Below are 72089 nucleotides of genomic sequence, written 5' to 3'. Positions count from 1 at the left end.
GGGGGGGGGGAATAGTACTGTGGGGGATGAAATACTATATGAGGGATGAATTACTATATGAGTGATGAAATACTATATGAGGGATGAATTACTATATGAGGGATGAATTACTATATGAGGGATGAAATACTATATGAGGGATGAATTACTATATGAGGGATGAAATACTATATGAGGGATGAATTACTATATGAGTGATGAAATACTATATGAGGGATGAATTACTATATGAGGGATGAATTACTATATGAGGGATGAAATACTATATGAGGGATGAATTACTATATGAGGGATGAAATACTATATGAGGGATGAATTACTATATGGGGGATGAAATACTATACGAGGGATGAAATACTATACGGGGGATGAATTACTATACAGGGGATGAATTACTATGGGGGATGAATTACTATATGGGGGATGAATTACTATGGGGGATGAATTACTATATGGGGGATGAATTACTATGGGGGATGAATTACTATATGGGGGATGAATTACTATGGGGGATGAATTACTATGGGGGATGAATTACTATATGGGGGATGAATTACTATGGGGGATGAATTACACTATGGGGGATGAATTACTATATGGGGGATGAATTACTATGGGGGATGAATTACTATATGGGAGATGTATTTTCAGTTTTAAAAATGTGGCTCTCAAAATAAATTTCAATCATGGTTTTGGCGAGATTTGGCTCAGTTGAAAAAAAAGGTTGCCCACCACTGGCCTAGGCGATCGGAAATGGAAGGTGTCCTCCCTTCCTCTCTCCCTGTAGTCTTTTGGGACACGTGACAGGTCCCAGAAGGCTACAGGACCATTCATGAAGTGCAGCGCTACTCACGCATGCGCAGTGGATACCCGGCTGTGAAGCCGCAAGCTATCACAGCCGGGTGCCAACACTGAAGATGCCGGCCTCCTGGAATACAGGACGGCCGGTGAAATGGGCTGCGGGGGGACACACCACGAGAATGAGGGACAGGTAAGTGGCTGTTTTTTAAAAGTCAGCAGCTACAGTTTTTGTAGCTGCTGACTTTTATTTTTTGACAGGGTGAGTGGAATCCGCTTTAAGGTGATTATATCACAGCTATAAAAGTGCAAAATTTCAGGGCCACACAGGACCCCTTTATGAGACATGTGATGACAAAGGGGTACTGCTCAGTTACCCCAAAACCTTGCACTTTTACTGCTGTGATGTGATCACTTTAATAAATGTTTGGACAGTATCCTGAAGATCTATGGTGTGCCAATATTACAGGCTTTGACTTATGATCTTACCGTTCTCCAGCTGGTAGCTGCTACAGCACCCACTTACTCCCTGCCCTTTCCAAGAACATGTGCAATGCGAATATTATATGTGCTTCCTAGGGTCATTGGAAAAAAAATGTGACTACATAAGATCATCTGACAGTGACTGCTACTACCTGTGAGCACCAACTTTATAACTCTGATAACAATACAGGTTCTCTTTAACCAATTCAATACCGGGCAATTTTCCCCCTTCCTGCCCAGGCCAGTTTTCAGGTTTCAGCGCTCTCACACTTTGAATGACAATTGCGCGGTCATACAACATTGTACCCAAACTAAAATTTTATCATTTTCTTCACACAACTAGAGATTTCTTTTGGTGGTATTTAATCATCGCCGGGGTTTTTATTTTTTGCTAAATTAGCAAAAAAAGACCAAACATTTTGAAAAAAACATGTTTTTCTTTGTTTCTGTTCTAAAAGTTTGCAAATAAATAATTGTTCTTCATAAATTTATGCCGAGATGTATTCTGCTACATGTCTTTGGTGAAAATAACACAAATTAGGATGTATTTTTTAGTTTGTAGGAAAGTTATAGAGTTCACAAACTATGGTATAGATCTGAATATTGATCAATCCTGAAGTACTGACAGCCAATCTAATTTCTTGAGGTCCAAGAATGTCAGAACAGTACAGATATCCCCAAATGACCCCTTTTTGCAAAGTAGACAGTCTGACGTACTTCATAAGAGGCATGGCGAGTTTTTTGAAGTTGTATTTTTTTGGTCATAATTTTTCGGAAAATGAAAAAATTAAAAAAATTAGTTTCACTATTTTTTTTTTACATATTGTCACCAGTGCAGTACAGTGTCATCATATAACTGGCATAGCGGTGATCAGGGACACTGACTGGTGACAGTATGAAAAAAAAAAATATATATATATATATTTTTTTTTTCTTTTTTTAATTATTTTTTATTAACTTTTTTCTTTTTTTTTTAATTTTTTTTTTCATATTTCTCTATGACCAAAGTAGTACAATGTTACCATAGTAACATTGTACTACTTTGGGGAAGTGATCAGTATTTTTTTTTTACACAATTTGCTTATAGCAAAGAATTACTTTGCTATAAACAAGCATTTACCTGAATGACATCGATTCATTCAGGGTTTTTTTTTTTTTTTTTTTTTTTTTGTGCTTAGCTGTGATTTGGCCACAGCTAATCACATGACATGTGCATGTGATTAGCTGTGACCATTCACAGCTAGGCACTAGTATACAATGGATAGCATGAATGAAGCCATCCATTGTATACAACTGTCATGTGATTGGTCACATCACAGCAGGTCACATGGTACCGGCAACGGGGGCCGATACTCAGATCTGTCATCGGCCGTTTCCGAGGTACACGGCCGGTGACAGATCGCGCCGCTGCGTGGCTCTGCAGGAGCGCGATCTGTGCATGTGTGGGAGGACGTCATATGGCGTCCACCCGGAATGCTGATGACATTTGCCTGCTGCCATTCGGCCATAGGGCGGGCGGCAAATGGTTAAGGAAGAAATTGAATTATCATGGGCAGCACAATGGCTAAATGGTTAGCACATCCACCTGGCAGTACTAGGGTCGTTGGTTCGAATCCCAACCATAGCACCACCTGCTTGGAGTTTACATGTTCTCCCTGTGCCTGTGTGGGTTTTCTCCCACACTTTAAAGACATGCTGGTAGATGAATTGGCTCTAGTATGTGTATGTATGAATGTGAGTTATGGACTTTGGATTGTACTCCCCTTGAGGGTTAGGGACTGATGTGAATGTACAATATATACGTAAAGTGCTGTGTAAATTGATGGTGCTATATATGTACCTGGAATAAATAAAATAAATAATTACTAACAACCCAACATACACTACAACCAAGGTAGACACAAATCAATTCAGCAGAGTAAAAAACTTGGCAAAATAAAAAAGAATGTACTTTTACACCAGATCTGTAGGTATACATGTTATTCAGTAATCATGACTGTGCACACTCTTCCTCTACACATCAGTAGTACTTTATTTTTTTTGTCTTCTTGGCAATACATACTCTGATAACTGTGTGTAATTTTCCACCTGGAATCGGTTCTCTGCATCTGTTGTGAAATAGCGATCATTAACATCATACAAGGTGTCAGCAGCTATCTTTTATGGCCTCGTAATTTAAGAAAGCTGTATAAACCAAATCTATAGACTCAGCAATGTGAAATCTAAAGGAATGTGAAGATGGCAGTTGTGAAATCAGGAGGAATGTCAAGCACGTTAGAATACTACTGCATTTTCAGGGATTCCATCCAAAATTTCATCTGATCTGGAATGATCAAGATCCAGCAGCAGAAAGTCACCTGAACTGGCCACAAAAGATACGGCGGCAGGAGCGGGGCAGCCGGCCAAAGCTGAACATTACTGTCTAGGTTGGACCTAAAGAGTTGTGAAATGAGCATGGGTCAAGAAGCAAGGTTTCACCAGAAGATCCAACAAGCAGCAGCACGGGCAGAAACATCATGATTTTCTTTAGTAGAGAAGGGGAAGACTGGAACCTCTATTAGCTTTTTATTTCCAGTTGCAAATTTTGACTTGTTTTGTCACGCACTTGTATGTGCATTCCTGAGCATTTTTGTACAAGTGTTTTGGAGCTGTGGTGTTTTTGTATCAGCCAATAGAAAAAACTATCATCTGTCACATTATTTATTTCAGGTACTTATATAGCACTGTGAATGTATGCAGCACTTTATTATTATTATTAATAATATTATTATACAGGATTTATATTGCGCCAACAGTTTGCTCAGCGCTTTACAAAATGAAGGCAGACATACAGTTACAATACAATTTGGTACAAGAGGAAGCAGAGGGCCCGGCTCATCATAGCACTGTGAATGTATGCAGCACTTTATTATTATTATTAATAATATTATTATACAGGATTTATATAGCGCCAACAGTTTGCGCAGCACTGTACAACATGAAGGCAGACATTACAGTTACAATACAATTTGGTACAAGAGGAAGCAGAGGGCCCGGCTCATCAGAGCTTACAATCTAGGAGGAAGGGTTGAGTGATACAAAAGGTAATAGCTGTGGGGGTGTCGGGGAAAGAGCTGATAGAGGAAATAAATGGCAGTTTACTAGGTAAAAGCAGGATAGGCTTCTTTAAAGATTGTAGGTTCCCAGGATCAGGGCCCTCCTATCCCTCTTGTATTGAACTGTATTGTTGCTGTATTGTCTCCCATTATATTGTAAAGCGCTGAGCAAACTGTTGGTGCTATATAAATCCTGTATAATAATAATAATATATAAATCCTGTATAATAATAATATATAAATCCTGTATAATAATAATATATAAATCCTGTATAATAATAATAATATATAAATCCTGTATAATAATAATATATAAATCCTGTATAATAATAATAATAATATATAAATCCTGTATAATAATAAAAATATATAAATCCTGTATAATAATATTAATAATGAGAAAGGTTTTCATTGATCGTCTAAAGGTGGATAGATTAGGAGACAACCAGACAGATTGCAGTAGGGAGTTCCATAGGATGGGAGAAGTCCTGCAGGTAACATGGGAACTAGAGAGCAGAAGGTGTTGGGAGGATTGAAGAGAACAGTTTGGTTGATATTTTGAGACCAGGTTGGTGATGTAGCTGGCTTTGTAAGTTGTTAGTATTTTATTTGTTGGGTGAGTGCAACTTTACATGTTGTACATTCACATCAGTCCCTAACCCTCAAGTGGTGTACAATCTAAGGTCTCTAACATACATTGACATACAAGAGCCAATCTAGACAGGATTCAATTAACCTACTAGCATGTCTTTGGAGTGGGGGAGGAAACCCACGAAGGCACAGGGAGAACATGTAAACTCCAGGCAGTGCCGTGTTTGGGATTTGAACCGACGACCCTAGTACTGCCAGGCGGAAGTGCTAACCATTTAGCCACTGTGCTGCCCACATCATTTGCTGCTATGTGTATCCAATTTCAGCTGCTTCAAAAATGCACCAATCTGCCCTAATCAAGCTACAAATGTAACTTCAAGTTTTTGAGCTTCAGATGGTTTGGCTTTTTTGGAGTGGAGAGGTGAGCCACCACCATAGGGAATAATTGATTTTTTTTCTCCATTACCATTTCTGAACTGCAATTGGCAAAATGCTCAGGTGTGAATGGGGCCTAAAGGCGGCCCAGATAGCAGTAAAAACCAGCCAAGAGTTTGAACCCCTCCCAATCCATCCACAACTAGAAAAAAGTTTGTTTTTGGCTTCACATGCTCTTAAAATTCAATAGAAATGTACAGACTTGTAAACAGGATTGAGTAAAAAAAAAAAACAAGAAAAAAACCGCTTCTATGTCCAAGGTGTTTCAGTGCACTTAAAACACAATAACACATTACAAACCCAGCTAGGTTGGATGGGCTTTGGAGTCATTTTCTAAAGGAGTGTGAGCCTGTATGGTAATACTGCACGGCACAATACATTATCTTCACCCCATTTAATTCATGCTACACAGCGAAAAACATTCCCAGCATGCAGCACTGCTTCATGAACATTGGCAGAGGGATATGTAAACTAACTTATTAATAATACAGGAGATATGATGTGTAAATTCTGCACTCATCAGCGTTACTTCATATTTATAGTAATTTTAATAACCTGCATTGAAAAGCTGCATACTCTGCGAGTTCTTTTACAGCAAACACATTTATCAAACAGGTCACTTTGAGGTTTTATATATCGAGAACTTCAACGACTAGATTCCCATTACCGCGCCAAACCATCTAAACCAGAAACGTAGCTAGGCATGGTCATTTTATTACTATAATGAACTATACCGGTTAACTACAATGGTTTTTGGTTAATTTTATTCATTTCTTGTTTAACCCCTCGCCTACCGGGCACTTATACCCCCTTCCTGCCCAGGCCTATTTCCAGCTTTCAGCGCTATCACACTTTGAATGACAATTACGTGGTCAAACAACACTGTACACATATGAAATTTTTATCATTTTTTTGTGACAGATAGAGCTTTATTTTGGTGGTATTTAATCACCTCTGGGTTTTTTATTTTTTCTTAAACAAACCAAAAACCACTGAAAATTTTGAAAAAAAATATGTTTTTTCTTAGTTTTTGTTATACAATTTTGTAAATAAGTGATTTTTCTCCTTCACTGATATGCGTTAATGAGGCTGCACTGATGGGCGCTGATAGGCTGCACTGATGGACATGGATAGGTGGCACTGATGGGCACTGATGAGGAGGCACTGGTAGGTGGCCCTGATGGGCATTGACAGGCAACACTGATGGGCACTGAAAGGCAGCACTGATACATGGCCAGGGGCGGACTGACCATTTGGAAACTCGGGCACTGCCCGAGGGCCCGGGGTCAGTAGGGGGCCCCATGAGATGCCCTTGGTACCTTTTCATAGGCTTTTTTGAGTTTGGGCAAGGACACAGGGGCCCCATGATCCCCTATTGTCCGGGGGCAAGCTGCAATATATAACATTTTTGGGTTTAATACCGCTTTAATAAACTGATCGTTTATATTTTTATTTTTCTTTACTTGTAAGACATCTGTATTTTACAAATTAATATTAAAGTGGTTGTTCAGTCAAAATGTAAAACAAATATGTGTCCATGCACACACAGACTGTAATCAATGTTTTTTTGTCTGGGATGTTTTTTGACTGGAAAAAAAACCAGGACTAGTGGGTTTCTATAGGAGTTTTTCAATATATATATTTAAATACATTTTGAAATATAGTGAATATGGCCAAAATTGTAGTATTTCAAATATATGCTAATATATTTGGGAAGAATATTTAAAAAATATATTTAAAATATACTTTTCTTCCTTGTGGGAAGGTGGCTTAACTAGTGGTGCTAGTGTCACACATTCAGAACTTGCTGGCTTCCTTGTTTTGCTAGTAGAGCAAATTGGGTGTAAAAAAGTATAAAGTGTATGTACTCCCTAAATCTATTTTTCTGTAAGTTTGCCACTGCCTTGCGGTTGCCAGCAGTTTTGTTAGCCTCCCATGAGCACTCCTTTAGTTGCCCATAGGACTGCCTATCAGGTTTGCACATGCCTCCTTCAGATAGCCAGTCAAATGGGCAACTAAAGAAGAACACATGGCAGGCTGACAATGCTGCTGCTAATTGAGAGGCAATGGCTTAGTGTTGTCATTCTACAACAGGAAGATGTATTACTGGCAAGATCTCCAAAACTTGGCAACAGATGAAAAAAAAAATTATTTACATTAGAAAACTGTATATAATAAATTATGATGCCAGACATACTGAAAAATATATTTGCAATATGATGTATTGCTGCTGCTATTATTTGGTTCGGCTTTTTGCCGTCCCTCTGTGATATCATTGGACATTTTGGTATTTGGCTAATACAAGTCAGCAGGTTGTATCTGTTTATGTGTTATTGTTCTGCTCTGGCCCTGCGTGGGCGTATCTTGAGATTGTTGTATTCTTAAAACAAAACTTTCTTAATAAAAATATTGAAACAAAAAAATGTATTTGCAGTTTACATATACTTTACCATCAGGATGAAAATTGGTATCTCGAAAGAGGTAAAGTTAAAGTTTTCATGACTGATTGATTGGCTTTAATTATCAACAAAGTTAAAATAAAAACTATTGTAGGTGAGAGAAGTACTATGGACATGAGGGCTGAGCCTCAGGGGTTGGCAAGGGCAGATGAGACCACAACTGTGACCATTCCTGTTTGAGCTGCCTGCTCTCCATGGGCTTCACAGTTTGCGTCTGAGATTACATAGGCATTTACTAAAAGAATACACATGAAATGAGCAATGTACACATGATCCTCATGTACAAAAATAATACTGTCCTGCTATGGTCTCGGGGTAAGGGGCGTTATGCATGACGTGTTGGTCGCGGGACTCGTTCGCCACGCACATCACGTCAGGCATCATACCGCTGAGTGAATGTATTTATTGAATGTATTTATCGTATGCCTGGAACTATATTGCAATGTGGTGCGCTGCGTCGCAGTATAGGGTGAGATGTACCCCGATTATGAGTATCATGTTTTTTTATACTTCTGTAATAAAGTATCTTTTTCAATCAAAAATAATACTGTCCTGAACAAAACAGTGTGACAGAATTGCCTTTGCACATCTGTGTACACTCATGATGATGTCACCCCTGTGCCAAAGCCCAAAGATCACTCGCTCCATTCCACTGGATCAGCTGGGGATTTTATAAGATGTAAGTAGGACATCAACAAACATTTTATCATTCCACGTTAGGTAATGATGTAACTAGGTAGACATGGGCTGCAATTTAGGCAACTTTAATGTTTAAAAGCATTTGGTTTTGTGAGCTGTGTGAGCCCCTTTGGACACCCAGATATAATAAAACAGCAAAGCGGGCAGTTAAATCATCACAGAGATGTTGTTGCTCCACCAAGCTTCACAGTTTGGACAGGTAGCAGTAAGCAGTTGTGTTGGTTATGTACAGAGGTCCTGGGAGAACTTTGCATGAGTACAATCCAAATGCACACATTCCTGCGTGAAAAATGGCTGTGTGTATAAATGGGTGCTGCAGCGATCATTAGCTGGAACCGAACAGAATCAGCAAGGGAGAATGTCACCAGCACACCGAGGATCACCAATATGGCTCCAAACGTTTTAATGAACAATCACATAGTTACAGCAAGGCAATATTTTGGAGACTCGCAGGACCCCTTCATCATCACATGCCTGATGAAGGGATCCTGCAAGACTCCGAAACGTTGCCTTGCTGTAGCTATGTGATCGTTCATTAAAATGTTTGGAGCCATATTGGTGATCCTTGGTACGTTGGTGACATTCTCTCTTGCTTTGCCTGTCCATTGAGTCCATCTCAGCATGTGGTAATTGCATGGCTCTCAATAGAAAAGGCCTGGACTGTGGAGGAAACAGAGAAGTCAGGTAGATAATTCTGTTCCAAGAGGGGAAAACTTGCATGTGTGAGAGTCAGCAGTATCAGCAGAGGCTCAGCATGGATGGACTCCGGCATCTAATGTGACTCAGGCACCAGTGAAGAGGACACAAATTATCTGGCTAAAACATAGAGTGCTGAAAGTGTGCTGTCCTTTCAGAGAAACTCCATGCAGTTATCACCTGTTGCCATCATCTCTGTTAAGGGAGCATAGAAAGAGCGCTTGTGAACGTTCCATGATCTCAATGCGATCCTAAAAATTACTGCTGTGGCTACTCATGAGATCTGTCACTCAGTCCAGGGCTGTGAAAACTATCCTGCTTAGGACTATTACCTGTACAAAAAATGGTCACTGCCCCAGTCTATAACTGGCCTTCACAGCAAGGAGCACATGGAACGCCCTTCAAACACATGTCAAACGGCAAAAGAGAAAAACTCCTGGCTCAACTTACCAACCAGCGTGCAAACAAACTGAATTAACGTGCCTAACAGTATGCGTTAAAAACAGGGGTTTACTTAGCACACATTTGCAAATACATTTGTAAGCTACAGAGCCCCGTCATGGCACCCTGATATTCTGTAGTTCCTAACTCTACAAATTTTGAGAGTCCCTATAGTAGAGGCACATGTATTTAATGGATGGACCAAGGGCAGGTGGACCTGAGGGAGCCCACTCCTCCTTAAAGGTACAGGAGCGCACTGGACACCCAGTATATAGCACAATGGCAGCTAAGGTGTCTAGTGGGCCTCCTCACCAACAATTCAACAGTAAAAAAAATGGCTACTGCCCCAGTCTATAACTGGCCTTCACAGCAAGGAGCACATGAAAGGGCAATGCATGTCACACAACAAAAGAGAAAAATTCCTGGCTCAACTTGCCAACCAACCTGCAAACAAACCGAATTAACCTAGCAGTATGCATTAAAAACATAGGTTTCCTAAGCTACAGAGCCTCGTCATGGCACACTGATATTCTGCAGTTCCTAAGGCTGGTTGGAAAGTTGAGCCATTTTTTGTAATGTTGAATTGTTGGTGAGGGGGCGCACTGGACACCTTAGCTGTCATTGTTCTATATGCTGGGTGTCCAGTGCACTCCTGTACCTTTAAGGAGGAGTGGGCTCCCTCAGGTCCACCTGCCCTTGGTCTATCCATTAAATACATGTGCCTCTACTATGGGGGCTTTCAAAATTTGTAGAGTTAGGAACTACAGAATATCAGGGTGTCGTGACTCTGTAGTTTTTTCATGTATTTGCAAATGGGTGCTAACTAAACCCCTGTTTTAAACGCACACTGTTAGATAGGTTAATTCGGTTTATTTGCAGGCTGGTTGGCAAGTTGAGCCAGGAATTTTTCTCTTTTGTTGTTTGACTTAGGACTATTACCCACCCATTTCTCAACCAAGGGCTGAGATTTTATTTGAGACAGTCTACCTGTAAGACTCATCTGCCATTGCTACCTACATTTGTGTGCAAGTTGAACCCAAAGAAGGTCACTCTTAATGGGTTTGCCCACCCAGCTATTTCAGCTTTTGGCAGCTGCTGAAGAGTTTATCCACCTGACGGTTTTCTTTTATCAATTGGTGAGACCTACAAACGGAGTTCCTGGGTCTGCATACCTGCTGTGGTCTTTATCAGGAGCTCCCATCATTCCTGCTGGACCGAACCTTCAGGACAACTTGAATATAGTTATTAATCTTCTGTGAAATGTTTTGGCAAACATGGATAGTAATACAATTTTTGAGGTGAGCAGTAAAACTAGATAAAAAAAAATAAAGTCTGAGTTGTCTTGGGTAATTTCTTTTTCTTTTCTTTACCCTTCTTTACCATTCATGACTTTTGTGGCATGGCTCTTCTCTATATGCTCCTGTAAATACCCTAACAAACCTTGTCAAAGCCAATTTGACTTTATGGGTTGCAAAGTGCAACATCCACAAGGCTACAAATCAGGAGTGACTATTGTGGTGATACCTGTTGGAATATGGTTGCTTCTTGGACATATCTCAAAAGCATTTATGAGATATGTCCAGTAAGGGCAAACATTATTTACACAAATTAATCAAACATATGCCCAAAGGTACGTAGACACTCCTCCAAAATATTGATTTTACGTCTTTCCAATGATGGATACTGTTAATGTTCTAATAAACAAAGACATATTAGACATCTGTGAACTTCCAACCTTGTAACAGAAGTTTGGGGAATGCCCTTTCCTGCTCCAGCATTACTATACCACTGTGTGCAAAGCTAGCTCTATAAAGTAGTTTGTGAGCTTGGTGTGGAGGAACTTAAGTGGCCTGAAGAGCCCTGACCTCAACCCTACTAAATACACATAAGATGCATTGGACTGCCAATTGAAAGCCAAGTCTACTCATCCAACATTAATGCCTGACTGTCTGAATGTTGAATGGGCACAGGTTCCCACAGAGAAACTCCAAAACCTACTGAAAAGCCTTCCCAGAAGAGCGGAGGCTATTGCAGCAGCAAAGGGGGGCCAGCTTCATATCAATTCCCCTGGTTTTGTAATGAGCATTGCGCCAATTGCCTTATCTTCTCTTCTTTGCTGTGTTGGTTTCTTATACGCCTATAAGGACTAATTAATTTTACCCAAATTAATAGAGATAAGCTCAAGTCAAACATTCCTGCAAAGAGTATAACGGATCCAAATTAAATAATTTAGCAAGACCCCATGGCTTTTAGTTATTCCTCTAAACACTTGATTATTTCTCTGTTATCTTTGCCACATAATGTATATGGCATGGTACCATAAAAATAAATTATCCTTTTTTGCTATTACTTGTTTATTAATTCAAAATGCCTTGTGTGACAAAGTCTGCACAGCCTTTACCATATCATACTTAGTAACACATCTTCATTGCTCCTCTTATATCCTCAGTGATACCAGAGGGAGGGCACTTCATCCACATGCTTGGCAGCCAAAAGATTATTGACTTGAGAATTATTGAGATAAGAGCACCTTTCCAGGGACGTGATTGGTCAATGTAAATCAACTGTTGCATTTTTATTGATTTTTCTTTAAACAAAGTACAGTACTTGGGAGGAGGCCGTGATTTGGAGTGTCTCTCTCTCTCTCTCTCCTTACCTCTTTACTCAGATACACCGGTGATTGGTGTAGGGGTATACTAACAGACTACCATTGACTGCTGCAGAGTTACAGCTGCAAGATCACAGTAAGTATAATAAAATACTCTCATCCCACAACATTACAACAGTTAGTAGTACATTTTCATTAAGCATAAAACCCAGAAAGAGTTCAGACTTGTACAAAATTATTTTTTTTATTTAATCGCTATGTTACTTTTATTACTTCCATCATCATTTATTATATTCTTTAATCTGCTTTTTATTGCATTTTATTTTATACATAACCAATTTCATAAGGTTCTTATAGTACAGTGAACATGTTCTAATCTTTTATGTAAACATAGTGTATTTTTAATGGCTTTTCCTTCATGGCTGTTCAGTTACCCACAAACGTAAGAAAGCAGCCTAAATAAACTAACATTTATAGAAAAGTATTATTATTATTATTCAGGATATATATATGGCGCCAACAATTTGCACAGTGTTTTACAATTTAAAGAGAGACAGTACAGTTACAATATAATAAAATAAAAGAAGGTCAAGAAGGCCCTGTTCATAAGGGCTTACAATCTAATAGAATATTGATCATTTATCTAACAAAAATTATCTGATTTTTTAGCAAAGCATTCCTTCCAATGGAGCAATTCCTATAGAACGACTGATCTGAGAAACTGACATTTTTTCATCTGTTTTCTGTTGTACAATCAACCTTTTCTCAACTTGACACCATGTTTCATTATTATCTGGCACCTTTGAATTCAAATATTTTTAAAAAGTAAAAAAGATTTGTGTTTATAAATTGATCACTCATCACACGCATTCTGTGGAACTGCAAAATCAGTCATAAGGAGCGGATAGTCTTACTGTAAATCTGTTGCTAATAACTGTTGCTGTCTTTTAAAAAACAAGCATTTTATGAATATATCTATGTCAATGATTACTGTGTGTGATCATTCCATCATCCTAAGATGAAAAATAGACATGAAAAAAGATTGATTGTACAACAGAAAACAGACAAGAACATTTCATTTTCACAGGTCGATTGCTCTTTAGGAATTGTTCTGTTGGAAGTATTTCTTTGCTAAAAATTTAGGTAATCTTTGTTAGATAAATGAACAATCTTATATAAATGTGAGTTTCTTTAGGCCACTATATTTCCTTCCCTCTTCCTTTCCCCCTCCCCCTCTCTCTCTCCCCTGCGCCCTTTTCCCTTCTTTCTCCCCCTTCTGCTTCTCCCCTTCTTTCTCTCCTCTTCTCCCTCTCTCCCCTTCTCCCTCTTCCCTTCTTTCTCCCCCCTTTTGCCTCTCCCCCTCCCCTTCTTTCTCCCCCCTTCTGCCTCTCCCCCTCCCCTTCTTTCTCCCCCCTTCTGCCTCTCCCCCTCCCCTTCTGCCTCTCCCCCTCCCCTTCTGCCTCTCCCCTCCCCTTCTTTCTCCCCCCTTCTGCCTCTCCCCTCCCCCCTTCTGCCTTTCCCCTCCCCTTCTTTCTCTCCTCTTCTCCCTTTCCCCCTCCCCTTCTTTCTTTCCCCCTCCCCTTCTTTCTTTCCTGCTCCCCTTCTTTCTTTCCCCCTCCCCTTCTTTCTCTCCTCTTCTCCCCTTCTTTCTCCCCCCTTCTGCCTCTCCCCTTCCCCTTCTTTCTCTCCCTTCTCCCTCTCCCCCTCCTCTACCCCCCTTCTCTCTCTCCCCCTCCCCTTCTTTCTCTCCTCTTATCCCTCTCCCCCTTCTCCCCCTCTTTCTCTCCTCTTCTCCCTCTCCCCCTCCTCTACCCCCCTTCTCTCTCCCCCCTTCACTCTCTCTCCCTCCCCTTCTTTCTCTCCTCTTATCCCTCTCCCCCTCCCCTTCTTTCTCTCCCCTTCTCCCTCTCCCCCTCCCCTTCTTTCTCTCCTCTTCTCCCTCTCCCCCTTCCCTTCTTTCTCTCCCCTTCTCCCTACCCCCCCTTTTCCCTCCCCCCCCTTTTTTCTCTCCTCTTCTCTCTCCCCCTCCCCTTCTTTCTCTCCTCGTATCCCTCTCCCCCTTCTCCCTCTCCCCTTCTTTTTCTCCCCTTCTCCCTCTCCCCCTCCCCTTCATTCTCTCCTCTTATCCCTCTCTCCCTTCTCCCTCTCCCCCTCCCCTTCTTTCTCTCCCCTTCTCCCTCTCCCCCTCCCCTTCTTTCTCTCCTCTTATCCCTCTCCCTCTCCCCCTCCCCTTATTTCTCTCCCCTTCTCCCTCTCCCCCTCCCCTTCTTTCTCTCCTCTTATCCCTCTCCCCCCTTCTCCCTCTCCCCCTCCCCTTCTTTCTCTCCTCCCTCTCCCCCTCTTTCTCTTCTCCCTCTCTCCCCTTCTCCCCCTCCCCTTCTTTGTCTTCCCTTCCCCCCCCCTTCTTTCTCCCCCCTTCTCTCTCTTCCCCTCCCCTTCTCTCTGTCACCTTCTCCCTTTCCCCTCCCTGTCTTTTTCTCCCTTTCCCACTCTCCCTCTCCCCCTCTCTTTCCCTCCTTCTCCCCCCCCTCCCCTTCTTCCTCTCCCCCATTTTCCCTCTCCCTCTCTCCCCCTCTCATGCTCACCACCTCTTTTCTCTTCCCCCCATCCCTCTCTCCCTCCCTCTCTGCAGGGGCAATCTCTGGAGGTTGTTTGTTTTAAGTTTTCAGGTAATGTTGGTGGGTTAATGACTCTAAAACCGGCCATACATGAATCTAAATGAATCTGGTTCAGGGACCAGCCATATTTCGATCCAGTGTGGCCATTGTAGTTGAAAAGAAGTCGTCATACTGTTCTGTTCACTTCTGTTCACCCGGTTGGTATTTCTTTGCTCAATCAGCACTAAAGGCTATAGACTGCAGCTTTGATCTATGTATTGTGACAGCTGGGAAGTTTCCCCGCTGTCAGAGTACAATGACACAACAGGGAGGATGCCCGCATCCACACCAAATGTGTGGATGGGGGAATCGGGTCAGTTATTATTGTCCAACTTGCTGGTTGAATAAAAATAAAAAAACTCCCCATGTATTGCCAGATTAGTACTGAGATCTTACTGGAGCCTTCCTCCTGCATGGAGTGTCACCCCTCCTGTCGCTGTCCCCATTTTGCAACAGTATGATGAGTTAGTTTCATCATAGGCAGCTGAATAAAAACAAGCGATGTTCCTACAACTATGAGCTTTTATTCTGATTATTGACTATTTCTGCAGAAAAAGAGCCAGATAATGAGCACCTACATTACCTAAACATTGCCCTGTGTATGGCCGTTATAAGGCCCTCTCATAACAGGTTCAGCAGAATGGTGGAACTGGGAACTCAAATACCGAGATCTGTCTATCTATCTATCTATCTATCTATCTATCTATCTATCTATCTATCTATCTATTTATCCATTATCTATCTATCCATTATCTATCTATCTATCTATCTATCCATTATTTATCTATCTATCTATCTATCTATCTATCTATCTATCTATCCATTATCTATCTATCTATCTATCTATCTATCTATCTATTTATCCATTATCTATCTATCTATCTATCTATCTATCTATCTATCTATCTATCCATTATCGATTTATCTATTTATCTATCTATTTATCCATTATCTATCTATCTATCCATTATCGATTTATCTATCTATCTATCTATCTATCTATCTATCTATCTATTTATCCATTATCTATCTATCTATTTATCTATCTATCCATTATCGATTTATCTATCCATTTATCTATCTATCTATCTATCTATCTATCTATCTATCTATCTATCTATCCATTATCGATTTATCTATCTATCTATCTATCTATCTATCTATCTATCTATCTATCTATTTATCCATTTATCTATCTATCTATCTATCTATCTATCTATCTATCTATCATCGATTTATCTATTTATCTATCTGTCTGTCTGTCTATCTATCTATCTATCTATCTATTTATCTATCTATCTATCTATCTATCTATCTATCTATCCATTATCTATCTATCTATTTATCTATCTATCTATCTATCCATTATCAATTTATCTATTTATCTATCTATCTGTCTGTATGTCTGTCTGTCTGTCTGTCTGTCTATCTATCTATCCATTATCTATCTATCTATCTATCTATCTATCTATCTATCTATCTATCTATCTATCCATCCAGTAAATATACCAGTGGGTAATTTGACAAACTGGAATCCCTTTTAAACTGAAAAGTCAGTTCTGGTTTCACTGGCATTTTTAAGACATAGAGGTCTGAATGCGCCCTAATTTTATTTTAAGAAGCTGACATGAATAATTTTGTAAAAGGATTAGTCTTGATGTAAACCTTTCACCAATATTTCTATATATACAGTGACAGAGCACCGCATTCCAGACTACAGCAGAATCATTTCTGGGTCTTTGAAGTTTTAACTAGTGATTGCATTTAAACAGGAGTCATTAGACTGGAGGAGATAATGGTGGCTATTTGGAAAGTATAGTGAAAGCTTATAGTCATGGTTTAATATAATATAGATAATTGTATGCATCTTCATATTAAAGGTGGGGGAAGAATCCCAGGGGCCCAGTCTGCTATTATACATTATTAATGTACACACTGTCTGTTTCAGTTGTTTAAATTGTATGTAAAGGCACTTTTTTTCAGAGGGTAAGGAATGCCTCTCTTTTCCTTCTTTTTTTTTGTTGCTGTCTGTGCCCCATTAGGTTGATCTATATCTCTCTTTGTCCAGGCAAACATTTTAACCAAGACAGAAAGTGAGGTGTAATCCAAAATTTTAAAGCTGTTACCAGAGCAAAAGTTGGAGACAAATAATTCAATGGGGATAAATGTTCTGGAAAAACCCGTTTAAGATAAGAATTTCCCTTACTCCTGGGAGATTTCCTCCTATTTGTGTCTTCAGGACAGAAAGTGAAGAGAAATCTCCCCACGGGACAGAAATCAACAAATAACCCAATATTCCAAGACAACAAAAAATTTTTTGTCTTTACATACACTTTAAGTATAAAGACTTAATAGGTAAGGCTTGTACTTTAGAGGGTTGTACTTAAGGCAAAAGTCTTTTGCCTTAAACTTGATTGCTCAGATCTGCCAAATTAACAAATTTATTGAAATGGTCATAGGAGGAGAGCATGAGCAGGAGGCAGGGTAGAGGACTCTGCTAGCTACAGCTTATGGGAGGCAATAATGATGGGGACAGGTCTTCTTATGTTCCCGATAGCTCTTTTTCCTCCGATGTCGGCTGATGGCGAGCATCTGGGGTCACCCATGGCCATAAGAGTGGGCAGATTGGGTCACTCTCATCTATGGGCAAATACAGATGTTTTGACCAAACAACATGTCATGGTTGTTGTTTGAGAAGGCTAGTTTTTGTCAGATTGGGACACATCGTGTGTATACAAAAACATTTTAAATGTTATAGTTGTCATTGGCACAGGGATAGATGGAAAATCAGTGGCAGCTTTCAGAGTTCCGTTCACTTGGAAAAGATCCAATGTTGCTTTTTGTTGGGTCTTCCATGCAAAATTGATGGGGAAAAAACATAAGCCCAGAATACTATATTATTGTTTTTATTCTGCCATAATAAAAAAATGTATTGCTGCTGTATTGCAAAAACATTCCCAATTATTGTAAAATTCATATACTTTATTTACAACCTATTAAAAAGACAATAAAAATTGGGGACTAGACATCCCCCCTTATTTGTGTACAATTTCATCTTCCGTACGAATAATATGAATAATTTGTACATATAGTGGCTTAGTGGTTAGCATGTCTGCCTTGCAGTAAATGGGTCATGGGTTCAATTCCCGACCATGGCACCTCCTGCATGGAGTTTGCATGTTCTCCCTGTGCCTGCGTAGGTTGCTTTGGTTTCCTCTGACACTTCAAAGACATGCTGGTAGGTTAATTGGTTCCTTTCTAAATTGTCCCTAGTATGTGTATGTATGAATGTGAGTTAGGGACCTTAGATTGTACGCCCCTTGAGGGTTAGGGACTGATGTGAATGTTCAATATATATGTGTAAAGTGCTGTGTAAATTGACGATGCTATATAAGTACCTGAAATAAATAAATATATTCAGAACAAGCAAATTGGTAGGTCAATATGTTTCACAAAATTGCTTCCTCAGGACCATCTACAGTATAATCCTTTAAGGAAGAACAACCTAACTAAAGAAACATATATTAATATACAAAATAAAAAACTTTTAGAAATAATCATAGTCACAGGTTGGAATACACTTGTTCTACCAAAAGGTCAGACATCCAAAGTCCAACTCCACCAACATTATCAGCTAGTGACTCCGGATCCTTACATCCACTGTACAAAAGTGGACCTGTTTGTATTTTTCTTTTCTAAAGAGATGGAGAATCTGAAGAGTTGGTTACAGTGACATTAATCACCTTGAGAATTTCTTATGTGTTCAGGCAGACTTAAAACGGGCCACAATTCTTCAAGAAAAGCAAAGACAAGAATACTGATAAAATAATCTCAGAGTCCGGCCAAAAGGTTATAAAATTAATCTTTGTTCTGTCATGTCATGCCTGGCAGTATCCTTGAAGCTTGGGTAATGTAATCACTGCACCATTTAATACAGTCTAACTATTTTCAGGATAAAAAATCTTAAATTGGAAAAGAGAATTTTGGAATGTTGCTTATCTTTTCTTAGGTACTCACATAATAGGAAGAAGCTATATTCAATGTTTAGAACTATTAAACTTTATTACTATTATTACTATTCATATGGTGGTTAAAGTTGGCCATGTGCAATAAAAGTTTTGTTGGAAAATTTCCCAAAGTATCCCAACAGATGAATAATCTGCAAGCTTTGATCTGTGTGCCAAATATTGGGTGACAAGCACATTTTAAATGAAGTTTTGCATCTGATTCCAGCATTGCTTTCAATGATTGGGTAGCCCTGCCTTTGTAAAGGATGATGGAAAATTGGAAATAAAGTGTAAACTTGTGCTTAGACATACTTGACATGCAAAAAAAATAAACTACAGTTGTGCTCAAAACTTTGAATACCCTGGCAGAAATTGTGAAATTGTGGCATTGATATTGAAAATATGACTGATCATGCCAAAAAATGCTTTTTTTGAAGGATGATAATCCTATGAAGCCATTTATTATCAAATAGTTGTTTGGCTCCCTTTTAAATCATAATGATAACAGAAATCACCCAAATGGCCCGGATCAGAAGTCTCCCTCCCCTGGAATGTTTGGCCTTGGTACAGACACACAAGGTGACACACACGGGTTAAAATGCCAATTAGATGTTAATGTCCCACATCTGTGGCTTTTTAAATTGCAATTAGTGTCAGTGTATAAATAGTCAATGAGTTTGTTAGCTCTTACGTGGAAACACTGACTAGGCTAGATACTGAGCCATGGAGATCAGAAAAGAACTGTCAAAAGTCCTGCGTAACAAGGTAATGGAACTTTATAAAGGTGGAAAAGGACATAAAAAGATGTCCAAAGCCTTGAATATGCCAGTCATTACTTCCACTAAGAAGTAGAAAATTCAGGGACCTCTTGATACCAAGCCAAGTACAGGTAGACCAAGAAAGACTGCAGCCACAACTGCCAGAAGAATTGTTCGGGATACAAAGGGAAACGTATAGGTAACCACAAGAAAAATACAGGATGCTCTGGAAAAAGACAGTGTGGTTGTTTTGAAGGAGCACAATATGATGACACTTGAACAAAAATGAGCTGCATCGTCGTGGTGCCAGAAAGAAGCCTTTACTGCATCAATGACACAAGAAGGCCCGGTTAGGCATGTCAAGGTGTTGTCAGGCATATTGTAGCCGGGCTTTTTGTGGCATTGGCGCAGTAAAAGCTTCTTTTTGGCACCTCGACCAAACAGCTAATTTTTGTTCAAGTATCACCGTATTGTACTCCTTAAAAACAACCACACCATCTTTTTCCAGAGCAGCCTCTATTTCTTTCGAGGTTGCCTGTTTTTCTTTAAATCCCGGACAATTCTTCTGTCAGTTATGGCTGCAAACTTTCTTGGTCTACCTGACCTTGGCTTGGTATCAAGAGATCCCCGAACTTTCCACTTCTCAATAGGTGATTTAACAGTACTGATTGGTATATTCAAGGCTTTGGACATCTTTTTATGTCCTTTTCCACCTTTATAAAGTTCCATTACCTTGTTACGCAGGACTTTTGACAGTTCTTTTCTGATCCCCATGGCTCAATATCTAGCCTAGTCAGTGCTTCCACGTAAGAGCTAACAACTCATTGACTATTTATACACTGACACTAATTGCAATTTAAAAAGCCACAGATGTGGGACATTAACCTCTAATTGGGATTTTAACCCATGTGTGTCACCTTGTGTGTCTGTACCAAGGCCAAACATTCCAGGGGAGGGAGACTTTTGATCCGGGCCATTTGGGTGATTTCTGTTATCATTATGATTTAAAAATGAGCCAAACAACTATTTGATAATAAATGGCTTCATATGATTATCATCCTTCAAAAAAAGAGCATTTTTTGGCATGGTCAGTCATATTTTCAATATCAATGCCAAAATGTCAAAATTTCTGCAAACTTTTGCATACAACTGTATATGTAAACCGTTATCACTAAAATCCCAAATAAGCTTTACCATATTACAGTAATTTTAATGTTTTTTTAATCTGAACCTTAATCAACGACATCCCTGGCAGGATCACTAGGTCTTGACATGACTTTAATCCTTCATTGGAAGTCATTGTTTAGACATTGCCTGTTATAGAGTAACAATGCTGTGTCCCTGTCTACCAATTGATTCCCTGTGTTGTCACTCTGCCATACTGGCCTTTGATGTTGTCTAAAGGTGGCCCATTCAACACACATACATAGGCATGGTCTACTGTTTTCACCACCTGTCACAAGGAAAGCCATGCAGCCATTGCTGGGGTGCATACATGTAATCCAGAATTGGCTGCAGGAGATCAGCATCATGAGCATGCAAGAAAATTTTTTAAAAAGGTGAAAACAAGTATTTTATTTAAAAATGGCAATAGTTTATAACAACACTTTAGCAAACTAAATGTAATTCATGTAGGGTTTACATCTTCTCTCAATCTTTCAAAGATTACCTGTCTGAAACTGCTAGTATGTCATGGCTGGAGTGTAAACAGTGCAGGAACGTTTTTTAATATAGTTTTTCAGTATGAGCTGCATTCACCTGGCTGATGAACAAAGCTCATCTTTGGTGTATTGAACTCCGCCATAAACCGGGTTATTTATACAGTCATAAAAGTTAATCTTACACATATATTGTTGTTCTAGATTTCCTTAATGAACCTGTAAAATTCCTGCAGGAAGTTAATCAACATACTTCTATCTAACTGTTTATTTCAGGTGCCTGTAATCTTATGCATAACATATATAAAAGCATTATAGAGGTTCAAAGTTTAACATTTTCCATAAACTTTTCATAACAGACTGATATTCTCTTTGTAGATATGGGGGACACGGAACTAGGCCAGATATCCTTTAAAGACATAGAAAAAGACATGGAAGAGGACTGCCCCAAAAAGCAGCCAAAACTTCATTGGTATGAAGTATATGTACAACCGTGCATAGCGGAGCTCGTAGGCACCATGCTCTTTGTTTTCATTGGCTGCATGTCTGTCATCATGAACAACCTAACTGGAAGCCTGCAACCAGCTCTAGCCCATGGATTGGCCCTGGGGCTTACTATTGCCATCCTGGGGGGAATCAGGTACTTTTCTGTCTTATGAACAGTTTTATTACTTCATATTATTAAAACTAACTACAGGGAAACAGCGAAAAACACAGTTGAAATACACGTTTGCAATTGAAATTTGGTTCTGTTAGTTTTGTGAACCAGGGATCCCCTAACAGATGTCATAACCAAGTCAGCATCATCACTTTTCTACACTGTAGTTAAGCAATACAGTTTTAATACCACCCTGTCCCCAGTCTGATGATTGAAAGAGGCATTACTACAATGATGAGGTCATCACTTTGATACCCCTTCCTGTTAGCCAGCTGACAGTGTTAGACCAAAAGCATTGTGCAAAAAGGCTTCCATTGGCTCACACGGTTGTCATCTCTGCCCTTGTCTGTCATCCTGACCTGGTAAATATAGAAAGATAGACAATCAGGGGCTTAGAAAAAAGCCTAAAAAAAGCTGCTATTAGAGAAGTTTAGTGTTTTGCTTGTAGAAGCAACTAATGTTATTCTATGTGTCCATGCACATTAGGTTGTTTAGATTCATATTTTAAGTTCAGCGTTTAGAGGCAGTAAAAAAACCCTTCTTTTTTCTGTTTTTTGAGAGAGGTTATCTGGCAGAAAAAAAATGCTAAATGCTCCTAAATGCTGCTAAACGCTTCTACACTCTAGTACAAAAAAACCTCAAAATTAGCATTTGTTCTGCTAAGAGCACTGACGTTTTTAAAGCCAGTTTGTATGAACCCTAAATACGCAAATAAACTATTTACAACATTGTTAAATTTTAAATAATTATGGAAAGTTTAAAACACATCAGGTCTTTTTTCTGCCATCTGTGTTTATTTCGAAAGATTTTCCTTCGTGTTCTGTCCTATAGACACAGAAGGATGTAAGAGGAAATCTATTCAAAGTTAGGAGAATTCACATAGACATGCCTCAATGGTGGGGAAGGATCTGGGGGTTCTGGTAGATCACAAGCTTAATAATGGCATGCAATGCCAAGCTGCGGGTTCTAAAGGGAGAAAAATCCTCTCTTGTATTATAAGAGGTATAGATTCCAGAGAGAGAGATATCATTTCCCCCGATACAAATCATTAGTAAGACCTCATCTGGAATATGCAGTTCAGTTTTGGACACCAATTCACAAAAAGAACATTGGGGAACTGGAGAAAGTACAGAGAAGGGCAACCAAACTGATAAGAGGCATGGAGGAGATCCGCTATGAGGAAAGATTAGAGGAACTGAATTTATTCTCTCTTGAGAAGAGGAGATTAAGGGGCGTATGATCTCCATGTATAATACATAAGGGGGGATATGATCACCATGTATAATACATAAGGGGGGATATGATCACCATGTATAATACATAAGGGGGGATATGATCTCCATGTATAATACATAAGGGGGGGATATGATCTCCATGTATAATACATAAGGGGGATATGATCTCCATGTATAATACATAAGGGGGGGATATGATCTCCATGTATAATACATAAGGGGGATATGATCTCCATGTATAATACATAAGGAGGGATATGATCACCATGTATAATACATAAGGGGGATATGATCACCATGTATAATACATAAGGGGGGATATGATTTCCATGTATAATACATAAGGGGGGATATGATTTCCATGTATAATACATAAGGGGGGATATGATCACCATGTATAATACATAAGGGGGGATATGATCTCCATGTATAATACATAAGGGGGATATGATCACCATGTATAATACATAAGGGGGATATGATCACCATGTATAATACATTGGGGGGGATATGATCTCCATGTATAATACATAAGGGGGGATATGATCTCCATGTATAATACATAAGGGGGATATGATCACCATGTATAATACATAAGGGGGGATATGATCTCCATGTATAATACATAAGGGGGGATATGATCTCCATGTATAAATACATAAGGGGGATATGATCTTCATGTATAATACATTAGGGGGGGATATGATCTCCATGTATAATACATAAGGGGGGATATGATCTCCATGTATAATACATAAGGGGGATATGATCTCCATGTATAATACATAAGGGGGGATATGATCTCCATGTATAAAACATAAGGGGGGATATGATCTCCATGTATAATACATAAGGGGGGATATGATCTCCATGTATAATACATAAGGGGGGATATGATCTCCATGTATAATACATAAGGGGGGATATGATCTCCATGTATAATACATAAGGGGGGATATGATCTCCATGTATAATACATAAGGAAGGGGATATGATCTCCATGTATAATACATAAGGGGGGATATGATCTCCATGTATAATACATAAGGGGGGATATGATCTCCATGTATAATACATAAGGGGGATATGATCTCCATGTATAATACATAAGGGGGGATATGATCTCCATGTATAAAACATAAGGGGGGATATGATCTCCATGTATAATACATAAGGGGGATATGATCTCCATGTATAATACATAAGGGGGATATGATCTCCATGTATAAAACATAAGGGGGGATATGATCTCCATGTATAATACATAAGGGGGGATATGATCTCCATGTATAAAACATAAGGGGGGATATGATCTCCATGTATAAATACATCAGTGGTTCATATAGTGAACTCGGTGTAGAGTTATTCACCCTGAGGTCATCACAGAGGACAAGGGGGCACTCTTTACTTCTGGAGGAAAAGAAATGTAATCTCCAAACACGGAAAGGTTTCTTCACTGTGGAATAGACTCCCTCAAGAGTTGGTTCTGGCCAGCTTAGTTGATTACTTTAAAAAAGTCCTGGATTCTTTCTTGGATACACATAATATAACTGGATATAACATTTATAGGTAAAGTTGATCCAGGGAATATCTGATTGCCTCTCGGGGGATCAGGAAGGAATTTTTTTCCACTGTAGGAGCAAATTGGATCATGCCTTGCTGTGTTTTTTGCCTTCCTCTGGATCAACTGTTGGTATAGGATTATAACTTTTTTTTAATGGTTGAACTGGGTGGACTTTTGTCTTTTTGCAGCCAGATTAACTATGTAACTAAGGATGTAAGAGGAAATCTATTCAAAGTTAGGAAAATCCTCATAGACATGTGAAATGCTTCCCCCATTTCATCTTGACGCAATTTGGGGATGAAGTGAAAAAATGGGGTCACTGTCTAACCCTAAATGCACGTGATACAGAGAGTTCAAAGTATTGCATGACAACTTTCCTTCTGTGTCTGTTGTAAGGAAGACAGGCTCAGATGGTATTGGCAGCGGTAAACCACGCAGGAGACAAGGAGAACCAGGAACAGTCCAAGTCGGTTTGTCCTGCACTTTTATTCAGCAAGGAAGCAAACAAAGTTGAATGCAGGAGGGCTTTGAACAGCAAACCCAGAGCATAAAAAAAAAAAATACCTGCTTGTCTGAAATCTAGCAATATTTATTAAAACTGATATGTTTTACTTTTTGATATTTGCCCTGTCTGTCAACTTCAAGAGTCTTAAGGGTACATTTAGCTGTACAACTGACAGGAAGACCGGTGAAGACCATATAAAGAGGGATCAAAAGACTCTTTATGGCTAAATAATATGCAGTCATCTCCGTTCCCTCTGCTGGCTCTTGACTCATGAAATGTACAGATCTTTATGCTGCATACTCACTTTATTATGTTCAACTGATGTACATTCTGATAAAAGGAAATTTAGCTTCTTTGTAAAGGGAAGCTTATTCAGGTGTGACTTGGGTAGTGCAATCTCTCTGTCTATCTATGAAGGTGAGCTCCCGAGAGAGGCTGCAAGGCAGATAACCCAGTACAACGGTCGCAAGAACAGAAATGCTTCTACGACAGAAAGCTTATCATTTTTCCATGCAATTTGGCAGTTTATTGTATGTAAAACTGAGCCAAAACAATTTAACAAATGAAGGTAACCTTTAAGATGTGGTTGTGCTTTTTATTTGTGTTGGAGTAAATAATAAGTTCAAAGTGCCGTATTACTTAGCAAATGAAGTCTTGTGCAATAAGTCATTGTCTGCCATTGCAGTAACCCATAGTCCAATTAGAATTTAGCTTACGCCGAAATGGTTTAGTGAATAGGCCCTCCATGGTCATTATCTCAATACAGCTAGTATTTTGGCCTCTCAAACATCAATGTGGGAACATTCTTGGATCCCAAATATTGATGTCATACTGCTAACCTGCACCAGATTGCATCATTAATCTAAGATTTCAATATGTCTATGTGTTTTAAGTACGTTTTTGGAATTATTTTTGGTTGAAATTTTGAAGGGTCAGCTCAACCAAAGATTTTATTTTAGTAAGAGGAAGAGCCCGGTGGGGTAGTCAGCCTCTGGAAAAGATGGAGGGAGTCATTTGCTGATAAAGCATGATGGAGTGAGTCAACCTGTGAAAGATCCTGGTGGAGTGAGTCACCCCTGAGAGAGCCTGGTGGGGTGTGTCAGTCTCTGGAAGAGTATGTGGAGTTGAGTCAACTCCTAGAAGAGCCTGGAAAGAGGAGTCAGCCCCTAGAAGAAACTGGTAGAGCGAGTCAGCCTCTGGAAGAGCCTGGTTGAGTGAGCCAGCCTCTGAAATAGAATGATGGGGTGGCTGGAAGATCCTTAAGGAGTTATTCAGCCTCTAGATGAGGCTGGTGGGTTGGGTCAGCCCCTGCAAGAGCCTGGTAGAGTGAATCAGCCTTTGGAAGAGCCTGGTTGAATGCATTAGCCTCCGAAAGAGTCTACTGGGGTGAGTGAGTCTCTGGAAGAGCCTGGTGGAGTGAGTCAAATTCTGGAGGAGCCTGGCAGAGTGAGTCAGACTCTGGAGGAGCCTGGCAGAGAAAGTCAACCTATGGAAGATCCTGGTCATCCCTGGCTTCTTATATGTCTTAGATCAGCCTTTCTCAACCAGGGTGTCCAGGCACCCTGGGGTGCCTTGATGTTTTTTCAGGGGTGCCTTGGCAAAATGTCTAAAAATTGCCTAAAACTTGTATACAAGCCAGCCTTTTAGTTATACAAAGTCACAGGTTTTCATTGTGCACCATTACGACCTTCTAGCTGGCGCGTCCTGACAACCAATGACATCATCAGTTGATAAAGAGGATGTCAGCTGCCTACACAGCATCCTGGTTCAACCCTCCACTGCCCCTCTCCATCAGTGCTGGGGTCACATTAGCTCAGTGATGGAGAAAAGCTGAGGGAGAAGAGGAACCTAGGGATACTACTCAGTACCAGTGTGCAAGAATGTATTTGCTTTGGAAGAATAAATCACCTCTAATGTTGGGTGTCCTAGATGTGTGGATGTTGCTGCGTTATATAAAGCTATTAGAATAGTTTTGCACATTTTAGAATGGGGTGCCTCAAGACTGCCCATAATTTTAAAGGGTGCCTGGACTAAAAAAAGGTTGAGAAACACAGTCTTAGATACTCCAACAGTGAGAATTCCTTGTCATAATTTCTGACTCTATCTTTGTCCATTTGGGAGTTTTTGGGCACACTCTCCAATTAACCTTCAAGTTTGTTGTTGGAGACAGCGTGCACAGACATAAATAAAACATATCTTCTCCATGTGGTGTTCATAGTAGGAATTGAACCCAGGGATGTATTGAAAGAGCTCGAACCATTCTCTTACCTTGGAAGTACAATTTAAAGGCATCACAAATCAATGAAAGCTCCAAGGGATACATTAAATGTACTGTAAATATCTGTAGATCAAAATTGGTCCTGAATGGTTCTGTTTTACCCTGAAGCATAAGCCCGAATTATTATCTTGACAGGGCAGCAACAGCCAATCAAATTTCAACCAATCAGCTGAAAACATTAAAAGGTGGATTTGAATAGGTTGCTATAGGTTGCTGCATTTTGTACCTTGCTCCTGTGATTGTTGTCGCTGTATCTCTGTAGAATTTCTTTAATAGTTTGCTTATATGGCACCAATCATCAATAGCTCTTTCACGTCAGTTGCGTCCTTTGTGCTTGGGAGGTGTCCTTGTTGTAACCATTAACTGGCATGCATCTGCTCAAACCATTAACTGGCATTTAAGGGCAGAAAAACAAATAGTTATGCTGGTGAGCCATGACTTAGATAAGAAGTGATAATATTGCCTTTCCATTGTCAAAACCTACTATCTAGTCATTTACTCTGCGTATACAAACACATACACCTGACTAAGCTTGATGGAGTATAGCAGGTTAGAGGGATTTTTACAGGGTGTGTCTCTAGCAAATATCATGGCAAAAGGCAAGGCAATTCACCCGTAGGTTTGGATTAGGTAAAGATGCACACTGATAGCTTCGCTGCATGCTTACTCTATCCACGTAATCCATAAAGCAGGGTGACCTCTAGGTTTCTTTTATTTTTTATTTTTTTGGATAGGTCACCGGTGGTCAGGTTACACAGACCTGAACCTAGCATGCCAACATTTTAAGTAGAGGTTGCAGCCACTTTTTAAAAGCAAGCCTGTACTGGCAGTGAAGAGCTAAAGATGAGCCGAGGCATGATGAGCTCATCAGTCCTTGCCTACCCATATCTGTTTGATCATCCCGAGTGCCTCAAGGACCCCAAAACCTGAGGCATTCTGTCTGAAGTTGGTTGCTTCCAGCTACAGCTTCAAAACGTAGCCCTGAACCCCCACACTCCTCTAACCAGAGCTTAAAATGATATTTTCATAATGAGTGTATCAAGGGGCTCCGGGGCACTCAGGAAGAGTAAAAAAGTAGTACCTCTGCTTGCCTGCTTTTCACTTGCTAGCTCAGTTTTATCGTAAATATAATTCCAATCAACAGAGCTTTAACATGCTAACATAATTTCAAAGTAGTGTACAATATTTTTTAAATCTGCAGCTTTCACAAGAAAAAAAAAACTTGAAAAATCTGTCATGAAGGTCCTTGTTGGGGCACTTCCTGTTTTAAGGTGACAACACTTTTTGCTTGATTTCAAAAATTATTATACTGTTCAAATATAATCAAATAAAGTAAATATTAATTTATTCCAAATAGAATATGAACAAAAGTCCACTTCATGATAATATTGCAAAAAGTGCTCCTTCTCCTCTATGCCTCTATGCTCACCTTAATTTTTTGATCAAACTGTTAAGTGAGGTCAAAACAGCTGTGGAAAAAGCATATTATTCCACTCATCTATCCATCCATCTGTCTGGGATAAGGATACAGTTTGAAAAATACCTACTAGTCCATATAAAGGACACAAGCTCTTTTGACCTCACTTAACGGTTTGGTCAAAAAATTAAGGTGAGCGCATAGAGAAGGAGCACTTTTTGCAATATTATCACAAAGTGGACTTTTGTTCGTATTTTATTTGGATTAAATTAATATTTTATTTGTTTAAAATTGATCAGTATAATAATTTTTGAAATCAGAGAATTTTACACTGTACTTTTAAGGTTTATGGAAATCTTTTTCATATCACAATTTTGTTAATTGGAAAAATCAATATATGATTGATATATTTGATCACAAAAGGTTATAAATATAATTGGGATTATCAGTGGAGCGCAATATATTTTAATTATATTGATTAGAGCCACACATGAATATGTGTATAATGTAGACAATATGAGTATGTGTATAATGTAGACAAGCCACAAAAATATTATTTATTGGTTAATAGAATAAAATAATTTTTTATACACCATAGTAGCTCACAAGCACTTGCATTATATATAATGTAATGTAACGGAACCGGACCCTGACTGTACCTAGGGTATTTCCGTTAGACTCTCGCTTCCCTGTCCGAACACCATCCACGGACCCCACCGCTGACCATATAGGAAATAGACAGCACCAGACTCTTCTTAAGACAGGAAGTGAACTGCTTTATTTTAACACAAACACAAGATATATACACAGGGCAGGGAAATACAACCAGGAACAGGAAACACAGCAGCAGGCCCTCCCAGCAGGGCGAAGGGCTGCCGGAAACACCCCCCCACCAAACCAAGACACACAATAGAACAAAGGGATACACCACTTGGCAGTAGACAATACAGGAACACATACATCCCATAATAGTTTGCTGGCAAGCAAGACACAATAGAGCAATGGGACAACCACATGGCAGTGAACAATGGACAACCCCCACACCCAACCTATACCTGTCTACACAATATCAGGACAGACCACCCTGTACCCCTAACAGGCACAGGGTGGATTACACATAAGAGGGACATGAGGAGCTGAGACAAGGGTCCCCCCACCCCCAAAAGTCACTCCCGTCACATATAAACACTTTTTGCTTGACTCCTAATTGTATTCTTGCGTTGTCACCTCGTCAAACAGGCTTCTTATGGAGGCCATTTTAACACACATTGTGGTTGATCTACTAAAGGCAAATAGGCTGTGCACTGCAAGTACAGTTGCTTTAGTTCTGAGGGAAGCTCTGCTTATTTCTTTCATCCAATATGTGCAAGCAAAAAAAAGATGTTTTTTTTTTATATTCTTTGCATGTTCCACTCAGATCTAGAGCAACTGCACCTTCAGTTGCCTCGCAGTGCACAGCCTGTTTGCCTTTAGTAAATCAACCCCACTAAGTAAGCATGGTGCACTTTTGTCACCATCAGGATACCTGCCATGATAAATGCCACATCACCATCACTCGTCTGCATGTGGAAAAAAAACAAAATTTTTTGTCTAGATCTGAGGGGAACATGAAAAGAAAATTAAAAAAAAAACAGCTTTTTTTTTGCTTGCACGTGATTAGATGAAAGAAATAAGCAGAACTTCCATTTGGCTAAGGTGGGCAGTACTGGCTTTCTTTCATACATACATGTGGCCACAACACATGAAGACCTCATAACTCTTAAAATGTAAACAGCTAAAATTTAAACCGACTTATAGAAGCCTGGCATTGATTCAAAGCTGAACTCCAGGCACAACTCTCATTTAAATATATTCCTCAAACGCCACAGAAGATATAAATCCGCTTTGTGTGCACTAAGTGCCTTTGCAAACCCAGATATCATCTGTGGGAGCTGGGGGGGGAACCCAGCAGGCTCCACCCACTACAGGCTGTCTGCAGAAAACTACAGGATAGGGCGGAGACAAGACCAGTCACCCTGCACAAGGAGAGAGAACAGCAATGACTGGTCTTTATCACAGGAAGCTCCTGTGCAATGTTTACACTGGATCACTGCACAGATCTGAAAGAATTAGTAACAGGAATATTCCAGTGATACACACGCCTCTTCTATTTGGGAAATATTTTCTTATCCTGGAATTCAGTGTTCGGTTTCTCAGATAGGTAGAGTAACATATTTTGTGTTCTTCTAATGCAATAGTAATACCGAGAATCACATTGTATCTTCTAAAATGAAATATGAGATTTTTACTCTTTAAAACAAGGAGCTTCTTGTCTTCCACCAAGTGACTGAAGTATCAGATCCTTCTAGGGATGCACCAATAAGCGTTTATTATCAGCGAGTACCGATACTTTGTGGTGCAATTTGCATCCATAGAAAATTTATGAATGCAAATTGCACCACAAAGAATATCGCATGCAGAGTTCACACAGGAGCAGTGCAGGAACCCTCCCTGCACAGATCCAATGCTATCACACTAGGAAAAGCCATTTCACAGGTCTGGGGATTTGAAATCCCCATGGGTTTCTCTCCTCTCCTAGCAGGGATGACAAGCACGGGCAAGACGGCTTCTAATTGGTCAGCACCATTGCGGTGCTGGCCAATCAGAAGCCATCTAAACCATACTGTCATCCCTGCAAGTAAAGGAGAGAAAGCACAGTGGCTACATGGTTAGCACTTCCACCTGGCAGTACTAGGGTCGTTGGTTTGAATCTCAACCACAGAGCCACCTGCCTGGAGTTTGCGTGTTCTCCCTGTGCCTGCATGGGTTTTCTCTGGTTACTCCAGTTTCCTCCTACATTCCAAATACATGCTGGTAGGTTCATTGAATCCTGTCTAAAATTGGCCCTAGTATGTGTATGTATGAATGTAAGTTAGGGACCTTAGATTGTACGCCCCTTTAGGGTTAGGGACTGACGTGAATGTACAATATATATGTAAAGTGCTACATAAACTGACGGCGCTAAATAAGTACCTGTAATATATAAAATCAGGCCGACCTGTGAAATGGCTTTTCCTTGTGTGACAGCATGGGATCGGTGCAGGGAGGTTCCCTGCAATCGCACCATTCCTGTTCAAATTGCATGCTATTCTTTGTAGTGTGATTTGCTTCATACATTTTGTATGGATGCAAATCGCACCTAAAAGTATCGTTTTCGGGAGCATTTGCATGAGTACTCGTGAAAATACTCGGTATCTGCACCAACACCGATATTGGTATCCATGCATCCCTAGTTCCTTCACAACACCTTAACCTAAAGTTTTTGGGCTTAGTTTGTTGGTAGACCCTCTTGACTGGTAGGATTGAGGCAAATGGCCTATTGGACCTTTAATACAATATTTTGAGTGTGGTGTTTTGCGTGGTAGGCCATTCCTTGGCTCATTCTTGTTTTATACTTCTTTATATTATTTTAAAGCTGCACTCCAGCCAAAAAACATTCTTTATCTTTGGGTAGTGTAAGGAAGGGGTTAGAACCTGTCAGGTTTTAAATGCTTTCTGTGCCCCTGTTAAAGAAATGGTTCTGTTAGATTGTGCTATAAATGCTGTCTGTATCCCGACTCCAATGATTTCCCCTCACTACCTGTTCTCTCTGACATCCATCACCTGGGCGGGAAGCGAGGAGACAGCTCCCCAAAGGGAATACAGACAACATTAGAAGTTGACTTTAACCCTCCAACACTCTATCCATTACTAAAAATCTAAATTTTTGACTGGAGTTTGAATTTGATAATCATATTTATGACACATTTTCATTTTAAATATTTATTGAGTCGTACAGGTCAAATGATACACAGTGACTTTGACATGAATAACATAACTGAAAATTTTGTACAAATGTTACAAAATTGGTATACATAGTTTATGCTATTTCTTTATCATTTTAGTAACCTTTTTAATTTTTTCCATTTTTCCGTATTTTGTGATATAAATATAGTTAACACATTCTGGATACAAAATATAACCATCGACTTTAAGTTTTGAGGGGTGGGGCAATGAAGAGGAAGTCAAGTAACCTCATTGTATTATGTACTGTAGGAGTTGGAGTTATGAGTAGGTAGGATAAGGCTTCAGTTTCAGGTAGAAAGATTGTGGAACATGTCTAATGGATTATAGGGTTAGTGGCCACTGAGCTGGCAAGGATCAGTAGGTCAGCAATGCGAAGTTTGCTGTGGATCCATGTGGCACCACAGGGAGGATTAAAAAAAATGAAGAATTTTCTCCTTTCGGAGTTGGGAGAATATGTGTTTTAGAAAAGGAGTCCTGGTAGAAAAGAATCTTTGTGGGTGGGTTTGCTGATGTTTGGAGCCATTGTTTTTATCTATGATCATCAGTTAATGTAATGTTTGTATTAGATCCTTGGGAGTAGAAGAGGCAGGGAAGAGGAATTGCGTAGGATGCATTTTTAGCATTTTTTGGTCACTAAGATGAAAAATGTTCCAGTTTTGTGGAAGAGGGAGGGTGGTAGCAAAACTGAGACTTGTCATGCAGAACGAGATCCATAGATTGCCCTAAAGCCGAATACTTGTTAGAAAAAAGCCATTTGGACCTACCCAAAGTAAGTGTTGTAATTACACATGTATTTCATTTAAGGTGTATAGAAAATAAAGATTCGTAACTATGGAGGTAGCAAATTAAAAATGGTCTATCTTATCTATAAAGGATGTATGTGTCATTCAGACTGTATTAACCTATTCTGTATTGTTTCAGTGGTGGACACTTTAACCCAGCTGTATCTCTGGGTGCCTGGATAATTGGAGGACTTAACCTTGTCCTAGTAGTGCCATACTGGATCTGCCAGCTTTGTGGTGGAATGATTGGAGCAGCTCTGGCCAAGGTAATGGGGACACAGTCACTTCAAAACTTAATGAATACCTGTATGTAAATACAATATTTTGCTGAAAAGGAAAGTAGGATAGGCTGAAAATGTGTTTCCTTTATTGCATTATCTAGACTTTAGTGTATTTTTTAAGTGTAACTTTAGAGCAGGGGCAGACTGACAACTCATGGGGCCCCCGGGCAATAGGGGATCATGGGGCCCCTGTGTCCTTGCCCAAACTCAAAAAAGCCTATGAAAAAGGTACCAGGGGCATCTCATGGGGCCCCCTACTGACCCCGGGCCCTCGGGCAGTGCCTGAGTTTCCAAATGGTCAGTCCGTCCCTGCTTTAGAGTTTTCTGTCCTGTGCCCTTTGGTCCTCCCCCTGCCGTGTGTATTTTTTGCTTTTTTTTATACCTAAAGTCTTCAAAGCAGTCTCATGCTGCTACAGGGTCCTCTTCCTTTTTATAGTAAAGAGGTAATATGCGAGCGCTATCTAAAACTATATAAAAGATAGCTGCTAGAACATCAAAAAAGGCAATCAAGAACGAACCTTCCAACAGAATACATATACATATAAACTAGGGGGGTATCCTCCTGCGCTTGGTATGGGTAGGTCCCTAACTACTAGCTGCAATCACTCAACCTCAACCAATAAGTCATAAATAACATGCATTAAATAGTGAAGCGCTCCCACGTTATCTAAAAGAATTCCCTCTGTGTATAACTTAATTCCCTACTGAACTTAAAAATAATCAATATTGTATGGTGATAAAAAACATGAGCTAAAATACATAAACACCTCTCATATATATCAATTAATCTTGCCTCTTAATAAATCTGTGATGAAAAAATGACAATTAAAAAAATTCATGATAAATCCTCAACTATCAGTGATACATCAATAAACATAATAATACTAATAACATAATGAATTGTGACAAATCGTGATGATTGTGATGAACCTATACATCAAAAACCAGTGATTCTGTAACACATAATATAATACATATATCCCGAAAAAATAATAATAGACTACTACTTAATACTGTGATAAATAAATGAACTCAGTGTCCAAAGTAAACTCGAAAAAGTCCATGCAAAAATTTGTGAAAAACACTCTGTGATCTCCACTTCTAGTGCTCAAAAAGGAATCCTACAAAGGCAGCAATGCCTGCTCACCTCCCCTCCTCGACCCACACAGGGCCACAAGGCAAAAAACTCTCCTCACAGGCAATCTTTTCCTCCAAGCAACTCAGCAAGGGACCTCTGGACTTCCACTCCACCTCCTCTCACCTCGTCATATAGGGCACAAACAAAAGCTTCCCATAGTATAATACCGTTTATTTAGAAGTAATTTGACATAACAAACTCGTTTCCACTCACATGTAGTCTTTGAATACAGCGCTTTCCACCTCACATCATGGGTGTATTCTCATTCACATACAGGGAGGGAAACAAATATGGCCGCTGCGTCCGGACAAGCGTCCCCACGTGACCGGAAGTGAAGTCACGACGCACGTGACGCAACGCGTCGGAACGCCATTCCCAGTTCGAGATTACGTCACTTCCGGTCACGTGGGGACGCTTGTCCGGACGCAGCGGCCATATTTGTTTCCCTCCCTGTATGTGAATGAGAATACACCCATGATGTGAGGTGGAAAGCGCTGTATTCAAAGACTACATGTGAGTGGAAACGAGTTTGTTATGTCAAATTACTTCTAAATAAACGGTATTATACTATGGGAAGCTTTTGTTTGTGCCCTATATGACGAGGTGAGAGGAGGTGGAGTGGAAGTCCAGAGGTCCCTTGCTGAGTTGCTTGGAGGAAAAGATTGCCTGTGAGGAGAGTTTTTTGCCTTGTGGCCCTGTGTGGGTCGAGGAGGGGAGGTGAGCAGGCATTGCTGCCTTTGTAGGATTCCTTTTTGAGCACTAGAAGTGGAGATCACAGAGTGTTTTTCACAAATTTTTGCATGGACTTTTTCGAGTTTACTTTGGACACTGAGTTCATTTATTTATCACAGTATTAAGTAGTAGTCTATTATTATTTTTTCGGGATATATGTATTATATTATGTGTTACAGAATCACTGGTTTTTGATGTATAGGTTCATCACAATCATCACGATTTGTCACAATTCATTATGTTATTAGTATTATTATGTTTATTGATGTATCACTGATAGTTGAGGATTTATCATGAATTTTTTTAATTGTCATTTTTTCATCACAGATTTATTAAGAGGCAAGATTAATTGATATATATGAGAGGTGTTTATGTATTTTAGCTCATATGTTTTTTATCACCATACAATATTGATTATTTTTAAGTTCAGTAGGGAATTAAGTTATACACAGAGGGAATTCTTTTAGATAACGTGGGAGCGCTTCACTATTTAATGCATGATACATATAAAGGTGCAGCGCTAAAATAGCATAAATAAGGACAACATAATATAGCATAAAATAAAGTGCAGAGTATCGGATCACACTGAGGTGAACTTGAGTGAGTAAAAAGTCCCAAGATAAATGAGGGCCAACGTGGGGATCCAGCAGATCCTAATGAGTGCGTGGGGCAGAGTTCCAGTGTACCACACAGTGAACCTGGGGTAAAAAATGCGCACTCACCAGAAGTGCGTCAAAAATACGCATGTGAAATTATCCTGTTTCATCAGGTAGCGGTCATCTACTGCCAAGGTAAGGTCAGGATCATACACCCTCCAATCACAACTCAGGGTAGGTACTCCACGAGTCTCAAACGTGTCACCATCTGGGGTCCCTTTGAACAGGTTCAGATACCGTTCAGGATGGCCACCAGCGGTGGTCAGACGTCCGGATACTGTAGCCCCCCTGACGCGTTTCATGCGATGCACATTATCAAAGGGTGCTGGGCTTACTCTCTTCCTTTTTGCCTAGTCTCCAGTGATAAGAGGTCCTTAAAGTGATTGTAATCCCTCATCTTGGAAAGCATCCAATTCAGTTTAAAATAGAAATGAAAGGAAGAACATATGTGTAGAGATATAAAAACATTATAAACACCTTTTTTTTTCTATTTTCTAACTGATCCTATTCCCTCTGATCTCAGCTGCATAAGAGCTGGGGATGTTGTGTTGGGTGTTTAGGATACATAGCTGGATATGGAATTACTATTTGTTGTACTTTCATAAAATGTAAGATACTCACCGATTTTCATTGTTTTCAGGCCTTGACTCCAGAAGAAGACTATGAGAAATCAGCTGGAGCAGCTTTCAATTTGGTGACCATGGATGCCCAAGTTGCCCGAGCCATTGGAGCTGAAATAGTCATGACATTCTTCTTGGTGTTGGCTGTCTGTATGGGGGCCATTAATAGGAAGACTTCTACTGCCCTGGCTCCCTTCTGTATTGGCTTCACTGTGGCAACAGACATCTTAGCAGGGTAAGAGAAACACTTATTCTGAAACCTTTACTGACTTTACAAGAGTGAAATGCCATTTTTGGATGCAGTTTGATTTTCTGTTTTAGCCATGGGACAGGAAATGAAGGGAAATCCACCTAATGGGACACAAACAAACTGTCAGGGGTATAACCCCCCCCCCCCCCCTTACTCCATCAAAAAATAAAAAAAAAGTTTTGCCTTTAGTTCTACCTTAAGTCATAAAAGGATCGTCAGCCCCTACCCTCTGATCTAAGTCTGTAAGTACTTAGACCTTTAAAGAACATAATAAACAAAACGAGGCACCACTAGACTTCACACTAAACCTAAACCATTTTTGTCTTCTAATCTCTAATCCTCATTCTATTATTATTATTATTATTATAATAAAGGATTCTAACCCCAACTCATACCCTCAATGTACCGTATATACTCGAGTATAAGCCGAGTTTTTCAGCACATTTTTTGTGCTGAAAAACGGCCCCCTCGGCTTATACTCGAGTCAACGTCTGCAGATGTCTAGCAGGGGCGGCATGACATGCCGTCCCTGTCATCTGGACACACCCCCGGGATCAATCCCCGCCGGTGATTGGCTGCCGGAACTGCAGCTCAGGAGAGGCACACAGGCGCCCAATCACTGGCGAGGAGGTGGAGCTTGGAGAGGAGGAGCCGAGCGGCACCGCGAAGATCGAGCGAGTGAAGAGGAGGAGAGCGGCCGGAGAAGGAAGACATCTGACCGGTAAGTGTGTACCATGGGAGAGGGAGAGAGCGAGCGAGCCCAGGCTGGAGCAGGGGCACTATTCCTCCCCCCACTGACACCAATGATGGAGCACTATTCCTCCCCCCACTGACACCAACGATGGAGCACTATTCCTCCCCCCACTGACACCAACGATGGGGCACTATTCCTCCCTCCACTGACACCAACGATGGGGCACTATTCCTCCCCCCACTGACACCAACAATGGGGCACTATTCCTCCCCCCACTGACACCAACGATGGGGCACTATTCCTCCCCCCACTGACACCAACGATGGGGCACTATTCCTCCCCCCACTGACACCAACGATGGGGCACTATTCCTCCCCCCTCGGCTTATACTCGAGTCAATAGTTTTTCCCAGTTTTTTGTGGTAAAATTAGGTACCTCGGCTTATATTCGGGTCGGCTTATACTCGAGTATATACGGTAACCTAAATTTTAAATTAATATAACATGAAATGGTTTGTTTAGGCAGACCTTTGTATTACATGAACTCATAACCTCTGATCCTAAAACATCAAATTTTGGCTAAATTGAGCAACAGTTTTATGTCCCTGCACATTCAAAGCCCTTGTGAGATACAAGCAGATTAGAAAACATGTTCTGTTATTCTTCCCTTAGATAAGTAGTGCAGTGTTAGAACCCCCCCCCCATGAACAGACGTTTGTAACAGTATTCTGGCGCCTAAAGAGTATGTTACTCCAACATTTCATATTCCTGATACTGCCTGTCGTGCCATGTTCTTGTGTTAAAAAGTATCCTGTACTTTTTGTAATGCTTCCTGTGTGTGAAAACCCTGGTGATCCTGCCAGTGAACCTGATTTCCTATCAGTGGCGGAACTTCCAGGGTCGCAAAGGTCCAACTTGCAAATGGGCCCTGGTGTTCCGCCACTGTGTCAACACATCCCTCTGCTAATCACTGGGAAGATCAGTGCATTGCAGTTTCTCCACCCCCACCTCTCCATGCCCCCTATGCAGCTGAGAACAGAGGTCATGTGATCACTTATAAAAAAAAAAGAGAGAAAAAAATGTAATAATAATTTTTTTAGCAATCTATGCACAAATGTTTTCTCTTTCATTTCTATGTTAAACTGAATGGATTGTTTTGCAAGGTAAGGGCTCACATAGACTTTAAGTGCATTGGTCCACCACATTGGCTGTACAATGGCCATGGCCCCATTGCTGCTAATACTTTTATGCCAAGTAAGTTAATGCTGTAAACCAAATATATGCCGTTATATATTAAAAAATGTGGCCACAGCATACAATGTGCCATGAAAAAATTGTGCTGTGAGAACAACCAATGTTAGATTTCAGTATCACGTGACCTGTTGCCATTTCAGCTGCCATAAACAAAGTATAGGTTTATAGCATAGTTGGTGGAGAAAAAGAGAAATTTAGAGCAATATTTTTTAACCAATAATGTATTAAATTAATTTATCAATTAAAGTGATTGTAAAGTCTTAAATTGTATTAAAAATAAAAAAACATGTTTATACTTACCTTCCCTGTACAATGGAATGTGGCCCCAGTAGTCCTTTTCCTGGGTCCCATGTTGGTGCTCCTGGTTTCTCCTCTTTTCCGTGAGTCATCATAAGAAGCTGCTTTCTATTGTGGCACACTTGCATGCTCAATCACGAGCCCTGCTGTTTGTGTCAATTGACACAGACAGCAAGGCTCGGCCCTGCCCCCTTGCCAAAGGATTTGACTGACAGCAACAGGTGCCAATATCTCCTGCTGCTCTCAGCCAAGCCTGTGAGAGCGGGGAGAAGAGGAAAGAGCTGCTACAGATGGGCAAAGTGCTAGATCAAGTGAGGGCTCAGGTAGGTATTGGAGGGTGAGGGGGAGATACTTTAACCTAAACATTGTTTACCTTAATACAAGGAATGCATTAAGGTAAACAATGTTTAGGCTTTAGATTAGCACTTTAAGGGTACAAAAAAGCTTTTTGATGACCTTCGGTGAAAACAGTGAAAGGTTTATTTTAAAGCAATCACTAGACTAGAGATATAGGCAGGGGAATGATATGCCAATATTGACTTTTCCGGTAAAAGTCAAACTTGGCCCCTCCCCTTTCCATTGCCCAAACCAAACCTACTGCTAATCCTAGGATGGGGTTGCCTCTGCGAACAATGGGGAGACTTTGAAGGTGGGAAAGACCTATTTGACCAAAAAACAAAAATGCATATAACTTAAGCTGCTTGGGGTCTACTGATCATCTTCAAATGCATTTTTCTCTTGGGGCCCATTCACAACTGGGTTGCAGTAATGCACATTTTACCTTGTGTTAAGGCAGTGCTTCTCAAATAGTGGGGTGCGCCCCCCAGGGGCGGCGCGAGGCTCCGTCAAGGGGGGCGCGTCGCCGTCCCCCCCCTTCCGACAGAAGGGACACCAAGTACAGGGGTGGGCATAGGGCTGCTGTCTCTTACCTGGCTCCCACGATGATCCATCCAGGAAGCGCTGCTCCTTCCGTCACTCCGGCCACTCCCTCACTCCTGCCGCTCGGCTCCGCCTCCTCACCGGTGATTGGCCGCCAGAACTGTAGCTCAGGAAAGGTACACAGGCGGTCAATCACGGGCGAGGAGGCGGAGCCGAGCGGACCCGCGAAAATCGAGTGAGGGAAAAGCCGGTAAGTGTGCAGTGCAGAGGTGCTGCTGCAACCACATATGCTGGCTGCAGCAGCACCATACTGCAACAGGGGTCAGCAAGTGTCATTGGTGTCAGTGGGAGGAATAGTGCCGCATCATTGGTGTCACTGATACTAATGATGGGGCATTATTCCTCCCACTGACACCAACGATGGGGCACTATTCCTCCCACTGACATAAACGATGGGGCACTATTCCTCCCCCCCCCCACTGACACCAACGATGGGGCACTATTCCTCCCACTGACATAAACGATGGGGCACTATTCCCCCCCCCCACTGACACCAACGATGGGGCACTATTCCTCTCCCCACTGACAGGGTACTATTCCTCCCTCTGACACCAATGTTGGGACACTATTCCTCCCACTGACACCAATGTTGGGACACTATTCCTCCCACTGACACCAATGATGGGGCGCTATTCCTCCCACTGACACCAATGATGGGGCGCTATTCCTCCCACTGACACCAATGTTGGGACACTATTCCTCCCACTGACACCAATGATGGGACGCTATTCCTCCCACTGACACCAATAATGAGGCACTATTCCTCCCACTGACACCAATGATGGGGCGCCAATGATTAGGTCCTAAGTAAATGTTGGTGATCGGTTTGAATTCATTATTATTTATTGATTTTATGTATTTTTTCAGTATCATATGGTTTGACATGTCCAATCAAAAAATGTTTATAGTTTAATTAAGGATTTAATTTTTTTTGAATTTCTAATGCACTTTAAATCTTTTCTGCTACAGTTAATAAAGCTATTCTTTGTTGTAAATTGATCCACATTTCTTTCTTTTTTTATTCTCTTATACGTTAATAAGGATACAGTGTTATGCAGAGGTGTACTTAACAATTTTATAGACAAATGATACTATTTACAGTCGCGCGGGGGGCGCAAAATGTTTTCTTCTTCCTAGGGGGGGCATGACAGAAAATAATTGAGAAGCACTGTGTTAAGGCAACATGCTTACCACTGTGCATTGTGTTGACATCCCAACGTACTAATACATCACACCTGCACTGCAGTTAATTACAATGCACAGTAGGCCCTGGTTCACACTGATGTGGTGCGGAATTCGCAGTGTTTTCTGTGCGAATTCCACACCGCATCAGAATCGCACCCCATTCATGCAAGCCGATGCGGGTGTGTATGTTAAGTTAACATCACCTCAAAAGCGGTCCGCAAAACGCGGTGCGATGTGCAGAATCGGATTGCATAGGTGTGAATACCCATGCGATCCGATTCTAATGCGGACCCAAAAAAGGGTCCTACACGTTTTTGGTGTGGCTGCAGTGCAATTAGAGCCATACAAAATGTATGGCTCCAATCGCACCGCACACAAATCGCTTGTGATTTGCGGTTCCTGTTTGAATCACATGCCGCACCGCATATATGTGAACCCGGGCTAAGTGTGCTGTGATGCACTGGGTGAGAAAAAAATGAGCAAATCCGTTTGTACCTGTGTTCTAAAGCACAGACAGCCCATCCAAATGAATAGACTGCCTTAGTGCAAAGCACATTAGCAGGAGCCACAATGCACATGTATGTGCATTCATTAAGGCACCAGAATGCAACTGAAGGATGTGAATGGGCTCCTAAAGCTTGGTTCACATATGTGCGGGTGGTGCGACTGTGGATCCGCACGAAAATCTGTGCAGCCACACCACCCGCACAGAGAAATGCGGACTTGCGGGCTGGTACCATTAGTTCTAATGGCGCGCCGCCCGCACTGGAAAACGCAACCGTACTGGGAACTGAGGTTCCCATGTGGGCTGCATTTTCAGAAGAAGTGCAGGAACTTCTTCCCTGCGTGTCACAGGCACGGGAGTCCATTCAAATGAATGGGCTCTCGTGCCGGCGCAAAATATGTGAACCTGGGATAAAGTAACTGTCGCTTGTGCATTTTGATTTTATATGCCTAATCTGAATGACATAGGTTAGTCATAGGGTTACTTTACATTTTCCTCTTTACTGCATCTGGTAGATACTTTACACTCTCTTGTTGCACTATTACAGAGGAAGCATATCTGGAGCATGTATGAACCCTGCCAGAGCCTTTGGTCCTGCCGTGGCAGCACATTTCTGGGCCTATCACTGGATTTACTGGGTGGGACCTATGATTGGAGGTCTGTTAGTTGGCGGTATTATAAGGTAAGAATACAATTTCATTCTTTGTGTGTTTCTCTGAAAATGTATACAGGACTGCAAGACCTATAGGGGTTGATTTACTAAAACTGGAGAGTGCAAAATCTGGTGCATCTGTGCACGGTAGCCAATCAGCTTCTAACTTCAGCTTCTTCAATTAAGCTTTGGCAATATAACCTGGAAGCTGATTGGTTTCTATGCAGAGCTGCACCAGATTTTGCACTCCCCAGTTTTAGTAAATTAACCCTAAGGCATCAGTATACCTAAAAGTTATATTTTAGTAATAGATACAATCTGGGAGATTTAATATATGGCTAGATTCTTACATCACTGGGAAGCTAGCAGGGAAACCTTCTCACCATAGTTCCCATCCACCTTAGATTTTCTCTTCCCCTGCTAAATCTAAGGTTCCCCTGACTGGTTCCTTTTAGATTATTTTGTTTAATTGCCGGTAGAAAATAAAATGGACAACTCAATGCACACTGACACCCCAAAACAATGCGTCAACATGCATGCGAAATTGCACTCACGTGCAGGGGCGGCCTGACAACTCATGGGGCCCCCGGGCAATAGGGGATCATGGGGCCCCTGTGTCCTTGCCCACACTCAAACCACACCCAAAAAAGTCTATGAATGGTACCAGGGGCATCTCATGGGGCCCCCTTCTGACCACGGGCCCTGAATGAACCCTCGAAGTATACTCTATAGTTAAAGGGGATGTATAGGGTTTTTTATTCTTTATTTAGCTGTTCTACAATTGACAAACCGTTTACATATCCACATTCCAGAGACGCTGTGCAATAAACTGAATTGTCAAATCTTGTGAATACAGATCATCAAATGTATCAGCAAGGATAGAGTGCCAATCTTTGTGAATTGCTACTATGCATATGGTGATACAAAGCTTCTGTGTCTAGGCTGCGCAAAACCAAATAAAACATGATAGTAAAGTTAATATGGACAAGTATTTTTTCTAGGTAGTAGAGCGAGGAAACAGGGATATAGAGGTTTTGTACATATTTTATTTTTTTATTATGTAAAATTAAAGGAAAAATACAGCGGAAGCTCGTTTGGCTGTACTTCTCCTTTGGATTACAGTGGTGCAGTTCGTTCTGCACTCCTGTGACTCGTTTTCTGCCGACAGCGGGCTAAAGTCAGCTGACGTCACTCAGCTGGTCCAGGCTGGGGAAAGATCCCGACTTTAAAGTCAAGATCCATCCAGATGTCTGAATCGACATGTGGCTCAGCCTCTCAGTGAGCTGCCGAGAGCCTGAGCCAGCCACTCCCTCCCCCTCCACAGCCCAGCGTTCCAGTTAGCACTGGGGGGGGGCAGAGACCATAGACTCCAGTGAGCACTGGGGGGAGCAGAGAAAATAGACTCCAGTGAGCCCTGGGGGGAGCAGAGAAAATAGACTCCAGTGAGCCCTGTAGGGACAGAGAGTGTAGACTTCAGTGAGCACTGGGGGGGGGCAGAGAAGATAGACTCCAGTGAGCACTGGGGGGGCAGAGAAGATAGACTTCAGTGAGCACTGGGGGGGGCAGAGAAGATAGACTCCAGTGAGCACTGGGGGGCAGAGAAGAAAGACTCCAGTGAGCATTGGGGGGGGGGCAGAGAAGATAGACTCCAGTGGGCACTGGGGGGTGGGGCAGAGAAGATAGACTCCAGTGAGCACTGGGGGGGGGGGCAGAGAAGATAGGCTCCAGTGAGCATTGGGGGGCAGAGAAGATAGACTCCAGTGAGCACTGGGGGGCAGAGAAGATAGACTCCAGTAAACACTGGGGAGGGGGCAGAGAAGCTAGACTCCAGTGAACACTGGGGAGGGGGCAGAGAAGATAGACTCCAGTGAACACTGGGGAGGGGGCAGAGAAGCTAGACTCCAGTGAGCACTGGGGGGCAGAGAAGATAGACTCCAGTGAGCACTGGGGGGGGGGGGGGGCAGAGAAGATAGACTCCATAATTTAATATGAAATCCTTGTGCGTCCACCACGTGCCAAATAGACATATATGGTGGTATATAACATAAAGTGTAATGGTCCTTTTTTCAGGGCTCAGTAGTGGTGACAAGAAGATCCATACATCCACACCTCAGTGAGAAAACAAACGAATGGCTCGTTCACCAGACCATATGACCCCATTCAGGTGGTCATACATCGCAATGTGTTATATAAGCCAAGGCATCCTCCCATACCACTCAAAGGAATCAAAAGAGATTAAGCCGTTCTAAGTGTAGTATTTATTGAGGCAACAAAAATCATAGACAAACTCTAAACACTCACATGTAGAAGTGCCTATGAAGCCAGCATCAGCATGTATTGCCTGTATAGTCAACAAGATGGCCGACGTGCGTTCCAAGCCTCACTTTCGCTACGGCCGGACGTGACGTCACCGGAGCCCAGGTATGACAACATCATGCTTCTTCGACATACGTTTGCCTGGTGGCGTCTTCAAGAAGTGGTGGTGTCTGATCACTCAATTCTCACCCATAGAGTCGGCGAGGGACAGATGCAGCATCCAGCCACCTGCTGGAGCTTTAAGACTCATTGGGGGAGATTTACTTAAATTGGTGCACACAGAATCTAGTGCAGCTCTGCATAGTAACCAATCAGCTTCCAGGTTTTATTGTCAACGCTTAATTGAACAGGCTGAGGTTAGAAGCTGATTGGTTCCTATGCATAGGTGCACCAGTTTTAGTAAATCTACTTTTAAGGTTTCAATCAGAGAAAAAGCCTGAAAGCAGGCTACTACTGTGCCATCTCTTTTGAAAATCCATACTCTGATAATCATTTCACCATGCATGAAATATTTTTATACCTAATACAAACTATACCACTGTCACTCTTCTCTTTCCTGAAGGTTACTGCTGGGAGACCCAAAAATTCGCCTTTTCCTGAAATGACGTCATGTGAAGAGCCTTCCCTCTGCCCACAGCGCTTCCGCTGGGCCTACAGCAAATGATACAGTTTCACCAATTGACACCACAGAATTCCAGACATGGAATCAAATGCATGAACTTTCCCAGCTGGCCACAGAAACCTGGAGGAAGGACCCAGCAAGACACTCCGTGGAACAACCTCGTTCACCACCAAATGAATGCTGGAAGCTAAGCAACGATAGGGTAGAGGCAATGGCTCTCTTATCACACAGCTAATAAGAGCACTGTTGGTGGCTCTTGCATGCACTGCCTAGTATGAGTACTCTGATCAATGCCTCAGTCCGTTGTGGTCCCAGGACAATCTGGGATTACTCAACCTCCACATCTACTGAGCCAAGTCTGCTACTGCAAAGCGCTAGATTGTGGAACACTTGGCTTGGTAGTAACAAACAACCGTTCCTCCACGTCACTTGACCACTGTGTGGTCTTCTTTTCATAAACAGAAGCTTCAACCGAGCTACCTAAAATTATATTTCTAGTCCCTAGTACTAGTCCTTGGAGTTCAGCATTGCCCTTCTGTCAGCCCAAAGATCTTCTTCCCTCTTCTGTTCTGGTGCCACCATCTTGGACATATATCCCATGCCGGCTTAGACTTGTACTATAGACCTGGCAGAGCTTCATGGCGTATCTGTGCAGAGCTTCATGGCGTATCTGTGCAGAGCTTCATGGCGTATCTGTGCAGAGCTTCATGGCATATCTGTGCATGCCATGCATCTCTTTCTGGTCCCATATACTGACCGAGGTCCACTACTCTCTGCACATGTGTAGGAGGGTTTTGCTTTGGCAAGTCCTGTAGACTTGCAGTGTGTCTGTGCATTCATGAGATGTGCGCAGACGTTGTATTTGACACGTCATTCTCACCTAGGTGAGATTGCAGGAAGCAAAAAGTAAGAATATTTTTTTTAATATAAACAAAAGAAATGAGATTCCTCCACCTTCACAAACGGCATAACTGGACGAATCTCCCCTCTGGCTATTGTATTCTAACAGCCATGAGTGCTGGCTGTCAGAATACCCAAGCAGTGCCTGCAGCCATTTCACATACTCTTCGTATCATTTTCAATTTTGTCTAATTTTCTGTACAGGCGTTCTGGTCATCAGAACAGGAGGTGAGGGTTAATGGGGACAGAAATAAAATCTGACAGATGTTCTAACCTTTCCTTGTCAGATGTGGGTAGAGGTCACCCTCTCGGCCATTGTGGAACGTTATTAGATGTGATACAGTAGCTGGGATGGTAAGATATAACCAAAAGCTAAAACGATAAACTACACCTTGTCAGTTATTTCATGTAAGCTATATTTATATTATTAAATAACCTCCAACGATCCGTTTCAAGAATCAGTATAAGATATAATGTAAGCTAGTAGATTCCAGACCATTAAAGCTGAATTCCAGGTATGCTATTTTATTGCATAGTTATATTGGTCCAGCTCGTAAGTGTGCCGGTGGGATCCCCATGGAAGCTGGATATTCACTGTAGTAGTTGTCACTGCTTTGAACTGCATAGTAACCACAGAAGGTTGTGCATTTGACACAGGCACCGTTCAAAGAACGCCTTGCATTATTTCCAATGAATGCAAGACATTCTCTTATTGGAAGAAGTGGAGAGGTGGAGCCATGAAGTTATTATTATTATTATTATGCAGGATTTATATAGCGCCAACAGTTTGCTCAGCGCTTTACAATATAATGGGAGACAATACAGCAACAATACAGTTCAATACAAGAGGGGTAGGAGGGCCCTGCTCCTCAGAGCTTACAATCTAAGAGGGGGGGGTCTGTTGGTACAAAAGGTAGTAACTGTTGTGGATGGACTAGTAGGAGGAATAGAAGATTCCATTATTAGCTGAGGGCAGGATAGGCTTCCCTGAAGAGATAGGTTTTCAGAGATCGCCTAAAAGTGAGCGGAGTAGGTGATAGTCTGATAAATTGGGGTAGAGAGTTCCAGAGGATGGGGGAAGCTCTGGAGAAGTCCTGGAGACAAGCATGGGAGGAGAAGACAAGGGAGCTAGAGAGCAGGAGGTCGTGCGAGGAGCGGAGAGTATGGTTTTAGTGATATTGGGAGACAAGATTGGTGATGTAATTTGGGGCAGAGTTATAAATGGCTTTATATGTTATTGTTAATGTTTTGAATTTTATTCGTTGGGCAATGGGAAGCCAGTGGAGAGATTGGCAGAGAGGGATGGCAGATATGGAACGGTTAGTAAGGTGGATGAGTCTGGCAGCAGCATTCATGATAGACTGAAGAGGGGATAGCCTGCGACGAGGTAGGCCAATGAGGAGGGAGTTAGAATAATCAAGGCGAGGGGATAACAAGGGAGTGAATAAGTTGTTTAGTGGTTTCCGAGGTTAAGAACGGGCGTATCTTGGAGATGTTGCGGAGGTGAAGTCTACATGATTTGGACAGCGATTGAATTTGGGGCTGAAAGGACAGGTGGGAGTCTAGGATTATACCTAGCACCATGAGGGGTGGGACTGATAGTTGTGTTATTGATCTTGATGGAGAAGTCAGGGGAGGGAGCACGGGCTGGAGGGAATATTAAGAGCTCAGTTTTGGAAAGATTGAGTTTGAGGAAGTGGAGTGACATCCATGCCGATATGTCGCTTACTAGGTTAGTAATGCGAGAGGAGACTGAAGGGGTGAGGTGAGGAGTAGAAAGATAGATTTGTGTGTCATCAGCATAGAGATGGTACTTAAAGCCATGGGAGTTTATCAAGTGACCAAGGGAGGAGCTGTAGATGGAGAAGAGTAGGGGTCCAAGGATGGAACTTGAGGGACCCCTACAGAAAGAGGAAGTGAAGAGGAGGAGCCAGAGTTATGGGTAACGCTGAAGGAGCGCTGCGATAGGTAGGAGGAGAACCAGGAGACAGCAGAGTCTCGGAGGCCAAGAGAGTGGAGTTTTTTGAGGAGGAGGGGATGGTCAACAGTATCAAAAGCCACAGAGAGGTTAAGTAGTAAGAATATGGAGTAATGGCCATTGGTTTTAGCAGTTAGTAGATCATTCGTGAGTTTTAGTAGGTCAGTTTCTGTAGTGAGCGAAAGCCAGACTGTAAAGGGTCAAGAAGGTTGTTGTCGGTGAGGTAGGAGCTCAGGCGATTGTAGACTAAGCGTTCTAGGAGTTTAGAGGTAAATGGCAGCAGGGAGATGGGTCTTAAGTTGTTCAGGTTGGTGGGGTCCAGGGAGGGCTTTTTAAGTATGGGAGTGATGTGCGCATGCTTTAGAGGGGAGGGGAAGGCGCCGTTAGAGAGAGAGAGAGATTGAAGATGTGAGTGAGAGAGCATAGGATAGAAGAAGAGGCTGACCGTAGTAGTTGTGAGGGGACAGGATCCAGGGGGCAGGTAGTGAGATGGGCTTCTGAGAAAACCTCAGTGACCTCTTCAGTAGTAGCAAGGTCAAAAGAGGAAAATGTTGAGGGAGGTCTAGTACAAGGTATGCTAAGTGGGATGAATGTCTGTGCAGTGGTGATGTCCCTACAAATTGCATCAATCTTGTTTTTGAAATGATTTGCAATCTTGTGAGCAGTGAGTGAGGTACTGGGTGGAGGTGAAGGTGGAGAAAGTAGAGAGTTAAAAGTAGAGAAGAGCCAACGAGGACTGGATGACAAGCTGTTGATAAGAGTGACAAAGTAGGCTTGTTTGGCAGCATGGAGGGAGGAATTGTATGTGAAGAAAGCAGATTTATATCGGGTGAATTCTTGCTGAGATTTGGTTTTACGCCACAATCGCTCCAGCGCACGACTATGTCATTTAAGATTTCTGGTGTCGTCAGTCTGCCAAGGTTGTAATGGTCGGGGCCTGATAGTTTGTGTAGTTAGAGGAGCAAGTGAGTCTGGTGTGGCTGAAAGCAAACTGTTGTAGACAGCAGTGTCCAGGTCAGGGCAGGGGAGAGATTCTGTCATAGAGTTGGTCAGTTGCAGAGTGGAAAGGAGCAAGGTTCAAGTTGTGAAGGTTTCTGCGGGTAATTGTTTGCTGCTTGGAGGGATAGGTGTTTGAAGATGAGGACACTGTGAAGGTGATGAGATTGTGATCAGAGAGAGGAAAGGGGGTGTTTGTGAGGTTGTAGGGAGTGCAACGATGGGAGAAAACAAGGTCTAATATATTCCCATCAGTGAGTGGAGGACTGTATCCATTGTTGTAAGACAAAAGATGAAGTTAGGTTGAGTTGGGATGTAGCCGGGTTGTTGACATTAATGGGGATGTTAAAATCACCAAGAATGATAGTGGGTAGTTCAGAGGAGAGAAAGTAGGGTAGCCAAGCAGAGAAATCATCAAGAAAGCGGGACACCGGTCCAGGAGGACGATAGATCACTGCAATCCTCAGAGAAATGGGAGAAAACAGCTGAATGCAGTGAGTTTCAAAAGAAGAGAAGGATAGAGAGGGAGGGTTAGGGAGGACTTGAAAGGTGCTCAGTGAGGATAGAAGCAAACAAACCCCTCCTCCTTTCTGACCACTGGGTCTGGGTGAGTGGGTCCAGAGGAGGCCTCCATAGGAAAGTGCTGCAGGAGAAGCAGACTCTAATGCTTGAAGCCAGGTTTCTGTAATTGCTAGTAGATTAAGGGAGCGGGAGACAAAAAGGTCATGGACAGAGGTGAGCTTATTGCAGACAGAGCGGGCATTCCAGAGTGCACATTAAAAAGGGAGGGGGTTTTTGGGAGCACGGGGACTGATATTAAATTGAGGGGATTGCGGCTATTCCCAAAGGAAAGAGGGTGCCTGGTGTGGGGGTGAGATAGTGGAGGACCAGGGTTTGGGGAGATATCCCCAGAGGTTAGGAAAAGAAGAAGGGTGGGGAAAGTAACATGGGAGCGGGATGTACACAAGTGCACATGCCTTCCAGTCCTGGTGTTTGGGTCAGCAGGAGAGTAAAGTATCAGCAGGAGGTGATGAGAGCAGTAGTAGGGAGATGGTAGCAGTGAGGGTGATACGTATAAGTTTTGGGGTGGAGCAGAGGGGTAAAGAAATTAGATTTTGGGAACACAGGATAGTAATATGAAAAGGAGGAGTAGAGGGGGCATATTAACAGGTAGATGGAGTGGGACTCAGACTTGTAGGAGATGTTTCCCAGGGTGTTTGCTTGCAGTCCATCCAGCATGCAGTATGAAGTCATGATCTCCACCTGGTCCAATCAGAGCACACCTTGCATTCATTGAAAAAAAATACCAGGCATTCTCAGAATGATGCCAGTGCCGAGTGGGCAACCTCCTGAGTTCAATATGCAGCATGTCGGAAGCTCGACATGGGACCTGGATCACTGTAGTAGCAGTGACTTACTACAGTGACTCTTTGCTTCCACGGCAGTCCCACAGCTAATGCATATAATACTTACAGTGGTCCAAGGTGGACCAATGTAACTACGGAATAAAATACATATCCGGGGTTCACCTTTAATCATTTGGGCAGCACAGTGGCTAAATAGTTAGCACTTCCACCTGGCAGTATAGGGTCATTGGTTCAAATCCCAACTCACAGCACCACCTGCCTGGAGTTTGCATGTGCTCCCTGTGCCTGCATGGGTTTCCTCTGGGTATTCCGGTTTCCTCCCATCCTCCAAAGACATGCTGGAAGGTTAATTGGATCCTGTTTAAATTGGCCCTGGTATGTGTATATATGAATGTAAGTTTCGAACCTTAGATTGTATGCCCCTTGAGGGTTAGAGACTGATGTGATCCCCAACACTGTCATGTGGGAGGAAGGAGGGTAAGTCATATGCTCCCCTATTCATGTAAGTACTGGGTATACTATCTTCTCTCCTATGAACAGAAGGACGGGTTCACTTAAACAGTGGGGATTTTGTTTCTTATAATGGCCAATCCTGACTGCTTCTCTTTAAATTACCAGAAGCTGGAAAGCATTCAAAGTCCCTTAAAGTAAACTTGCACAGTGGCAAAGTGGTTAGAACTTCTGCTTGCCAGTACTAGGGTCATTGGTTCAAATCCCAACCACAGCACCACCTGCCTGGAGTTTGCATGTTCTGCCTGTGTGGGTTTCCTCTGGGTACTCTGGTTTCCTCCCACACTCCAAAGACATGCTGGTAGGTTAATTGGCTCCTGTCTAAATTGTCCCTAGTATGTGTATGTATGAATGTGAGTTAGGGACCTTAGATTGTACACCCCTTGAGGGTTAGGGACTGATGTGAATGTACAATATATATGTAATTGACAACACTATATAAGTACCTGAAATGATAATTTATAGGAATAAAAATATAGAAGATGGCATTAATGAATTGTTTTTAAAGGCGCAGCCTCTGGGCTTGTCGCCTTGATCCTGGCTTAAATTCATAGTCTGTGACTGACATGCAATAAGCATGCAGCCAGTGAAGTCTAAACTCCTTACTCTTTAGGGATTATGAGTAGAAATAAGGATAACAGCTTCTCTCTGTACAGCTCCATATTTCCCTTCACATGACTGATTACCACAGGGCAAGTACAGTAAATATTCTCAGCCGTTTCTGGTGATGAATATCATGCGGCTGCCAGCAGAGGGAGACTTGCTAAACCTATACAAATAAGTCGGAATAAAGCCGTGATCGCTGTCCATGTGTGGTGTCAGTACCCGGCACGCTTCCTTTGTGCATTTTACAAACCTGGATATATGCACTTTCACATTTTTAATAAAATCTTCTTGTTTTCACTTTTTTGTATTATATTTGTGTTCCTCTCTAATACCCCAGACTAATGTGAATGATCAGAAAAACACAAAATAATCATTTAAATGCCAGCTGCAGTGAGCACGCAGTGACATCATGAGCCAATCAGAATAATCCGTCATGACATCTAGGTGATCTAGCATGCAGTTATTGGTGTCAGGTATGACAGTATAACAGTTGCCAGTAGTACCCTTTGCAACCATTCAGGTTCCAGATTGCACTTCATAAAAAGGAGAATTTTATTGGCTGTTTTTTGCAATACAGACTGTTTTCCTTTTTTGAAGATACATAACTTTTTCTTGACGCATATACACTATATTGCCAAAAGTATTGGGCCAGCCCTCCAAATCATTGGATTCAGGTGTTCCAATCCCCTCCATGGACACAGGTGTATAATCAAGCACCTAGACATGCAGACTGCTTCTACAGACATTTGTGAAAGAATGGGTCACTCTCAGGAGCTCAGTGACTCCAAGCGTGGTCACCTGTGCAATAAGTCCATCCGTGACATTTCCTGGCTACTAAATATTCCATGGTCAACTTAAGGGGATTATAACAAAGTGGAAGCAACTGGGAACGTAGGCATCAGCATACCAAGACATTTTGGACAATTTCATGCTCCCAACTTTGTGGGAACAGTTTGGGGATGGCCCCTTCCTGTTCCCAAATGACTGCACACCAGTGCACAAAGCAAGGTCCATAAAGACATGGATGAGCCAGTTTGGGGTGGAGGAACTTGATTGTCCTGCACAGAGTCCTGACCTCAACCCCATAGAACATCTTTGGGATGAATTAGGAGACTGCGAGCCAGGCCTTCTGTCCAACATCAGTGCCTGACCTCACAAATGTGCTTCTGGAAGAATGGTCAAACCTTCCCATAGACACCCTCCTAAACCTTGTGGATGGCCTTCCCAGAAGAGTTGAAGCTGTTATAGCTGCAAAGGGCGGGGCCAACTCAATATTGAACCCTACGGACTTAGACTGGGATGCCATTATTATTATTATCATACAGGATTTATATATTATTATTATACAGGATTTATATATTATTATTATTATACAGGATTTATATATTATTATTATACAGGATTTATATATTATTATTATTATACAGGATTTATATAGCACCAACAGTTTGCTCAGCGCTTTACAATATAACTGGAGACAATACAGCAACAATACAGTTCAATACAAGAGGGTTAGGAGGGCCCTGCTCCTTGGAACCTACAGTCTAAGAGGGAGGGGCTGGTGGTACAAAAGGTAGTAACTGTGGGGGATGAACTGATAGGAGAAATAGAAGATTCCGTTATTAGCTGAAGGCAGGATAGGCTTCCCTGAAGAGATCGGTTTTCAGAGATTGTCTAAAAGTGAGCAGAGTAGGCGATAGCCAGATAGATTGGGGTAGAGAGTTCCAATGGATGGTGGAAGCTCTGGTGAAGTCCTGGAGATGAGCATGGGAGGAGGAGACAAGAGAGCTAGAGAGCAGGAGGTCGTGTGAGTAGCGGAGAAGAAGGTTTGGGTGATATTTGGAGACAATATTGGTGATGTAATTTGGGGTTGAGTTATAAATGGATTTATAACTTCTCTTGAGGTTATCTTAAAAAAATGCTTCTAAATGCAAACACACATAAACGTGCATAAACGTGGTATGCAAACGCGGCTAAACAGACTTTTTTTAACGTTTTTTCCAGCAGTCAGTTTCCATCATCCAGAAGTGTCCCATCATTAGTGTCTGTGTGGGAGGAATACTGCCCCATCATTGGTGTCAGTAGGAGGAATAGTGCCCCGACATTGGTGTCAGTGGGAGGAAAAGTGCCCCCTAATTGGCGCCAGTGACACCAATGATGGAGCACTATTCCTCCCACTGACACCAATGATGCTTACATTGCTGACCCCTGCTCCAGCCCGGGCTCCCTGCCTCTCCCATCCACAGGTAGCATACCCGGCTGCAGCAGCACCATCTGCTCTGCCCAGATCCCGGCCACACTTACCTTACCGATCAGCTGTCTTCCTTCTCCAGCTGCTCTCCTCCTCTTCACCGGCTCCGGGTGGTCCCTCACTTGATCTTCTTCGATCTTCGCTCTGCTGCTCGGCTCCTCCTCTCCAAGCTCCTCCTCCTTGCCGGTGATTGGCCGCCTGTGTGCCTTTCCTGAGCTACAGATCTGGCGGCCAATCACCAGCGAGGAGGCGGAGTTTGAAGAGGGAGGGACAGTCTTTCATAGGCTGTCCAGTGATCCTGGGGGTGTGGCCAGATGACAGGGGCGGCATGTCATCCCGCCCACATCGTGATCAAGATCCATGAAGACACCAGACGGACACCCTTTCCACCCCTTCTTCAGCAGCAACACGGAGTCGAGGACACAGATTAGACACAGAAGCCCCTGTCCCTTTCCCATGGAAGTGTCCCTTCTCACCGCCTACCTGAAAAGTGCCGCCTTAGGCAAACGCCTTGTTTGCCTCGTGGCAAATACGCCCCTGACAGCTTTGCATGACCAGGTAATTGTCATTCAAAGTGCGACAGCACTGTAGGCTGACAATTGGCCTGGGCAGGAAGGGGGTGAAAGCGCCTGGTATTTAAGTGGTTAATGCCACTTTGAGGGCACATTTGCAGGGTTATCAGATTACCTTGGTGTGGCTACACAATGTGAAGATGAAAGTGTCAGTTTATGACTTTTAGTACACCTTATGTAACATGGAGACTAGCATGACGGGTTAGTCTCCCTTCCTCAGCAAACCTTTGCCAAGCATGCAGCTCGCAGTGCCACCCTCTTCTATAAGCCTTTCCCTTTTACCGGGTACAAAATGCCTCCGAGAGTAGATGTTGGATTCGGCATTCACACTCCTTGCCAGGTGGGACATCTGCCCCTCTGTGATATCCCATGATCCTACAAGAACCAATCTGCTATACACTTCACAAATGGAATATAAAGCTGATGGCCAGAACAACCCAACAGAAGGCAGCAATTGTCTTCCATGTTTTATAAACCTGACAACTTTTCCGATCACAATACTCTACCTGTTCTTGCTTAGGAACCCAGCAAAGGATCTCAATAGCATGCAGCAAGTCCAGAGAACGACGAGGACGACGCAGCACTGCAGCTCTATAATCCCATCAGTGCTTAGCAATGCCTCTCTGATCTCTGCAGCTCATTACCTTGATGGAAAAATTGGATAGGAAGTCAAATGGGAAATCTTCCTCTTGGATACATGAACCGTTGGCGCCCCAGATTGCCATGTGTTGACAACATATAGAGACCGGCTTCCAGGAGATGGGACAGGCGTGATCGTCTTAATGTGACACTAAAATCTGGTTTACAAAATATGTACAGGCGTACTGTGGGGCATTTCGTATTGCGAAAAAATCGTAAACCAAAACACGGTTTCCCATAAGAATGCATTGAATCCGTTCCGGAGGTCAGAAAAAAGTAAAAAAAAAGTCATTTATCTGTTCAAAACTCTTTATAAAGTGCACTTTAAAGGCATAAATACTGTACAGGGACATTATTAAAAATTAATTTGTAAATGCATTGAAAACCAATTAATCTGTTCCGGAGTTCAGAAAAAAGTTAAAAAAAGTCGTATGTGTTCAAAACTCTTTATAAAGTGCACTTTAACCATTTCCCGTCTGGCCCATGTATATAAACGGCCGGACGGGAGCAGTGCAGGAGCGGGTGCTTGCTTAAACTCAAAAAAGCCTATGAAAAAGGCACCAGGGGCATCTCATGGGGCCCCCTACTGACCCCGGGCCCTCGGGTAGTGCCCTAGTTTCCAAATGGTCAGTCCGCCCCTGAATGGGGCCAGCGTTCAAGAGCATTTCTCTTCACGTTGGAGAGATTGAGAATAGTGATTTGAAGAGTCGGCTACTCATCTTCCCAATTGTTCATCTTTATTAAAGCGAGTAAGGAGTACAATTAAAATGCCATTTGTGGCTCTTCATATAGCCCATATACCATCAAAAACACATATGGATTGTGGATTATGGATTGTAACGTTAGAATTATTATCAAATCCGTTAGAATTGTTTTCAAATCCATTCAAAATTTTAAATTCTGTCTAATTCAAATTAACAAAACAAATTCCGAAAAACGAATTAAACTAATTTATCTAATCGAACAAAATAAAATTAGTCAAATATCGAATTGGAACAGAACGAAATGTATTTTTTCATTTTGCACACGTCTATAGTGCAGTGAGCTCATTGTCATGTTCAAAAACCAGTTTGAGATGATTTGAGCTTTGTGACATGGGGCATTATCTGGCTGGAAGGAGCCATCAGGAGATGGGGACAGTGGAGTCATAAAGGGATGGACATGGTCATCATCAATACTCAGGTAGGCCTTGGCATTTAAACAATGCTTAATAGGTACTAAGGGGCCCAAAGTGTGCCAAGAAAATATCCCCCACACCATTACACCACCAGCCTGATCTATCGATACAGGCTTTAGACTGAGCCACTGATTGGCTCATCCTGCTTTCATCAGAGGTCCAATGCCTTGGTTTTCGGTCATATGACCAGTTAATGTGTATTGAAATGGCTTCCATGACCCTTCTCACTTCAAAGGATTTTAGGTACTTTTTACTGACCAATCAGATGCTTTTTTTTAATTTCTAACCAGAATTGGAAAAATAATAGTGTCCTGGATAATTACAACTGTGCCTTAGAACACTTTAAAAAATGAATCCTAATCATTATTAACTCACTAATGCCCACACATTCCCTTTTCTGCCATAGCTCAGCTTCACCTGTCTTTGCACCCTCTGCTTCCATGTACGTATGGTGTCCTGATCTGACTCTCCTTTGTAATCTGCTGACATTGTACAAACTGTGCCAGAGGAGAAGATTGTGATTGCCAACAGGCAAGAAGAGAGTCTGCCCCGGGCATAAACTGCGGAGGGCTCTTTGAAGAGAACAGTTTTGAAGTTGTTGACATCCTCACGGCAGCAAAAAAGTGCTGAAATACGTACGGCAAACATGGCCTAAATATTCAATTTTTCATCCAGACTAGACATATCCGATTCATTTTGTTATGAATCGAATTTTTGTTATTCGGAGATTTGGATGCATCACCAGAATCCCCCTTTACCGCAGTTCCTGCTGAGAGTCTGCAGCATTCCCTTCTTCCATCAGAGTCCCCCCTTACATCAGAACCCCCTGTGTTACCCCCTACATCAGTGTCCGCAGCTTTCCCCTTTACATCAGAGTATGCAGAGTGCTCCCCTACATCAAGGTTCCAGAATGAATAGGTCCTTAAAGTCCAGCTTTTTTTGGATATTGTTGAAAATGGAGGTTTAAAGACCCTCTACCACATTTTCTTGCTTTGTTATGATTGGCTTGACAGTGAAATTTCAATGACTTTTTGTACCTTAGAGCTGAACGCAAGACAGATTTAAAATGCACAAATGGATGCAGATTTGAAATCATTACTACATCAATAAACATAATTTTTATTTTTAATGCAAGCAGTGTACATACCTAAATTTTACTTGTTGTCAGCTTCTTGCAGTTCCTGTACAGTCTGTACAGCAGAGCTTAGACATGGGAAATAAAGAGGAAGCACAAGATAATTGGTTGGACTGCAGTGTCAGGAGCATGCCAATAGGAGGAGAAAGCAGAGTGATAGGAAGATGAGCTCATCAGTGTGTTGGTTTTGCTTTAACTATCCATTTACAGGGTGGGGAAGGGACCTGTAAGTAAGTATAGTATGTCTGCATTCTCTGACCATCTTCTGTATCATGTCTACAGCTTCCACTCATCTCTTGTAGCATGACTGCAATCTCTGATCACCTCCAGTAGCATGACTGCAATCTCTGATCACCTCCTGTAGCATGACTGCGATCTCTGATCACCTCCCGCAGCATGACTGCAATCTCTGATCACCTCCAGTAGCATGACTGCAATCTCTGATCACCTCTAGTAGCATGACTGCAATCTCTGATCACCTCCAGTAGCATGACTGCAATCTCTGATCACCTCTAGTAGCATGACTGCAATCTCTGATCACCTCCAGTAGCATGACTGCAATCTCTGATCACCTCTAGTAGCATGACTGCAATCTCTGATCACCTCCTGTAGCATGACTGCGATCTCTGATCACCTCCCGCAGCATGACTGCGATCTCTGATCACCTCCAGTAGCATGACTGCGATCTCTGATCACCTCCCGTAGCATGACTGCGATCTCTGATCACCTCCCGCAGCATGACTGCGATCTCTGATCACCTCCCGCAGCATGACTGCGATCTCTGATCACCTCCTGTAGCATGACTGCAATCTCTGATCACCTCCAGTAGCATGACTGCGATCTCTGATCACCTCCTGTAGCATGACTGCGATCTCTGATCACCTCCTGTAGCATGACTGCAATCTCTGATCACCTCCAGTAGCATGACTGCAATCTCTGATCACCTCCTCTATCATGTCTGCAGCTTCCACTCATCTCTTGTAGCATGACTTCTCTCTCTAACCATCTCCTGTATCATGTCTGCAGTCTCTAACCATCTCTTGTAGCATGACTGCAGTCTCTGACCATCTCTTATATCATTGTCTGCAGTCTCTAACCATCGCCTGTATCATGTCTGCAGTCTCTAACCATTTCCTGTATCATGTCTGCAGTCTCTAACCATCTCTTGTAGCATGACTGCAGTCTCTAACCATCTCTTATATCATTGTCTGCAGCTTCCATCCATCTCTTGTAGAATGACTGCAGTCTCTGATCACCTCCTGTAGCATGACTGCAGCTTCTTTTCATCACTTGTATCATGTCTGCAGTCTCTGACCATCTCTTGTAGCATGACTGCAGTCTCTAACCATCTCCTGTATCATGTCTTCAGTCTCTGATCACTTCCTGTAGCATGACTGCAGCTTCTACTCATCTCTTGTAGCATGACTGCAGTCTCTAACCATTTCCTGTATCATGTCTGCAGTCTCTGATCATCTCTTGTAGCATGACTGCAGTCTCTAACCATCTCCTGTATCATGTCTTCAGTCTCTGATCACTTCCTGTAGCATGACTGCAGCTTCTATTCATCTCTTGTAGCATGACTGCAGTCTCTAACCATTTCCTGTATCATGTCTGCAGTCTCTGATCATCTCTTGTAGCATGACTACAGTCTCTGATCATCTCTTGTAGCATGACTGCAGTCTCTAACCATCTCCTGTATCATGTCTGCAGTGTTTGTCCATCTTCTGTATCATGTCTGCAGTCTCTGACCAACACCTGTTGCATGATTTCAGTCTCTGACCATCTCCTGTAGCATGTCTGCAGTCTCTGACCATCTCCTGTAGCATGATTGCAGTCTCTGACCATCTCCTGTAGCATGTCTGCAGTCTCTAAACATCTCTTGTAGCACTTTCACAGTCTCTGGCCATTTCTTGCAGCATGCCTATTGTCTCTAACCATCTCTTGTTACATATCTGCAGCCTCTGGCAGCTTTTCTGAAGCCTTACATCCATTGATGATGTCAGGATTCGCAGTTGAGGCCCCATACATAAGCTAGGTAGACCATACATTCATATACTGTGCAATGCATGCTCTGCTCTTTGTGCATAGAAAAAAGGACATGTGCATTTTTGGTGTGTGGACAGGCAATAGTCAGCACAGGCAGCAACATGTATTGCAATGTGTCAAGGCTTCAAACAGAGTGCGCTGCATCGCATGTGCCTGGATGTAAACAGGGCCTTCATATAAATGGATAAACTGCCAAAACTGATTAACAAAATGTGCAATTCTGGCAGTTTTGTCCAAAATCCTTTTTTTTCCAATGATCAGTTTTATTGACATATTTACTCCAAAATATCATCTCCAGATTTTCCTCATTGCGAGAATTGGACATAGGGCTTAAAGTTGTGAGGTTGTAAACATCAGACATGAAAGCATATCCCTCTATAGTGTGTACTTGTCTCACTTAAGAGCACTAAGTGTCATTTCTGTCTGCTGCCTTGTTCTTCTGCTATCAGCATGGGTCACTTCTGACAAGTTTTCCTGACACAAAGAGATAAATGGTGACAGGGGAGGGACCTCCAGCGGATTGACAGCCTTAGTTCAGTTCCTGTGAGCTGTGTGGAGGGAGGTGTGTCCCTTCCCTCCAATCAGCTCTCAGAGCTCCCTTCACTGGGCTCTGCAGAATGTAATCTCAGCTCTCTGCCCCCTTTTTTCTGAACTCTCAGACAAGCTGTATAAATTCAGTACTTTGAAATGCTGTAGAGAAGAGTAGACTGCGAATAAACAGGTACAACTTATGTAGGAGCATTTGTTTCATCTCTGTGTATCACCTAAGACTAGTCCCTTCACTGGGTATATGTGAGGGTTTACAATCACTTTAATAACTAATGTGTACATTCCTAGAGGTGCGGTACTTTTCCTAATCCCTACAAGATTAATTAGTCCAGTAGTAAATTATTTACAAATAAACCTAATCCAACATTCTAAATTATTAACTAATTAACCTAATCTAACATGCAGCTGAAAGCACAGGGAAGGGAGAGAGGCACACAGCTGCAGCCTTCAATGAAAGCCGGGCTTTACTATGTGCAGATATATCATAGTATATTTTTGTACCTGCTAAAATCTGTCAAATCTTCAATATGAATGTAAACTCTGTGCAAACCTGACAATAGCAGAATAATTAAGGCCACTTGTATATATCCGCTTTCCCTTTATGTCTGTTTTTAATGCATTTTTTTTCCTATCCACTGTTGCGTGTTGTGTGCATTTTCATTATATGTGATAGTGTGATGTGCTGCATTTTTGATGTATTATTATACATTTTCATGCATCATGTGTTTTTGGTTTGGCCAATGAGAATTGATTTCTTTCAGTGACATCATTATTGTGAACTTTGGGAGTACCTATTTCTCAGGGGCTGTTGCAGCGCGTGAGAATGCAGAGAAAAATGGCCTAAAAGCTATTGGGGAGATGAAATAAGGGAGATGTGCAAGTCTCGGCAACCCCCATATCTCTAGCTCATAGTGTTCCTTTACTTATGTTTAGGGTTGCACTGATACCGTTTTCTTACTGGCGAGTATGAGTACTGATACTTTCCGTCAAGTACCAATACCTTTGTGGTGTGATTTGGGCCCAAACAAAATGAATGGGCTCAAATTGCACTGCAAAGACTTGCATGTGATTTGAACAGGAATGAGGTGCGGTTCCTGTCCAAATTGCACGCGGTTTCCCGCACAGCTCCTGTGTGAACCCAGGCTTGTCATAGTGATTTTAACTGAGTTCACACAGGAGCGGTGTGGGAAACCTCCCTGCACGACGGATTCCACCAGTGAAGCTCCGGCTCCTGATTTGACTGCAGATATAAGCGGCTACGACTTGGGCTGCTCCTGCCTCTCCCATGACTTTGTTCCTTGCATCTCCAGCAAGCTCTCTCTCCCCAGCTTCCAGCGGCTCTCTCCCCCAAGCTTCCAGCGGCTCTCTCTCCTTAGCCTCCAGCAGCTCTCCCCCCAGCTTCCAGCGGCTCTCTGTTCCCAGCCTTCAGCGGCTCTCTCCCCCCAGCCTCCAGTGGCTCTCTGCCCCCAGCCTCCAGCAGCTCTCTCCCCCCAGCTTTCACTGGCTCTCTGTCCCCAGCCTCCGGTGGCTCTATACCCTCAGCTTCCAGCGGCTCTCTCCCCCCAGCTTTCACTGGCTCTCTCCCCCCAGCCTTTAGCGGCTCTCTCCCCCCAGCTTTTACTGGCTCTCTGCCCCCAGCCTCCGGTGGCTCTTTACCCTCAGCTTCCAGTGGCTCTCTCCCCCCAGCTTTCACTGGCTCTCTCCCCCCAGCTTTCAGCTGCTCTCTCCCCCAGCCTCCGATAGCTCTCTCCCCTCAGCTTCCAGCTGCTCTCTCTCTCCAGCCTCCAGTGGCTCTCTCCCCCCAGCCTCCAGCGGCTCTCTCTCCCCAGCTTTCACCAGCTCTCTCCCCCCAGCCTCTGGCGGCTCTCTCTCCCCCCACCCTCCAGCAGTTTGAGCCATCTACTGGACATCCTCCTAATCCCCCCCCATCTCTCTGTACCAGCTTTCCACGATCCCCGGCTGTCAGACACCAAAAAGCCACTTCTCTGGTCCAGGGATTTGAAATCCCTGCTGTTTTCTCTTCTTTCCTCGCAGTGTTGATAGTAGGACTAGACAGCTTCTGATTGGTTTTGGCTTCTGATTCATCACATGGACAGTGCCGAGGCACTGCGAAGAGAGAAAGCTATCAGGATTTCAAATCCCCAGACCAGTGAATCAGCTTTTCGGTGTCTGACAGAGGGGGCAATCTGGTACAGCGGGATCAGGGGAGATGGAGAGGGGGTCCAGTGGATGGTTCAAACTGCTGAAGGCTGGGGTATGAAAGCCACTGGAGATGTGGGGAACAAAGCAGGGGAGAGGTAGGAGGAGCCCAAGCCACAGCCACTGATGTCTGCAGTTGGATCAGGAGCCAGAGCTTTGCTGGTGGAACCCGTCATGCAGGGAAGTTTCCCACACCGCTCCTGTGTGAACTCAGCCTCAAAGTCACTATGAGAAGCCTGGGTTCACACAGCAGCTGTGCGGGAAACTGCATGCAATTTGGACAGGAATCGCACCTCATTCCTGTTTAAATTGCATGCAATTCTTTGCAGTGTGATTTGAGCCCATTCATTTTGCATAGGCTCAAATCGCACTGCAAAGGTATCGGTTTCAGGTATCAGGAGCATTCGCATGAGTACTCGTCCAAGTACTCGGTATTGGTGCAACCCTACTTATCCAAAGACATGCTGGTAGGTTAATTGGCTCCTGCGTAAATTGTCCATAGTATGTGTATGTATGAGTTAGGGACCTTAGATTGCACGCCCCTTGAGGGTTAGGGACTGATGTGAATGTACAATATATATGTAAAGCGCTGTGTAAATTGATGGCGTTATATAAGTACCTGAAATATTAATTTCCCAGATTTTATACTTGCTGTATGCATGGCTCTATCTAGTGGCTGAAAGGACGATTTATGTGCCCAGGGATGCCAGTTTTCATCTGTTTTCTTGACCCAGACCTGCAAGTATTAATGTGTGGAGGAGGTGAAGCCTCCCAGGATTGGTTCATGTTTAAGTCTTGTTCTTTTTTTATTACAGTGCTGGGACATGTAGTTATTTGTCGCATCTCCCTACATCCTGAGAAAGGTTAGTTTATGTAATCGGACAGGATGCCCCCCCTAAATAACTATATAAATGGAGACAAAAAAAGATTGGTCTTTGTATTGTCTTATTGAGGTGATGGCTACTAGTAGTCTTTACTCAAGTGTCTTACTTTGCAAATTTTGATAATAAAAGCATATTTTGATAATTCATTTGAGTATCGCATTGTCCTTCATGTAACCGCTTTTTCTTGTGAATTCTCTGTGCACATCATTTTTTCTGTAGGATGCCCCCCCTCCCCCCGCAGATGTCAACAACAAAGCTAGCAAGGAGATTCCACCACTGGCGCCCTGTGCTTTTCACAGATGACAGCAGGTTCCCCCTGAGCAGGGGCGGACTGACCATTTGGAAACTCGGGCCCCGCCCGAGGGCCCGGGGTCAGTAGGGGGCCCCATGAGATGCCCCTGGTACCTTTTTCATAGGCTTTTTTTAGTTTAGGCAAGGACACAAGGGCCTCATGATCCCCTATTGCCCGGGGGCCCCATGAGTTGTCAGTCCGTCCCTGCCCCTGAGCACATCTGACAGACGTGAAAGGGTCTGGAGAAGCCGCGGAGAATGTTCTGCTGCCTGTAGCATGGTTCAGCATGACCGTTTTGGTGGTGGGTTAGTGATGGTCTGGGGAGGCATATCCATGGAGGGATGACCAGACCTCTACAGGCTAGACAATGGCACCCTGACTGCCATTAGGTATTGGGATGAAATCCTTGGACCCATTGTCAGACCCTACGCTGGTGCAGGGGGTCCTGGGTTCCTCGACAATGCCCGGCCTCACGTAGCGAGAGTATGCAGGCAGTTCCTGGAGGATGAAGGGACTGATACCATTGAATGGCCCCCACGCTCGCCTGACCTAAATCTAATAGAACACCTCTGGGATATCATGTTTAGGTTCATCCCACGCCACCTGGTTGTACCTCAGACTGTCCAGGAGCTCAGTGATGCCCTGGTCCAGATCTGGGAGGAAATACCCCAGGACACCATCCATCGTCTCATTAGGAGCATGCCCTGATGTTGTCAGGCATGCACACAAGAAGATGGGGGCCATACAAACTACTTTTTGAGTTGCAGCAATGAAATTTCAGTAATATGGACTAGCTTGCTGCATCATTTTTTCACTTTGATTTTTGGGGTGTCTTTTAATTCAGTCCTCTGTAGGATGCAAATTTTCATTTCCATCAAACGATGGGGCATCCTTACGTTCCTAACACATTACCCCGTCCATATCAGTATAGATATCCAGCATGAGATTCTTCCCCATTGAGAGCTGATGTGTTTTCAAAATATTGCTTTAATTTGTTTGAGCAGTATATATATACAGTGGGGCAAAAAAGTATGTAGTCAGCCACCAATTGTGCAAGTTCTCCCACTTAAAAAGATGAGAGAGGCCTGTAATTGGCATCATAGGTAGACCTCAACTATGAGAGACAAAATGAGAAAAAAAATCCAGACAATCACATTGGCTATTTTGGAAAGAATTTATTTGCAAACTATGGTGGAAAATAAGTATTTGGTCAATATCAAAAGTTCATCTCAATACTTTGTTATATATCCTTTGTTGGCAATGACAAAGGTCAAACGTTTCCTGTAAGTCTTCACAAGGTTGGCACACACTGTTGCTGGTATGTTGGCCCATCCTCCATGCAGATCTCCTCTAGAGCAGTGATGTTTTGGGGCTGTCGCTGGGCAACACGGACTTTCAACTCCCTCCAAAGGTTTTCTATGGGGTTGAGATCTGGAGACTGGCTAGGCCACTCCAGGACCTTGAAATGCTTCTTACGAAGCCACTCCTTCGTTGCCCGGGTGGTATGTTTGGGATCATTGTCATGTTGGAAGACCCAGCCACGTTTCATCTTCAATGCCCTTGCTGATGGAAGGAGGTCTGCACTCAAAATCTCACGATACATGGCCCCATTCATTCTGTCCTGTACATGGATCAGTCGTCCTGGTCCCTTTGCGGAGAAACAGCCCCAAAGCATGATGTTGCCACTCCCATGCTTCACAGTAGGTATGGTGTTCTTTGGATGCAACTCAGCATTCTCTCTCCTCCAAACACGACGAGTTGTGTTTCTACCAAACAGTTCTATTTTGGTTTCATCTGACCATATGACATTCTCCCAATCCTCTTCTGGATCATCCAAATGCTCTCTAGCAAACTTCAGATGGGTCGGGACATGTACTGGCTTAAGCAGGGGGACACGTCTGGCACTGCAGGATCTGAGTCCCTGGCGGCGTAGTGTGTTACTGATGGTAGCCTTTGTTACGTTGGTCCCAGCTCTCTGCAGGTCATTCACTAGGTTCCCCCGTGTGGTCCTGGGATTTTTGCTCACCGTTCTTGTGATCATATTGACCCCACGGGGTGAGATCTTGAGTGGAGCCCCAGATCAAGGGAGATTATCAGTGGTCTTGTATGTCTTCCACTTTCTAATTATTGCTCCCACAGTTGATTTGTTCACACCAAGCTGCTTGCCTATTGCAGATTCAGTCTTCCCAGCCTGGTGCAGGTCTACAGTTTTGTTTCTGGTGTCCTTCAAGAGCTCTTTGGTCTTCACCATAGTGGAGTTTGGAGTGTGACTGTTTGAACTTGTTATCAGTATAAAAGACACCTGTCCACAGCCTCAAACAGGTGCCATTGATACAGGTAATGAGTGCAGGACAGAGGATCCTCTTAAAGAAGAAGGTACAGGTCTGTGAGAGCCAGAAATCTTGCTTGTTTGTAGGTGACCAAATACTTATTTTCCACCATAATTTGCAAATAAATTCTTTCCAAATCAGCCAATGTGATTGTCTGGATTTTTTTTCTCATTTTGTCTCTCATAGTTGAGGTCTACCTATGATGCCAATTACAGGCCTCTCTCATCTTTTTAAGTGGGAGAACTTGCACAATTGGTGTCTGACTAAATACTTTTTTGCCCCACTGTATATATATATATATATATATATATACCTCCTCACCACCTGTCAAATGCTCCTTGAAGAATGATCTGAACTCTGATCATTCTGCAGAGAACAGAGTTTGTGTAAATGAGCCCATAAGGGTGGGCATTGGTTGGGGAGTGGTAAAAGCACATCTCAATTGTGGAGGGGAGCAGGGGTTACTACCCATCAACTGCTAGTGTGAATGAGCCCTAGCTGAATGTTTTTATGTGTAATGTTGGTTCAAAAAAAGAAATGTTTTGAAGGTTCAGTAATGTGCCTTCTCCCTGGCAATGCTGCCGGGTTCCCCCGTCCCCACTCCTGCTGCTGCGGGGGATCTGTCAGGATGGAAAGTGGGAAGGGGACGGTAAATATGTCATTCACCGATCCCTTCCTTGTCTGAATGGACAGTCAGTTATTGGTACCAATCACTGACTCTGTTCATTCATAACTGAGGCATAGTAAACTGTGTTCACAGTTTATGAATGTACAGAGCTATTCCTGTCCATTCATTCTGTAGAGAAGAAGATTGAGGGCTGTGTCCTCAATCTCCTTTCTAAACCTCAAAGGTGAGATGTCAGTGTTCTCTTTAGACCACTGATATCTCACCAAAGCATCCCATATAGGGCTCCTATTGAAGAAATTGTAAAAAAAAATAATGAAATAAATAAACAACTACTGACACCAGTAGCAGAACTACCAGGGTCGCAAAGGTCACACTTGTGACCGGGCCCTAGCGTTCTACCACTGGACTCCAATATAAGGGCCCCTGGGCTCAGGGCTGTTCAGTCTAAAATGCCCGGGCCTATTTGTTGTCCCATTCCAGGCCTGGGTCTGGTTCACAGTAATTGTGCATTATCATTCACCAGTGCATGCTGAGGTTTCACACAGCAGCTGATCATTAGCACAGATTGCAGTGACTCTCTTAACTCCTTCTGGTGGCTAACCTACTAATCTGTATATTTAAAACAATAATAAATAAATGTTAGAGCAAGTATTATTTATACAAATGTACTTTCAGATAATGATAACTCCAGATATGTTTCTACTGTAAATGTTGTGTAGTTTATCTTTGATAGAAAATTTCAGGGACGGATGACCTATTAGCTTGCTGTTCTCCTGTTTTACCTGCTGGTGGCACTGTGCTCCTGTGGCTCTCTATCTGTAATTCCTGTTTCCACCAGCAGGTGTCTCCCAGCAGTCACTGGACATCTGTCCTCATTTACCACTGCTATATATACGGTATATCTACTATTTTAGGTATTGTTTTGTTTTTGTTTTATTCCTGTTCTAAAGACGCAATAAAAAGTGAGAGGAAATCACTTCTTAGTTGTCACTAGAATGGGTGTTTATCCCTTGTTGCAGGCAATTTGGATTTCTTGTACCAATGACACCGGACAACGTGACATATAAAGCGTGTGAATCTCTCCAATAGGGATACGCACAGCAATATATATCTGACAGAGGATCAAATCCTCCAAAAATAAGAGTGTAATGGTACTTTGACCATTTCCGGTGCATTAGTATGTTCTATTATTTGTTTTGGCTTCTGGCTACCTACAGTTGTGCTCAAAAGTTTACATACCCTGACAGAAATTGTGACATTTTGGTATTGATATTGAAAATGATCGTGCAAAAAAATGCTCTTTTATTGAAGGATGGTGATTATATGAAGACATTTATTATCAAATAGTTGTTTGGCTCCTTTTTAAATCATAATAACAGAAATCACCCAAATGGCCTGGATGAAAAGTTTCTCTCCCCTGGAATGTTTGGCCTTGGTACAGACACACAAGGTGACACACACGGGTTAAAATGCCAATTAGAGGTTAATGTCCCACATCTGTGGCTTTTTAAATTGCAATTAGTGTCAGTGTATAAATAGTCAATGAGTTTGTTAGCTCTTACGTGGAAGCCCTGACTAGGCTAGATACTGAGCCATGGGGATCAGAAGAGAACTGTCAAAAGTCCTGCGTAACAAGGTAATGGAACTCTCTAAACGTGGGAAAGGACATATAAAGATGTTCAAAGCCTTGAATATACCAATCAGTACTGTTAAACCACTTATTAAGAAATGGGAAGTTCGGGGATCTCTTGATACCAAGCCAAGGTCAGGTAGACCAAGAAAGATTGCAGCCATAACTGACAGAAGAATTGTCTGGGATTCAAAGAAAAACCCACAGGCAACCTCATAAGAAATACAGGCTGCTCTGGAAAAAGATGGTGTGGTTGTTTTTAAGGAGTACAATACGGTGATACTTGAACAAAAATGAGCTGTTTGGTCGAGGTGCCAGAAAGAAGCTTTTACTGCACAACTGTATTAGCCTGCATTGTCTCTTCCCGATCTAGTCTGGCCCAGCCTCCATCATAAAAATGAAGGCCATCTCATATAAAATGATTTACTCATTGTTACAATATTCATAGCTAGGTTAGGACCAGATAAGGCTCTGTGTCTACTAAAAGTTCCTAGCAGAGGGGTGGTTGTGCCACCAAGGGATGTGTGCCTACAGTGCTGAAAACCCAGCCAGGCAAACTCTTTTGAAGGCAAATTGAAATCTCATACCTTTTGATAGTTCTGCATCTACCCCATTGAGATCTGAGACTGATTTTGTTGGAAAACGCCTTAAATTACCCTTTGCTCTCAGTGAAAATGCTGCTTCCTGCCCTCACACTGCAGTGGTCTGTTCTGGCATAGCTGAGTAACAGCCACACCACTTTTTGAAAGTGTCCTCACATAAACTTGTATTGCATTGGTAAAGAGGGATGTGTGTCTGGCCAGTTCTGTTACTGAGTGCTGCTTACTGAGAGCACTGGGTCGGACTTTGTCACGGTCAGGGGTCAGGCTTGGAGACCAGTTGCTATAGCAGAAGAGAGGCTCTCACCAACCAGCAGGATAAGAACACAAGCAGGTCACCTTGACGGATGATGTAGGGGTTCACCCAAGATGCGGAGTCTAAGCACTTTCCGGAAGTCACCAGAGCTCCTTATGGTGGAGATGGGTTTTCCTGCATGTTAGTACCTGGTCATGGTCCTCAGGATCACCCCACCAGAAGGTAAGCAAGCCAGGGTCCAAAAGCAGATATAGCAGGTAGGGATCAAGCAGAGGCATAGTCAGTAAACAAGCCGAAGGTCCGTAAAAAGTGGTTGCAGGTTGGGTTGAAGCAGAAGTGTAGTCGAGGAACAAGCCAAAAGTCAATCAGTGCTAGCGAGACAAGAGCGAGATATTGGCTGGAGAGAGCACAATAATCTGGCAAACAGAAAGTACAAAGGCATGTCCTCTGCCCTGCCAGCAGTGACCCCTGTCCTCTGCCCTGCCAGCAGTGACCCCTGTCCTCTACCCTGCCAGCAGTGACCCCTGTCCTCTGCCCTGCCAGCAGTGACCCCTGTCCTCTGCCTTGCCAGCAGTGAGCCCTGTCCTCTGCCCTGCCAGCAGTGAGCCCTGTCCTCTGCCCTGCCAGCAGTGAGCCCTGTCCTCTGCCCTGCCAGCAGTGACCCCTGTCCTCTGCCCTGCCAGCAGTGACCCCTGTCCTCTGCCCTGCCAGCAGTGACCCCTGTCCTCTGCCCTGCCAGCAGTGACCCCTGTCCTCTGCCCTGCCAGCAGTGAGCCCTGTCCTCTGCCCTACCAGCAGTGACCCCTGTCCTCTGCCCTGCCAGCAGTGACCCCTGTCCTCTACCCTGCCAGCAGTGACCCCTGTCCTCTGCCCTGCCAGCAGTGAGCCGCCCTGTCCTCTGCCCTGCCAGCAGTGAGCCCTGTCCTCTGCCCTGCCAGCAGTGACCCCTGTCTTCTTCCCTGCCAGCAATGAGCCCTGTCCTTTGCCCTGCCAGCAGTGAGCCATGACCTTTGCCCTGTCAGCAGTGAGCCCTGTCCTCTTCCCTGCCAGCAGTGACCCCTGTCGTCTGCCCTGCCAGCAGTGACCCCTGTCCTTTGCCCTGTCAGCAGTGAGCCCTGTCCTCTTCGCTGCCAACAGTGACCCCCTGTCATCTGCCCTGCCAGCAGTGACCCCTGTCCTCTTCCCTGCCAGCAGTGACCCCTGTCCTCTTCCCTGCCAGCCGTGAGCCCTGTCCTCTTCCCTGCCAGCAGTGAGCCCTGTCCTCTGCCCTGCCAGCAGTGACCCCTGTCCTCTTCCCTGCCAGCAGTGACCCCTGTCCTCTTCCCTGCCAGCAGTGACCCGTCCTCTTCCCTGCCAGCAGTGAGCCCTGTCCTCTTCCCTGCCAGCAGTGAGCCCTGTCCTCTTCCCTGCCAGCAGTGACCCCTGTCCTCTGCCCTGCCATCAGTGACCCCTGTCATCTTCCCTGCCAGCAGTGACCCCTGTCCTCTTCCCTGCCAGCAGTGATCCCTGTCCTCTTCCCTGCCAGCAGTGACCCCTGTCCTCTTCCCTGCCAGCAGTGACCCCTGTCATCTTCCCTGCCAGCAGTGACCCCTGTCCTCTGCCCTGCCATCAGTGACCCCTGTCATCTTCCCTGCCAGCAGTGACCCCTGTCCTCTGCCCTGCCAGCAGTGACCCCTGTCCTCTTCCCTGCCAGCAGTGACCCCTGTCCTCTTCCCTGCCAGCAGTGACCCCTGTCCTCTTCCCTGCCAGCAGTGACCCCTGTCCTCTTCCCTGCCAGCAGTGACCCCTGTCCTCTTCCCTGCCAGCAGTGACCCCTGTCCTCTGCCCTATTGATCTCCCATCCTCTGTTCTTCTGACATTTTTTTACTGCACCCCCACATCAGACAGGCTAGATCTGGCCAGAAGGGTAGAGGGTTTCTTGAGAATATTAGCCAAGGACATTTCTTCGGCACCTCAATGTTACATACATTTATGGCGGTTGGATTTGAGAGCAGAATGTTTTCCGTTACACAGTGCATGTAGCCTTTCCACAAATCTGGGTTTTCCTGTAGTATCTCAGCACAATATATAAGACCTCATATGCAGAAAGTCATATACTTCTGCTGGACTCCATAAACGTCTTCTTTGCTATGAGCTTCCATGAACACACTAGACTTCACACAGAGAAAGAGGAGAAGAGCCTTGTTCATGCATTGATCGTGCTTCCGCCTGCCCTCCTCGCCTCTGGCTCCGTTCACCGCTCCATAAAGCAGCCGGCATATTACTCTTAAGTGCAGTGCAGGCGGCCTCTGCCTTCTGAATACCAACTCTCAGAAACGACTTCAATTCTGCCAAATGTGAGAAGCAAAGCAATCCAGTTAATGTGTTTTGTGAACGGCGAGCAAAGTGCTGACAAGATGCAATGCGGAAACTGCGCAGGATGAGACCTGGAGGATGCCAGGGATAGACATCAGATACAAAGCACTCGATGAGGCTCCAGATCACAAATGGATTTCTGGTTAGGAAATGTGCAATGTGTCCTATCCTCACCCTGCTCTTGTATGTGCTTGTAGGTTGTAGGCCTGCTTGTGCTGTCTTCCTAGGCCAACGATCGAGGGGTGCACTTCAGGTCCCATCAGTAGCGGCTGCAGAGCGAGCCATACAGAAGATCAGTTCCAGTAATTGCCCCCCCCCTGCCACACCCGTTACCCTCCCTGTGCACAATACATTTTCCCCTGCTGCCCCAGCCCCCACAGTGCCCCCACAGTGCTGCCAGC

General features: G+C 43.0%; 1 protein-coding gene across 1 annotated transcript; it reads left to right on the top strand.

Annotated features, from left to right (window-relative positions):
- The first annotated feature begins 12313 nt into the window (after nucleotides 1–12313).
- On the top strand, nucleotides 12314–52443 carry AQP8 (aquaporin 8). Its single transcript, XM_089682411.1, has 6 exons — nucleotides 12314–12441; nucleotides 21764–22025; nucleotides 33789–33915; nucleotides 37097–37311; nucleotides 42747–42881; nucleotides 45730–52443. Exons 2-6 carry the CDS (start codon nucleotides 21766–21768, stop codon nucleotides 45770–45772), a joined length of 780 nt encoding a protein of 259 aa, XP_089538537.1. The 5' UTR covers nucleotides 12314–12441; nucleotides 21764–21765; the 3' UTR covers nucleotides 45773–52443.
- The last annotated feature ends 19646 nt before the right edge of the window (nucleotides 52444–72089 follow it).

Source organism: Staurois parvus, unplaced genomic scaffold, assembly GCF_062004578.1.
Source record: "Staurois parvus isolate SC_StPar_1 unplaced genomic scaffold, SC_StPar_1.0 ptg000289l, whole genome shotgun sequence".
Taxonomy (NCBI): domain Eukaryota; kingdom Metazoa; phylum Chordata; class Amphibia; order Anura; family Ranidae; genus Staurois; species Staurois parvus.
Note: the sequence above shows the minus strand (reverse complement) of the source record. Positions and strands in the feature narration are given on the sequence as shown.

Excerpts from the sequence above, each read along its gene's own strand:
- AQP8 (XM_089682411.1), top strand. The coding sequence starts at position 21,766 with ATGGGGGACACGGAACTAGGCCAGATATCCTTTAAAGACATAGAAAAA. Across the intron at positions 37,312-42,746 it reads GCAACAGACATCTTAGCAGG|AGGAAGCATATCTGGAGCAT; the intron begins GTAAGAGAAACA and ends GCACTATTACAG. Across the intron at positions 42,882-45,729 it reads TTAGTTGGCGGTATTATAAG|GTTACTGCTGGGAGACCCAA; the intron begins GTAAGAATACAA and ends TCTTTCCTGAAG.